The following is a 70,415-nucleotide window of genomic DNA, read 5'->3' as shown; positions in this document are numbered from 1 at the left end:
CCTCACATCTGTGCCATCGGCGGTGCCGGGACAGTGCCTGGGCTCAGAGGATGTGTGCCATGATAGGTTTGCCATAGCCGGTCCCAAACCCCAGCTGCTAGAGCAGCTCGACAAAGCCACGCTGTGAATTGGACAGATTAAGAATCGCCCTGTTGATCGCCCTGGCCACAAATTCGCTTTTCTGACCTTATATCCCTGCACAGCCGATCCTTTGGTTTGGTCTGGTTTGGGCTTTTTTAAGCCGACTCTTATTTTACGTGTTAAATAGTCGGCTCTTTAACCAGCAACTAGCAATCATCAGACATTAATTTATACGGCTTTTACAAATACCTAAGCTATTTAAAATGCTGAACTGGGTTGTGTGTGGCAGGGAACATCTATCTATTGAATAGGCAGTGTCACACGGTAGCATGCTCTCTTGTCAAGGGTGATTGTGTTTTAGGCAAACATTTGAGCAAACATAAAGGCAAAGGTCAAGTACTGTTCAGTTGCAGTGTGTGCTAATTCACCTAGCTAACCAATGGGGCAAAAGTTGCATTTTCTGCGAGCACCGCAGACCAAACCTCTGCGAAGGGCATTATTAGCTGTGAGCCGGCTGTGATCGTTTCCAGACAGCTCCCGGGTGGAAGGGCTGGGAGCTCGGAGGGTGCCCGGGGTGCAGCTACTGCACCATCACCTCCCGTTGCTAACAAGTGCCTTCCAATAAGCTGGTGGTTTTTGTACTCTTCTGACCTCATCTTTTTTTTCCTTCCTTTTTTTTTTCTTTTTCCCTTGCTATTTATTTCTTTCCTGGTATTTGCTTCCTCTCCCTCCCCATCCCCCGGACAAACGAAGACGGGCTGTCCGTCGCCAGCCGGCTCGGTGCACTGAGCAACTCCGGAGAAACTGGGCGAGCAGAGACCGGTGGCAGGGAAGTGCAGTTTGGCTCCTCATTGAAAGTGCCTGGGGAGGAGGGGGAGGAGGCACCGAGTTACTTTATTATCCTCGTTCCTCCCCACGTCGTCGCAATTTTAAAAAAGCCATGTTTTGAATAGGAAAGGCTGGAATTTATTTCTGAGGGTGATCTACCTGCCGATTTTTCCAATCAAACCTTATTATTTCTCATAGGATTTTTTTTCCTGGTATCTATCAAAAAAAAAAAAAAAAAAAATCAAAGGACTGGGTGGTGGTTGTCACGCTCACAGCTTAGAAGTGTCTCTCTCTCGCTCTGTCTCTCTCTCTCTCTTTTAAGGGAAAAAAAAAAAGAAAGAAAAAAGAAAAAAAAATGATGACCCATTCCTTCCTTCTCGGTTCAGCCTGGAGGGCTCGCACTTTGAATCAATAGTCATTTTATTTGAACCAATGGCTGTGCTTCCACCCAGGCTGTACGTACAGTACTTTTCATAATAAACAGGGAGTTCACAGTTGTGGTCTTAAGGCACTCAGGTCTGGGGAATGCACGTGCAAAATAAATAAATAAATACATAAATAAATGAATAACATGACAGTGGGATGAAAAAGAAATTAAAAAAAAAAAAGAAAAAGCTAAAAAACAGCCACATAAAAACTATTATTTTGAACCCAGGCGAACGCTCATGAAATTGTTACTTGTTGCCTTGTGGCACAGAGGCACTCGCCTCCCAGTCCCGCTCCGTGGGGTCTGGCACTGCCTGGCTCTGCTGCTGGGAGAACCACGAGGATTTTTTTCTTTTTTGACAAAACTCCAGGAAGAAGATCAACAACATTAGAGACGTGATTCTGAGCGCAAAACTGGTTAACGGCTAAAATGACATTAAAATCATGAGGGCATATTTTCTTTGCGACGCAAACTTTAAACACAAGCATACACTCATGAGAAAACACGTCAAAAATAATAATAAACTTACCCCCGCCTGCCAAACCATCACAATTTGTGGGACTCTTCTTTAGTGCTGCAGACAACTTGACCCTTCAAGCCCTGCATTAAACACGGTGGATACAGTGAAACAGGAATCAAATTGAGAAAAAAAATTGTTTTGTCATGTAATTCTAAATAGTTTAATCTTCAACTGTCTCGGATTTCTTTACAACTCACTGGCTACGGTCCTATAAACACCACCTGGGCAGTTTCACAAGCTTTAAAGTTTTGTGCGAGTGTGTGTGTGTGTGTGTGTGTGTGTGTGTGTGTGTGTGCGCGCGTGTGTGCAGTAAGTTGTTTAAAAGGCATCGTTACCATTCAGAGGTATAAAAGTATTGCCCTGATCTTTGGCGTGATGGGATTTGGGTTTTGGATTTGGAAGGGGTTTTTTTACATGCACCTCTCATTTTACTTAACTTTTTAAAGATGGGAAAAGCTGGAAGCTTTAGTTTTCGAGAGACTTTTCTCGTTATTCATCTGTTTGGTCGCCTTAGCTGCACAAAAGCGTATCAGCTGCGTTATGAAAAATGGCCTAAGCCCAGAGAATGTCACAGTGGTCGACTTATTATTTTAGCCCTTCTTAAAAAAAAAAAAAAAAAAAAAAACCTCAGGGAAAGTTTGCTTTTGATGAATTCAATAAAAGCGGCACTGCAACGGAAGAGATTTTAAGCTAAAATCATACAGCATGGGGGCAAAAGCTTAAATCAGCCAGATGGCCAAAGGTAGTCAGAGTCTGCCCGCTTTAAACCAATCCACCGAAGTTACAGTTCTCCAGACTTTTAGCTTCTTATTATGTTTATCGTGTTTTGTCCCACTTCCCCCGCCCCCCTTAAAACTGTTTCAACAAATAAACAAACAAAACTGAACTTTTGCAATTCATATGTTACAAACAGTTTCTTTCCTCCTCAACTCAGGATTTTTCTCTCTCTCTTTTTAAAAATTTTTTAGCTTTTAAAAAATTTTTATTAGTTTAAAAAAAGACACGGCATTAATAGTCACTGGGCAAGGTGTTACTTTTTAATTTACCAGCACCTCATATCTCGTCTCCAGGAAGGGCTTCCCGGCTATAGCCAGAAAGGACAAGTCTGAGGGACTGCAGGGATTGCAGCTGAAGGCTGTGCTGTGAACCAGCTCCTGTTCTTCTTCTGAGTAATAAATAGATCTAAATAATAACTGCTATTAATAATTATAACAAAAATAAATACCACAAGCTAGCGACTGTTTGGGGCAGGGGATTGAATTCGGTGTGGACTTTGTTTATTGTTAGGAAACACTCATAAACAGCCCTAAAACCACTGATAAACTCCAATGTCCTCTGTCGTAAGAAGCTTTGCAGTTCTTGTGATCCCAGTGGCACTCGGAGACTGCCATTGGCTTCCAGAAGTTGTCCTGGCTGCAAGCGAGGGCAGAGATGTGGCGCCTCATCCTGAGTCCGAGGCTGTGCCCACCCGCTTTAGTAACAGGACAGAGTTTCTGGTGCCGCTGGACAGAAGGAGATAGCTCTGGCTGTGCAGGGGTGACAATAATCTGCAGGGGCAGTGAGGACTGAAAGCTCCCTGCCAGCTCTGCCCGTCCCGTCTGGGCTCCTCTCGCCTCTTGCCCCTTCTTCCATAATTCTCCCATCCTGCAGAAAAAGTGGGAAAAGCCTGCCCGTGGGAGGGGCTGCACCCACCGCAAGTGCCCAGCGCCGAGCTGTCACCCCTCACCTCTGTCCCCGCCCGCGGGACCGGGACCCGGGCCGGGCCGGGCCGCGCAGCGGGGCCGGGGCCGGGGCATCCCGGTGCCCGCATCCCGGTGCCCGCATCCCGGTGCCCGAGCCGGGGGCACGCCGCCACTCGCACGGGCAGCGCCGCTGCCTCTGCCTCGGGGAGCCGCCGAGCCCACGCGTGGAGGGGCTGCGAGCCACCAAGCGGGGCCCAAAGTCCTGCCTGCGATCCAGTCTGCGGGCAGGGAATGCTGCGGGCAGTGCCCGGGACACCAGGTTTATCCCCGAAAGCCAGGACAGTGGGGATTTGTTTCGCCAGGATGGTGGGGATTTGGCTTAATATTTGGAAACGGTTGATATTTGGCAATATTTGGAAACGACTAAACGAAATAGGAGGGAAATAACCCTCTACTCTGCTAAAAGCCAGTTACGGAGTGGAGGAAGGAGCGTGTTTCGCGTATCTGAGGGGCGAGCAGCGCACTGGACGCTGTCCCCTTTCAAAGAGCAAATTTACTGCGGAGTTTCCCAACCACCTGCGGGAATGGCTCCCCGACAGGCGCTGCCGGGGTGAGGACGGCACCAGTCTGACAGTGGTCAGGAGCAGAAACCAGTTTGCAGTCGTTTCCCCGCTGGCGCAGCGGCTTGCGAGAAGCGCTGAGATGCTGGCAGGAAAAACTTTGGGAAAAGCAGCTCCCGCACTCGTGAGTGTGCGCAGCTGAGGAGCCCTGGGCAGCGCGGTGCGGGCGGACACCTGTGTCCCACCGAGCAAGCCCTGGCCTTCGGCAGCCCCCGCGCTGCCCGGCGCACGGGTCTGACTCGTGCTCCTGCCTCCACCTGCGCTGCCCTTAAAGGGTCGCCTCGACGTGGGCAAGAGAGACGTCTGGGAGAATCCTCGTGATTTTCTAGACGTCTTTTTCCCGAAACGCTTAAGAAATCCGTTAAATCAAAGACCTCGAGAGGCTGGAAATCGCTCTTTGCATCCCCAAAGGACGCAAGCTGGGGAAATTTGAAGAGCTTCGTCCCACTGGGAATGACAGCGCACCATCTAAGGGTGCTTAGAAAATTTGGAGGAAGCAGTTAAATCGGTCGACCAAAGAAGTTTTGGTTTTGATTTAGGAATATTTTGTTGCCCATAAAATAATATCGATTCTGAGCGGTTTTACAGAAAAGGGGGTAAATCAGAGGATAAAGGACTACCACCCAGTAGCATGCTGCCAGAACCTGCCCCTGCTTACACAAATGATCTGGACAAAGAAACCCTCTGCCCCTCGGAGCTGCCCCCTTGGCCCTTCCTCCCCAGCTCTTCCCTCTGTGTGGAACAGGTCCCACCGCCTCCCCCAGCCCCGCTCAGCCCCGGCTGTGAAGCCTGTGCGGAGCGCCTGGAGATCCCCCGGGGATACGTGATGCTCTGAGCGCTCCTGGCGCTACCTGCACCTCTCGGGTCCCTCGAGGGACAGCGACGCGGGGAGCCCCGCAGTGTGGAGCGGGGCAGGGACCTGAGCACTGCCGGCTGGGCTGGCCGTCCCCACCTTGGTCACCAGCTGGGCTTCCCCATTCTGGCACTGACTGGCTGGACACTGCCGACACGTTTGACCCGGCTCCATCGGGGTCCGGGCCCGCCGGGTCGGCTCTGCCGCGCTCCGGGCACGGTGGGCCGGGAGCCAGCCCAGAGTCACGTCCCGAGACTCAGCCTCGCCACTTCCCTCTAGGAAATACGAACGTGCGGTCATGTTTACTGTGTGCAAGATATGAGACGGGCTGGTGTGTCTTCCCAGCTGTAGGCTGCCCGTGAAACGCGGGTGTTCAATCGCCGCCCGCTGCCTTACAGCTCCTCTGCCCTGCGAGGAAACTCGCTCTGGCTCTGAGGCCTCTTGCTCTGGACTTCACACCTTCTGAGGAGCGATCCTGGAGCTCCCAACCAACGCAAACTGCCTTGAAGCAAAGAAGAATAAGAGATTTTTCGGTTTTGGTCCTCCGAGCGTTTTCGCAAGTCAGGACTCAGCCAAGGAACGGGAAAATGTGGAGGTGGTTCCCTCCGGCTGCCCACCGCCTGCTAAGGACGGGCTTGGGGGCAGACGCGTCCCCGGCAGCCCTCGCAGCTCTCGAAGGCTGTGCCTTGTTTCAATGTTTACTTGCCGTACTGCAAATGTCACCAGAATGCAACTTTAGTGCTTTGTGGTTAATATTTTTCGCCCGAGGTCTATCACTGGCATTAATTGTCCCAATAAATTGAGATATAGTGTGCATAATGCAATGTAACAATATGGTTATATTCCACGTGTATGACTTAATTAAGCTATTTGCAGCCTGATGCTGCAAGTCAACGGGTGTGCAAGTGGATTAACAATGTACTGTTCTCGTATCCTCAGGATGGTGCATAATTACTTTACTGGTGGTACATATCAATTTTTGATGATTGCAGAACACATGCTCACTTTACCAACAAGCGCTTTAATAACTCTCCGTTGTGTTTTTAAAAAGCGTTGTTTGGAAATATTTGGAAGCCTCTGCAAATAATGTTGGAGGTTCGTGGCGAGGTTTAGCCCCGGCCTCTGGCGGGGTGCAGAGGCTGTGAGGCGGTGCCCAGCCCGCTGCCCGCTCCCGAGGCCGGGAGAAGCGCGGAGCCGTCGAGGCACCCGGCAGGTCCCCGGGGACGGGGGCTTGCGGGGAGGAGGGGTAGCGTGCCCCAACACATGCTCCTGACATTTGCCAGCGGAGTAATGAAATTAGGAAACTCGATTACAGGGCGGCGGCGAGGCTGGGGAGCCCCGGGTCTTTGTTCCCGTGAAGATGGCGCCGGGGTCTGGCCGGTGGGATTTAGCGTGTGCCTCTCCGGGCAAAGGTGGAGGAGGACGAGTGCCCGCCTTTCTGGGGACAGCTTAACTTCTGCAGCCTAATGGTGCTGGGGGCAGGTACTGCCATGAGAGCGAGTTCCCCACGGGAACCAGGCTGCCCGCCCGGCCGGGCACCGCCGGGAGCAGCCCTCGGGAGCACAAGGCACGAACAAACAACGTGCTGAGGGCTGCCCCTCACACCGGCAGCTGCGGCGTCCCTCGGGAGCCCGACAGGGGCGGCCTCGAGGGGCCGGGCTGGGTGCGCCTGTCTGCGGGCTGCGCTCGGGCTGCGGAGTAACCAAAGGCAGAAGGGTTCCTTGGCCTGGGAGGGCGCTGAGCAGCCCCCGGGCCGGGGCTGGCCGGACAGTGGGCTGCCAGCCCGGCCGGGGTGGCCAGCAGCCCGTGGTGCCGGGCCAGGACAGCAGCGCGGCCTGCGCGGGCCCCGCGCTCCGCGCCCGGGCGCGGTGTCGCTGCTGCTCCAGAGGAAGAAGGCGATTTGTTCTTGTACCTGAAGCAGGTGATGTTTATGCAGAGACATCTGAATGACAGCAGGAGTGAAGGACAAATCTAATAAAGCCTAATAAACCGTGAGAGTCTAAATGTCATTAAACTTACAAAGATGAGAATCCAAATCACCAAAAAGGTAAATGTCTTCATTAGCCTGATCTCTGAAGACTGTCGAACATTTCATTAATTTATAATTTATGATTGTTTGACAAATATTGAAAAGTATGTAAATATGAGGGGGATAATGTCTTTTCTGCGGGAGATAAGGAAATGACCCAAACTGTACGTGCCTGCTAGATTACACACGAGGTTCCATCTATCTGTTATCAAACTGTGCTTTCCCTTTATACAACATATTGTGCAACTGACAAGTGAAATAGTGCAGATAAACCAATGGTTTAAAACGTAATAAAGACAACAGCCATTTGCATTTTTTACATTTTATTACAAAGGTAATTTACTATGACACATTTCTGAATGTAATTTATGAAAACATTTTAAGGCAATTATATAATGTATACAGCACTCGGAGACACAGAAAGTCAGATAAATAATAATCTTATGGATCTTCAGAGACTTTCTATAACGCTGAAAATATAGACTTCTGCAGGAACAGCAGTAAAACATAAAATCATAGAAATAAAATGCAGAATGATGTAATAAAGAGGAAATGGGTGTACTTCGAACTGGAATTGCAGCATTAGATATTCAAGGAAACAATTTCATCTATTCCAAAGAACTAGATCATCTCAGACTATTATATTTTTTCCTTCCTCTACGTTGTGAGATAGGCTTCTAAAAGAAATTAAGATTTCTGAGCAAAACGTGTTGCCCCCCCAGTCCTCTTTGGTGGACCAAGAAGTGGACGTTCCAGTGGGGACCCCGGGGAGGCAGGGAACGGCCTCCCTTGGCTCTCCTGTGACAAAGGCGAATTGTGGGTTTATTATCACTCGTCTTCCTGGAGAGAGAGGGGGCAGCAGGCGCTGCTCGGCGTGGGCAGAGGAGGCTGCGCGGGCCGGGGGTGCGGGCAGGCCCGGGCAGTGCCGGCCGCTGCATCCCATCCCACCCCTGCACCCGGGCACTGTTCCACCGTCCTCCCGCTTCTCGGCACAGCGCACACTCGCTCATGCCCCAGCGAAGCCCAAGGCGAGGTGGCCACTGTTTTGGTGGGCGAGGGGCAGTGGGTGGCTGCCGGGGTCAGGATTTTCACCCGCTGGGGTGAAATGGGGTCCTGAGCCACCTCCGCCCGCGCCCCCGGCTCTCCGCGGCTGGCACAGGAGCCCCTCGGTGCTTACCGTGAGAGCAGGGAGATGCCCAGAAGATGAGAGAGGACAGCGTCCCCCGATAAATGTCGCCCTGTACCTCCAAGGTATTTGCACTCGGAGGGTCAGCAGCCCATCGCGTGCAAGTGCCTTGAGTTTGGGGTTTGTGTTTGAGCGGGGTTTTTTTCCCAAAACCACCCAGTAGACAATAAGCCACGGAGCAGAGTTTCTAAAAGCCCCGCATTTCCCAGAATGGGCTCTATGTCTTTGTCTTTACATAAAACTGTGCCCGTTGGCCAAATGTGCCTGTAACGAGCTTGTAAAACAAACCAGAAATCTCAGCTCGTCCTCGAGACTAAAACCAAGTCGCTTTATTCCCAAACCTTGCAAATATGTTAGTAGTCTTAGAAGTGGGACTAAAAAGCCTCCTGGCAGAGCTGCTTACCTGCTGTGAGCCTCACTGCCACAGACCCTTTCACCAGACATATTAAATCTCTTACCCTAAGAAAACAGGCACTTGTCACAATTGAAACCCGACGTATCGGGGCAGCGGGATGTAAGAGTTTAGGGAGCTCTGTATTTTCCCCGGAGGCCCTCCCGAGCGGATGTCCTAACACACCTCTGCTAGAGGCCTGCAGGGTCTGCCCCACGTTTCCGAGGGCCACGTCCAGAGTGTTCCAGAGAAGTGGCCCTCGACGTCCTCCCTGTGCAGCCAGCACCTCGCACCTGGACTGGTGCTTAGTTGTTTGTGGAGTGAAAGAGGTCTGGAGGAGATGGCAGGTGACTTCCCCCCACAGAACCCCGTCTGTTACGCTGCCCCTCTCCATGGGGTGTCCCGGCTGTCTCCCCCGACGGCAGATCCCGCTGCCTGCCCCAGGCTGGCCGCGCTGCCCGGCCTTGGGAGCCGCTCCCACGGCCACCAGCGGCCAGCTCTCCTCTCCCCGCCCTTCGGCAGCACGCTGTCATTCTTTCCCATCTCTGAAGTATGTGTTTTATTACAAATTGTTTCATTTGATGAACAACATTCCCACTGCCCTGAGCAGAGTCTAAGTGGAAAAAGGTTTACTTGGCGTTGCGAAAGAGTTTCAATGATAATCGTTTAAAAAAATAAAAAGTCAACTATTCACACACAATATCTAGATATGGCCAGACATGCTGAGCTGGCTTCCACGGACCTGGGCTGCAAGGTTTTCCACCCAAACTAGCCCTGGTTTCTTTTTTTTTCTGATGGAGACAAGGAACGAGAGGTCTCCTCTCCCACCACCTCACGTCTAGGGCAGGTCCTCCCCGTCCAGTCCTCACACGGCTCTTTCTGACCGTCTTGGATAAACACTGGCAATTGCTCAAAACTGACAAAATATCTCTTGTAGATTAAGTTCAATACGTGCCAGGCGACAGTAGGACACTGGCAACCGGCTTTTCTTTGGTTTTGGCTTTTTTTTTTTTTTTTTTAGGGCGTAAATGATTTCTTGCAACACTCGCGGGCTTGTAACTTACAAGGAAAGGAGGAAAAAAGGCAGAGACGGCCGGAGGCTGGGCTGGGAGAAGCCCACCGATCCCTGAGTCATAAAAGCGTACAATGAAAGGGCTTTATTGTCTCTCGTTAAGCAGTTCATAAGTGACCCCGTTTATTTCTGAATAGCCATGTTTTGATGACTTATAGTATATGCAAAAACAAACTTTCCCGCGGTGTTTTTTTTCTCCGTCATGCTTTTCTTTTCAAACAGCCAGATGATTTTAAAAAGAAAAACACCCAGAAATGATAAATCGCGTCGCATAGCTAATGGCTGGAGGGCGCGTTTACCAATTCATAATCATTTATTCTTGGTGATGTATGACCCTTACTCTTAAATCTCAAAAGCTTCTATTTGAAGGTGTAAATAGCTTTTTCCCCCCTTGCAGTAAACCTTACTGCATTAGCAGTGATTGATCTCCTGTACAATTCGTCCCAGAGTGCTATTTTAGAGGGGGAACACTGGCTTTTGGAGATTAACTGGGGAGTCTGTTACATATTAATGAACCTAGGAGATATACTAACGTTTTGGTAATTTAGTTATTTGTGTCTATAGCTTTCGCCGTTATTTTCTCTTAGACCCCCGCGGTTGTTATACATCGAATTAAAAAGTGGTCCTTCAGCATCATTTTTTCAGTGGCAACTAAATGCCATTTAATGTGAAAAACAAATGTTGACTTGTCTCTTGAAGGAAGTGTGTTTCTTGGCAAGACATCAAAGTGTTTTAAACTGTGTTTAGAAGGGTTTGTTAGTTTTCTTACCCGGAGCCTACGGTAATGTAAGGAAACAGCCTCTCGGTGGAAGCACCCGTCGGAGGGGGGAGCGGGCGCTGCGCAGTGCTGCGCATAGGTGCACGCTCGAGAGGCGGCTTTAGCTGCAGCAGGAATGCACAGGCACCTCTTCGCTGGGATTACAGCCTTGATTAACGTGCTAATGAATAGGGATGTTAAAGAGTCGTCCGGAAACCCGTCTGTGAGAAGGAGGAGTGAGAAACTCCTAGGTTGGGCTTAGCCTGCAGAGAGAGCAACTTCACTAAAATGCCATTAACCTACTGCTCCTTAGCAGACACTCGGGCAAAGCACCTCGGAGATGTCTGAGAAAGGGCTGAGGTGGAAGCAGGGGGTGGGATCCCTGCTGGGCTCTCGCCTCTGCCCCCGCAGCTGATGCGGGTCTGCGGAGCGGGCAGGGCAGCCTGGAGCCACCGGGCCGGGCACGGCGCCCTCGGCGCCCGGGCAGCCGCTGCCCCACTCCTCGGTGGAAAAAGTGTCGGGGAGATGGCGGGGTGGGGGAGAAAGGAGCCCAGCGAGGTTTTTTTTCAGCGGTTCCGCTCCCTATTAACTTTGACATCTTTCTCGGATTGATACATTAGAGTTCATCATCCTCGAAGGTCGTCAAAGTAGGCAGCTCAGCTAAGAATTAATGCGTGCAAACCCGCTCGCTACAGCTGGCTTCGCCCTGAGCTGTCTGGTGGGCTCAGGAAGTTGGCGGAGGCTTCAGTCACTCCAGTGGTCAAAGAGAGATACCGGTCCCTTCTGCCCTCCTCCTTGCCATTTATCGCCGGTAGAAGGTTGAAACGCAGCTGCCCACCATCCTGGAGAGAGCAGCGAGCAGATCGCCAAGGCAAATGGACCTGCCCTTGTTTTTGAAGGAAACAAACATGTTTCTCCCCCCGCGTCCTGTCCCAAAGTTAAACGTTTGTTTAGGACAAACTCGAGAAGCAACAGTCTTTGCGAGAACTTTGTTTTCCCCTTCTCGTTGTGAATAACAAAGTGGTCATAGGCTACTCGGCCAGTTGGCGAGGAGAGAACTTTTGTTTTCTGGGGCGATTTATGTTCTTTATAAATATGTGGTTTGGAAAATAAAAAGAGACTTGAAAACGTTGTTACAATGAAAAAGGACAAATTAGAAGACATTTTCTGTGATCAAAGGAGGAAGAGAAAGCGAGTAGGGGTATTCAAAAAGCTTGACTTATTCACACAACTCCTTTGGAGCCCAGGGGCAACAAGCGTGTCTTACATTGAAAAGGCGGCTCTATTCAGAGTGCAGGTGCGAAGTGGTGTGGCACATTCTGCCACATTATGTAAAGGTTGTTGGAGATTAGTGTTCAGACTTAATAACTAAAGCGCTTGATTTACATTGGAAAAAAGCCCCCTCATCCGTGAAAGCAAAATAATTTAACGCGTGATCATTTCGAGTGCTGCTGATATCCTAATACTTGCATTGTTCTCGGCCAAGTACTAGAGGAGCGCGGATTGATGCTTTTGGGAACCTATCATTTACAGCCACTGAACTCTGCTCAGAACTGGAGGTCTGGAGGGGAGATAAAAGAGGGGCACAAGAGAAAAGTTTCACATTAGGGGAAAAAAAAGTGGGGGGGGGGGGGGAAAAAAAAAAGGAGAGAACAATATAAACGTGACAGTTCTCCTCCTCCCCGCCGAGGACTCCATGCCTCCTGTCCAGTGCCAGGGGAAGCAGCGTCCAGGTCTACGGAGACGAAAATTGGGCTCAGGTCTCAGGCTCTTCCCTACTCCGCCTTCCCCCGTCGGAGCAGAATTACTTACCTTACTAATTATTCATATTTATGTAAATGTCATTAGTTAATGTAACTTTCTATAAAAAGATAATCAGGCGAGATCGGAGCATAGGTATTACCTTAAGTGCATTGGCTCTGGTTGTTTCATTCATATGTTAATACACGTGATGCAGTCGTGCCAGGCGTAGGGAGGGTGGAGAGGAGGGGAGAGGAGGAAGGCAAGGGAAAGAAATTAAATAATAATAACAAAGCCCCACAAAGGCTTTAAGTTTGCATCGCGGGACCAGGGAGCACGATGCCTTCTGATGCGCTGAACAAAGGGGGACCCCGCGCCGTCCCAGCCGTGGCGGCTGTCCGGGCATTCCGGCAACTTTGGGTGGCTTTTTTGTTTGTTTGTGTCCCCTCCTCTCCCGAAGGAGAATTTTATGCTTCAAACCGTTTCGATCTACCCAAATCCGAGTGCCAAGCCGAGTGCCTCAATTCCCGGACGACCCGAATTAAAGTATCTTTGTACGGGACACGCACCAATTAAAATTGCAATACCTTTTTGCATCTCCCTCTTTAGTGTAAGCATTTTAGGGCCATTTCCATAAATTCTCTGCGAGAATAAAGGCTATAATGGGAACAAGGTGAGAAAGCTGTTAACCATTGTTTCAGCAAGAAAAGGTCGTAAGTCAGGCAATTGGTGTCTGACCTGTCAGGATAAGGTATAAAGGCTTTATTCATGCAGTCGCTCACGATTTTCTCAGCTCTCACAAAAGTGTTTTTATGATTCTGTTTTCTTACCTCGTTCCTTAATTAAAAAGCTGAATGATTAGAATAGCACCTGCATAATGTCTGAACGACGCCTGCATACTAATTCGCGAGTCTTTACATCTAGTAATTATAACATAAAATCAGAGATTGAATAAAACAGAAGGATTTTGCCCCTAAAGCCCTGCTAATCCTCTTTTAAAAGAGTCTGCTGAAATAATTCAGAACAGTTTCCGGAAGTTGGATTACCGACTCTTTTTTGACTATTTACAATGAAATGATATTTCACACTTAAAGGACTCTCTGTATTTCTACAACAGGTTTTTTAAGGTGGCCTGTTTTCCAGACAATAACAATCCAGTGATTCCTTTCTTTTCCTACCCGTTTTTTCTCTCTTCCTCCCAGCAAGATCTTCATCTTTATCAAGTATATGCGGGGATTAATCTGTCCTCAGGTAGGGATAACAAAACCTCCCCCCTTGAAACCTCCCTTTGACTCCCCACTCCGGGACTCCCCGTGACGAGGGAAGAGGGAGGGCTGCGGGCGCTTGTGCCCAAGTTCAGGCGCACCCTGCTTCCCGGCCGCTCGCGGCAGCAGGCGGTGGAGCAGGGAGCTCGCATTGCTTCACCGTTGCCCCCACCCGGGGCAGAGGATAATTTAAGCCAGCAAACACTAGTCAAAAGTTGAAGAGTAATTTTTTTTTTTTTTTTTTGGTGTGTCTTCCCGAAACAGCTGGGGGGATGAGGGGAGTGGTGGTGTCCGTGCTTTTGTCTGATTTTCAGGGCGTGCTGCAGCAGGTACCCCCAGGGCCAGCAGCGAGGCAGGGGAGGCAGGATGGAGCTGCTGGCCGCGGGCAGCGCCGTGCCGGGGGCCTCCCCAGCCCGGGCGGGCGGCGCAGCCCCGCAGGGCTCAGCCCGGCTCCCGCTGCCGGGGGCTCAGCCCGGACCCCCGGGGTGGCTTTCCCGGCCCAGGCAACCCGCAATGACCCGGAGAAGGGTTTTGCGGCAGTGTAGAGCCGATCTTCTGGGTAACATTCACTGCGGGGTAAGAAAAAAAATCTGCCGATCTGTTAGAGCGTCCTATTTATTTTAGGAAAAAGGTTTCCTTGTAGACCGGCGAGCTCCAGCCCGGCCATGAGGTTGGCTGCCTCGTGATGAAGAAAACGAAGTTGGTGCAGGGATTTTGAAACGCGGGAGCTGCTGCCCGCACCCTCTGCAGCTCCGCGGGGTCTCGGCGCCTGATCCAAAGGAGCCAGAGTGGTCCTGGCGTTGGAGCAGGGTGGATCCAAATGGAGAAGGAGTTGAGACTGAAGTCAGCCTCACGGGAAGTTGCAGAGGTTTCTCTGAGATGTTACCATCATTAAGAACACCTTAGTCTGTTGTGCCATTTCTTTGTAACTGTTAAAGAGTTGCTTTTGCGGTGACTTTTGTCCTTCCCCCTCCTTCTCCTCCCATAGTGTAATCCTGCAAAAAACTAAATCCTCTATGAGAAAATGGAGTCAACGTGTCATTAAACATTAAAAATCTAGGCACTTTAACTAAAAACTTTAATTGCTATCCTGGCCCCACTATAACCAAGTGAACGACATACTCTGCTGGAAACTCAGAAATGTCACATATCGCTTTAGCAGGCGCTGCCCTTGTTTGTTTACTGTAGCTTACTTTCATTTATATCCCAGGAATATTATTTCACCAGGCGACACACGAAAAGACAAAGGGTGTAAATAAACTAACATATGGCCCAGAGGTTTTAGAGGAGCTGGAGCCGCTTAGTAAGTCATGTGGGTGATACTGGGAATCCGTCTTCTGTCCTTCCCCCGCTCTCTCATAACCTCCTTCTCCCTGCGTATTCCTTCTACCTTCTCACGATAAGTCACGTTTGTGTCACGACCGGCTTTGGGGCATGGGTTTTTCCTTTGGACTGCAAAAATCTGGGCAGTGCAGGGATGGGGAGGGACGGACGCGGGTCCTGTGCCTCTACATGCAGCCGGAGAAAACCCGTTGACATAACAAATGTGTGTGGGGATGTGTGAGCACACCCACAGCAGCCCCGGACTCGGTCGGTGCCGCAGGGGGGGCCCGGCCCCGGGAAGGGGCTCCGGACTGAGCCGGGCCGTGCCGGGCTGCGCGGCCCCTTGGAGCGGGCGGCTGGCGAGGCTGGTCGAGAAACCTGGCGCCCACGGAGACACTTGACAACCTTTTTGTTGTTGTTGTTTCCAATTGTAATCGGTTTCGGGATTTGTCTCCCCAAAAGCCTAAGCGGAGCTGAGCCCCGCTCCGGCCGGGAGGTGCAGAGCGTTTAACCGCACGCTGCACCTCCTTCCCCTCCGCTTCTCCCGGTAAGGCGGCGGAAACGGGTCTCGGGTACTGATTCATATTTCTAATCTTCCTTTCCTGAACATACAATGTGCTATTGTTAAATGAATAGTCTTTAATTAATGCACTTGCACAATGCAGGGCCTTGCATGGGGATCGATGATAGGAAGCAACAGGGGATGGTTCCCTCCAAAATGGTTTGTCAGCATTGAGAAAGAAAAGGCAATGTCTATAAAAGGGCCACTAATAATGCCCACACGTCTCTCACCATGTTGTCTGAGGGGACATTCCTTCCCTTGTTGACAGTCAAGTGTAATAAGTACATGTCTTCGCTCAATCATTATAGACCATAGAATTGTATTCTTTAATTAGCATGTACTGTTAGCCCTCCTTTCCTTTATGGGCCAGTTTTTGTCTTTTACAGACCAGCAAAAATGTTTTCCTTCATTTCTTTTCCTTGAATTCTATTATTTCTTAAATTATTTTCTTTCTTTCTCTCTCTCCCTTCATGTAGTCAAATGTATTCTCTATTGACAATATTCCTGGCAGCCAAAGCCAACTTTTTGTCATCTCTGTGTGTTAGGCAACTTCTTTCAAGTTTTCCTTTCCCAAAAGCGAAGAGGGCAGCGCATGCGCAAGGCGCCGGCCGCGCTCGGGCCGCGGCGTGCCCGAGGCTGCAGCGTCCCTGCGAGCAGCAGGGCTGGCGTTTGTCACAGCGAGAAGGGAGCCCCGAGCAGGTTCGGGAGCTGCGGAACCCCGGAACCGATTAACATCCATCAGGACAATGCGCAAGGCAAAGGAGGCTTACTTTCAGATTACTGTAGCTGGAGAAAGAATTCCCTCTCTTAAAAAAAAAAAAGATATAAAATGCCCTAAATCCGCCTAGGAACCTTATAAAAAGGTTTTATTTCGCTGTGACTGGGACCTATTCTGGAGCGGGTGTGTGGAAATTCTTCAAAAGAACACTTGCATCCTGCGAAACAACAACCCTTCGGGCGGGGGGTGGGCAGCAGCCTCTCGGGGTGGCCCCTGCTGAAAACTCACCCCGAGTGTTGGTGCCCAGCATCCCAGTGTTGGTGTCCCCAGAGTCGCACAGTGCCCGCGAGGAGCCAGAGAGCCCCTGCGGAGGTAACCGGGACACGCACCTACCCCCAGAGGGACAGGCTGACACCGGGCTCTGGTTCCGCACCCTGCACCTTGGCCGCTGCCTAAAGTACAATTGGTTTGAAGTCTGCGATCTGAAAAATGTTGTCGCAGAAATGAAGCCAAAGAAGGAGTTTGTTTTGTTCTGTTCTTTTAATGGAAATGCCAACCTAAAACGATTAACATTAAAAAAGGCTGAAGACCAACAAAAACCACTCATTAATACTTGATTGTACACCACATTAATAGTACACAGGTTTGGGCATTTTTTTTTTCAACTAAAATAAAAAACAACAGAAACAGAAGGTTGATTACACAGTGTTTTAGGAATGGCTCGGTATCATCAGTACAAACACATAATTTAAAAGTGCACATTAAAAATAACCATAGAAATGAAATGCTTATAAATATTTATTGTAAAAAAATCCAAGTATTAAAAATAAATAGTATGTTCAAGAACACAACAGAACATTCTTTCATTGCCAAACGTGATAAAGAAAAATAAGGAATATAAGAAGTCTGGAAAGAGAGACAGTATACGAACATTGTAAATGTTTTTCTGCAAGCTACATTTGTCAGAGGGTTCTTCTCTGTACAGTTCACAAAGAATGTGCTAGATTTTCCCATAAATATGACAAGACCAAAAAATAATAACAATAATAATAATAATACCCACTCCACTCTAATTTGACTCTGTCTTTACTCAGAAAAGGTCCCATTAAATTAATGGTGTGGCTTAGAATGGCAGGATTGGGCTCAGATAATTCTTTAACAACTAAAACAGAAGTACACTGATGAGTTACAGCTTCAAGGAATTCATATTCCGAACAGGGCACTGCATGATATCCAATGAGAAACTACTAAATAAAACTTGATCAGGGAATCATTTCAATACAACACCGTTATGTTTATAAAATGAAGATACAAAAGGGATGCAGTTTGACTATCCTTACACGTACAGACAATAAAACATGAGAGCATATGGAAGCCATCACTTTGAATGCGTTAACAACTTCGATACATTGCAGTATATACATGCTTGATAGGTATTCGGACTGTTAAATGATCAAAGAATTTACTCTATATCTACACTCTTGCTTTCACTCTACTGGAGAGAAAACATTTGTTGGTCACAAAGTGGTGTTAATGAAACCCAACGTTTCTGCCTTCGCCTAAGAATCGCATTCCGTGCAGAGTGTGTGTAGGAATAATTTATTAGACGGAAAAGTTTGGAGGATGAAATGCAAAAACAATGGACATAATTTCAACTTTCGAACTGTAAGGTCATACAGACATCCATGGACATCTGTACACAGTCAGAGTTTCACGCAGACACAGCCACATATATCCAGATGTATGTCTATACACAGGATTCGATAGTTTGGTATTTTCTGAACCCTCCGGGCCCCTAAAGTTATCTTTAAAAGTTTGATTTTATCTCTTTAGAAACGGTTTAAAGCTAACGGGCAGGGTGAGTTTGACAGAGAGGAGAACAAATCGCTGACAAAGAACCTTTTACGTTTCATCAGCGTTGTTAGGACGACGAGCAGGAATTTCTCAGATAATAACTCCCACTTCAAAGATTTCTCAGCTCAATAGAAATTGGACCATCCTTTTTATTCAACCACAAGGGCTGGCACTAAAGACGACTCAACTGTTTGAATTTTTTTTCCCCGTGTTTATTTTTCCCCTATTCACTAGGGTACTTGGATAAAATAAACAACAAGACAATTACTGGAACATGGACTTCTAACTTTCCCGGGCCCACGGCCCAGCGCCCATGGCCCCGGCCATGCGGGTGTCAAGTTCCCCCGCACCACGGAGCCTCCGCTCGCTGCCACGCAGCGACAGCGGGACCGGGCGGAGGGACAAGGGGGTACGGCCGTGTCCCCCCGGAGCTCACCCCGCTTTCCAGCTCCTGGGGGATTTCCATCGGGACACCTACTCCCTGAGACAGAGACAGTCCAAAGAGGGGGATCTTCCAATCCCCATCCTATCTTCCGCTCCCACGTTTGGTGGGGAGGAAGGGAAGCACTCCTCAGGCTTTGTGGCCAGTTTTTGCTGCTGGAAGCTGGTCAGAAAGGCTGGGACAGCGGGCCGAGCTTGGGGGGCTGGCAGCCCTTTACTTTGGGGAGAAGGAGAGCGGGGCTACAGCGTCGGAACGGAGCGCGCCTCGGGGGGAGGGCGAAGCCCAGCAAAGCCCAGCTCCGCCGAAGTGCATTAGGTGGAGGAAGTCTATCTCTAGCGGGGAGCAGATTGAGTGTATTAAGCTAGCATGAAACCAAAGGTCAGTGCAAATGTATCTTAATAGACTGTCTCAAATGGAGTGTGCCTCCTTTGAAGGCCGCTTGCTATTGCTCTCCTCATTACCATAGCGATCCTAACGTGGCATGCTGATGCACCATAAAACTCACACTTTCAACCCCAAAATCAGGCCCTTTGAACAACCCGAGCTTGATTAGACCTTTCTCCTTTTCTTTCCCCCCTTAAAAACCATTTCCTTGCCTTTAGAAACTCGCCCTCAAATCCCAAATGCATTCTCTGATCCTGGCAGAAAGCAGAAACAAAAGTGAGCTGAGGCGACGGTTCAAGCGGGCCTTTTCTTCCTGACAGTCTTATCCATTTTTATTATGGTCTGGAACAAGTGCCCTGTTCGCGTGGGTTTTGTTTACCGGAAATTAAATGAAAATGATTTAGTTCGCGTCAAACAAAAATATATACTTGTATACACAAGAAAAAGGGCCTGTTAGACGTAAATATTATGTCCTTAATGAAAAGACTGGACGGGCTCCAGACTTCGCCTTTCACTATTTAAGTATGACTTGCCTATTGCCATAGAAATCCTAACTTACCATGAAGATTCACCGTTGTGAAGAAATACTTCTTTGTGCGAGCTTGCTTTGATGTCTAAGGCATAAGATTCAGGCTTTCAGCTGCTTCTGTCTAGATTACCTTGAGAGCAACGGGGTAGACATCTGTAACAAGCAAATGAAAAATTAAAGGTGATTAGCCTGCACATCCAAATACTTCTGTAAATAGAGAAATAAAGAAATAAACAGATCTCGGGACATGATGGAAACATCCTCCCTGCCCGCATCTGGGTTCTGCACTTCTCGATTTCTATGACACAAGTTTCGGGGGCTGGAGAAAGGCACTACTCTCCCCTGTTTAGATTCCTCTTTCACACATTGCTGTCACCTAGCTGATTCCCTAAGTGTATTCCCGTTAGCGACATGCTGTTGTCACTATCCGTGGTGTTTAAACACAAAAGTTGTTGAGTTTGGGCGAATGAGGAAAGGAACGCCGATTTGGTGCCTTGGGGAAAAATACGGGTGTATAAGTGAGGAAAGCACTGGGCACTGGGGTGTTTTTAGTCACTGACCAGCTATTTATTTTCCTGCCGCTTTTATATTTCTCGGTATCAACACACACGTGTGTATGTGCGTGCGTGTACCGTGGTACACACACAGTAACCCCGGTCACCTGCGTGCGGAGGTGATCTGTCAAACACCAGAGGATGCGCTTACAGCAGCCTTCTGTCTGCTCTCCTCAAGCCATAGAAACCCTTTCCAGCAGCCTACGCTATTTATTTGCCTATACTATCTGGTATTCTTAAACATAATTAAAGTAATTAAAACGGCACCATTCGGTAGTTTCAAGCTACCCCAGTGGAGAGGTTTGTTTATTTATTTTGGGGGTTGTTTATTTTTTTACCCCCCTCCCTTCTTTCTGTGAACCGGTGCAGTGAACCCTGTAGGTCTGAGGCTCTGGGACAGCGCGGAGATGCTAAAGCCGCGTTGTGGGAGCGGTTCGTTTCTCCTCGGGGCTGTCGGCAGGGCAGAGCCGTGGAGCAGCGGCCCCAGGTCCCCGCTGCCGGGGGCTGCCCGGCCCCCGCCCTGGCAGTGACGTCAGGGAATGGTGTCCCCCCACCCCGCCAGAACCGCCCCCCCGGGAGCTTCAGCGCCCACGGTTCAACAGGAGCCGCGCTCTGGGTGGGGACGGGCATGTTTAGGTATTAGGAGTCATTACCAGTGGGAGCTAAAATGGACAGTCAATCATCGCACCCCCCTGGGCCTTTCTTTATTAGCGGCTACTGGGTGGGGGGAGGAAATATATATATATGTATTTATATACAGAAAAAGGGAAAAGTAAGGAGATTCTTTACAGAAACGTCCATCGAACGGGTTAATTAATAAAAAAATTTAATGGATCCATTTTGTACAAATTGGTAACAAATAATAGTTTATATATATATATATTTCTTTAAAAAAACACACTCTCACAGAAAATCCTGGGCGAACAGAACAGTGCAGCACACAATACTGTTGACAAGAGAAAATCTGTACAGAGAAAATCTGTATGAAACCACTGAAGGGAAAGGGAAAGGAAAATGGGAAGAGGAAGGGGAGGAAAGGGAAAAGGATAGGGATAAGGAAGGGGAATGCAAATCAGCTGGCATGTAAACAAACTGGAGCAAGGCGGTCAGAGTGGGGGTGTGTGGCACGGCGGGAGGAGGCGGCAGCGCCCCGGCCGAGGCGAGCGCAGCCCTCCCGTGTGCCGGTGCCGGGGGCGCAGGCAGGGCCCACCCGCGCTCCGCAGCCTCTCCCTCCGCCAAGCGCCTCTCGCTGCCGCTCCCGCTCGGCTTCCCCGCGCCCGGCGCGGCGCTCCCCGTGCCGGCCGGGCCGTGCCGGGCCGGGCCGTGCCGGGCCGCCCGCCGCCGCCCCCGGCGCGCCCTAGCAGCGGGGCCGGGGCTCGGTGGGGAGGCGCGGCGGCGGGGAGGCGCCGGGGGGCCCGGGGGGGCCGCGGGGCCCCGCGCCTTGACACACGTACCATTCGCTCAGGTTGGCGGTGGGCTGCGCGGGCGCGGAGGGCTCAGCGTGGGAGCAGGAGGCGGGGGGCTCCCGGCCGGAGTCCGAGGAGGGGGACACCAAGGAGGGCGTGGAGGACTCGTAGCCGGAGCTGGGAGGAGGGGATTTGCAGTGCACTTTCATGTGTTTTCTCAGGGAGCTGGGGTGGGTGTAGGACTTGTCGCAGCCTCTCACTTTGCAGTTGTAGGGCTTGTCGCTGGTGTGGACATGCGAGTGCTTCTTCCTGTCGCTGCTGTTGGCGAAGCGCCTGTCACAGCCCTCGAATTCACATTTGAACGGCTTCTCCCCTGCAGGAGGCAATGGGCGAGCACAGCCATTAGCGGCGGCGGCGGGGCCGGGAGCAGCGCATCCCTCACCCCCACAGCCTCCCCGGACCCCTCTCTCCGGCCCTGCCACGGCTCCTCTCCCCGCGGAATCTCCTCTCACTAGCTCTGCCCTTCCCCGCCGAGCATCCCCCGGAGCCGCCGCTCCGTGCCCACCCGGACGCGTGGCCGGCTCCGCACACGGGGCGCCCTGCCCAGCCAGCCTCTCCTTCTCTTTCCCCTGGCCTGTGTGTGTGTCATCCTAAGGGTTTGTGCAAAAGACAAAGCTCCGAAACAAGGAAAAACTTAGAGAACTGCTCGTTCCGAGCAAACCTGTGCTGTCCCCGCAGACTCCGAAGTCCTGCAGAAAGAGCGGTCAGTGATTTATCCCTTCGAAGGCTTTTACGTTAAATACATTTCTCACAGTTCCCCAGGCACGTGGAAATATTTTCCATAACCTGGCTAACTCATATTTCATCCACTTCATACTTGTACTGATTACAATGCCATGGAAGATCCACATCCCCTTCCTTTCCCTGCTCCCCAGCTTGCTGATACCATGTGCTCAAGTCCGAAATATTTCAGAAAGACACTGATTGTGCGGGAAAAACCATAAAGATTCAGCAGAAGGATGACTAGGCCAGCGCACGGCACTGTCGCGAGGGTAGGATTCCCTTTTCATTTCAACCTACATAGCCACTGGAGGAATTGAATCGGGATTAAATTGTCTGATCATATATTAAGTGATGTTACGCATAATATAAATACAATCGTGTTGCTGGAGTCGTGTGAAAGTGTAACCTCGAATCGTGTGGACCTGGCATGGTAGACGATATACAGGAGGTTTTCAAGGAAACACGCCACAGCCAGATGCAGGATGAAATGCTGACGGCATTATTGTCGCTGACAATAGCAAACTGCAAAACCCTGTTTGCCAAGGGGTACCCAGGTCCTGTATCAACCGATTATGAAAATATTCTCCTCATCCGTCAAAAGTCAAAAAGTATCAGGGCGGAGAGGATTCCACAAAAATACATGGCCTAACCTTAACGTGAAGTGCAAACAAAGCAACTGTGTTCACCATCATGGCGTATGTAGCCGAAAGGACTTCCAATATTTGGTTTTGTGTGTTTATTTTGGCTTGTTTTTTTTAATTTCTTGGGTTGTGCATTTGTGGTTGTCGTTTTTATTTTTTTCCCTCTCAATTCGTCATGATTAAATTTAGGAGAGACTCAGTCTACATCGGGCTCGGCTGCGAGCAGAGACAAATAAAAGAAGGCATTCCAAATATTTCACATGAATGCACTTTATGCAAGGTGGGTGGGAAAGGCTCAAGCCTCCCCGTTTAAAGTATGCCCTTTCCGCACTGTAATGGTCAATGAGGAGCACTGACATCCTGCACCGCTAACATTTGCAGAGGATGGGTAAATATCTGGCGTTGGAGGGAAGGGAGGGAAGAGGTTAAAAATAAGGTCTCTCACAAAACGATGCGGATTCTGTAACCAAATACCGTCGACATACAGCGGTGCATATGCATAGACACACGCCCGCCTATAATCTAATTAGAGTTCCACGTAAGGAAATAATTTGACCTTCAGCATCTAAGTTGAGACAACAAATCAAGGATATTAGTGTAGTACAAGCAAGCAGTAAGTTAGGAGACCCCAGGGAAAGCCATCCTCATAAGCACTCTGCTTGTGCAAAGTGAGTTCCATTCAGGTAAAAGCGGGCTGCGCCGCACTGCGCTTTGCCGAGTTGAAAAATGTTCAACTTCGCTTAACCCCCTGAAAGAGCCACTGAAAGGTCCGTCCGTGCAGCCGGGTTTCAAGTGGGAAGAGGGCAGCATTTTCTCAGCTGCCTGGGTTGCATTCCCTGAACGCCTCAATAAAGAGGAGCCATCCGAGCCATTTGCAAGTATTCCTTTCGCGAGAGCAGGTTTTCTTTCGCGGAAATCCCGGCCCGGCAGGGAGAGGACACTGCACAGGTCCCGGCTGCCGCAGCCCGGGCACGGAGCCGCAGCCACGCACAAAGTTCCGCGGGCGATGGAGACTCGACCGCCATTTTAGCCCCACACTTGTAGCTGGGCAAAAGTGTTCAGTGAAACTCAGCCTGGAATTTGTGGCATAATCCCCCGTCTCCGGGAGTGGATTAAGGTATTTACCAACTTCTCCGGGTGAGCGGTGGTGGGGGGAAGCCGGAGCTGGCGGCTGCCGGGCTGCGGGCGAGGCGCGGGGGCGGCGGGGGCCGCAGGGAGGGAGCGGGGCTCCGTCCCACGCCTCGCACCATTGTTCCTGGCCCTCAGGGAAGGCGCTGAAGTGATCCCAGCCCGTCCTGCTCGTCCCGTTGCCGCCGCCTTAACGGCCTTATCCTCCAACCTGGAAAACTCGTACACCGCCAGATATCCCTCTGCCTGCTCCCCAGCCTCGGAGAAATCAGAAGTCATTAATATTTAAGGAGGCAATAATTTTCCTGTTGAATCTAGAACTGTCTTCATGAATAATTCGTAGTGAGTTCTATCAGGGTTTCAGAAACATTGCGTTTTTGACAACTTCTGGGTGTTTAATAGAAACGCTGGAACCATAAAGGCCCTGCAGGAGTTTGCACAATACAGCAATTAATCACGGAGAAAGTTAAAGCCAAAAGTACAGACGCGCCGAATGGTGTTTAATAAACGCAAATCTTCGCTCTCGGGTTTGCCCTGAACCTGCATCTCCGATGTAGGTCACTTTTCCCAAGAATTTAACCATTTTCTGCTTCAGAGACTTCAAACAGTGAGGCCGTTAAAGAGCAGTAAAAGTTTGTTTACTTAAGAAAAACACTATCATTAAGAGATGAGCTCTCCCGGTTAATGGCTGTACCTGTGCTGATCCAACAAGGAACTGGCTGGGATACAAGTTACGTGACCCGGGGATACCCCTTTTTCGAGGAAAAAGGGGGCCAAGAAGGCAGCCGAGGAACACAGCTATGCTGTCGTCCACCTCCTCCCCCCACCCCCCCCGCCCCGCACACAGACTTACTCCTCATAGAGCGATGGAAAAATAATGAGGTGACGAGTGACGGTCGCTGTAAAATCTCAGTGCTATGTTTAGATGATAGCGGTACGAAATTAGTGTATGTTCTGCATATTATATCACGTCGCGCTCTATCATAAAAAATGCAACTCCTGGAAGGTCAAGCCCTGCACCGAGCATGGGGGAAGGGGAGTTTTATGAACTGGAAGGCGAAAAAAATCGTTTGGCTGTAAGCAGATCTTACAATAGGATTATGTAGTTTCCCTCGCAGTGCATAAGGCTGTACAGAAGGGGGTGGGAGGTGGAAAACCCTACACTGGAACAGATTAAATTTTCCAAAAAGGGTTTATTTTTTATCTTCTTTAGAGAAGGGAAAAAAAAAAAAAAGAAAAAGAAAAAAAAAAAAGACAAGCCAGCGCTATGGACTACAAACACCGGCTGCTAAACTAATTAATACAACTTCACAAGCTGCTCCTGGAAGTGTGAAAACTTTCTACGTGCAATTTCATTAATTATAAATGCTTTCCTGGCCGGAAGAGTTCAAACGTAGTTCTGCAAGATCGTCCATCGTGTTACTTTATTTTCTGTTAACTAGAACTAACAGATGTTTCTGACACATGTCCCAATTTCACTTAACAGATCTGCAAATGACATTTCAGAATGTACAGGCCGAAAGAACACAAGGGTTTATTTTCTTTCTTTTCTTTTTCTTTTTTTTTTTTTTTTCCCTCACGAGAATCAGAAATCGCAGCTCCCCATATTTGCGAATGCAGAAAGTCGTTGGAAGGCAATGCTCATTAAAAATGTCAGTGTTATTCAGATCAAACATTTGAAACTCCCTCTGCCCAAAACAGAACTGTTGAACGAAAAGGTCGCAGCTGTGTTATTCTCACAATGTTCGAGCAGCAGCATCTCAGCGACATCAGTCAAAACTGACTAGACAAGTTGTAACTTCCATTGTTCACTTTTAATTTGTGAGCTTGCACAATGATTTCATTTTTTTCCCCCGACTACTTTAAATTGGAAAAAAAAAATCCTCGCCTGTGTGAATTAGCAGAAGTAGTAGCTGTATCGTTCGATATTTACACATATCTACCCATATAAACATTACAGCAACCCCTCCGCACAACCAGAAAAAAATATGAACGAGAATTCTGAGATTTGCTCTCGCTCTCCCCTTCCCCCCCTTTCCTCCCCCTTCTCCAAACGGTAAAGAAGCAAACAAATCTGAGAATTTATTTTCCAGTAGTACTTGGCGTGCATTCAATAACAACTCAAAGGATACATTAAAAAAAAAAAAGGCAGCAAATCAGTACGCGGAATAACGGAGAGAAAGAGTAAAGAGAGCTTTACATACTGACCTGTATGAGTTCTTTTGTGTATTTTGAGATTCTCTGATCTGGCAAACACTTTGCCACAGCCTGGGAAAGGGCAGGGGAAAGGTTTTTCACCTGTGTGGACTCTGATGTGATTTACAAGTTTATATTTGGCCTTGAAAGGTTTCCCTTCTCTTGGACACTCTTCCCAGAAACATATGTGATTGGACTGCTCGGGTCCTCCAACGTGCTCCACCGTGACATGAGTCACCAGCTCGTGCATCGTGCTGAAAGTTTTCGAGCATAATTTTTTGGGAGTCTGGTCCAACTCAATCCACTTACAGATGAGTTCCTGTTTGATGGGCTGCCTCATGTAACGAAAGAAGGCACCCGGGCCGTGGTGTGGAGCCAGGTTCACGTTCAGATTCATACCACCGTAGTTATGAAGCGAAGAAGCAGCAAAATGATCTGTCCTGGAGGCTGGTACTTGAGTGAAATGTTCAGACCTGGCGTACATTTCTCCAGGTAACCCCAGTCTGAGCTGTCCGTTTAGATGGCCACCTGGAGCTGCATGGGGAGGCTGCTCATGGAGTCCAGTGAACAGAGAGGGATTCCCAGCTTCTGAGTGGTGGTGCTGGTGACCATGGTGTCCGGGGTAGCTACCTGTTGTTGAGACAAACAGTCCGTGGTGAGAACTTGCAGCGGGGTGCTGCTCGGTCAGCCCTGGCATGAGTGGGGCCGGCAGGTCTCTGCGTATGAAGAAGTCCCTACCTGCTGCCAGAGCCTGGGCTGGGTGAGACACGGGGTAAGGGGCTGCTGGTGACTGCGCCGGGCCAAACGCTGCCGTTTGACTAGAGAGCACCTCGGCTTGGCCTGCCATATGATGATGATGATGATGATGATGATGATGGTGGTGGTGGTGGTGGTGGAGGAGCTGGTGGTGGGGATGAGGGGCAGGGCTGATCTTAAGGGCCGCGGGGTGATGCTGAGGAGGAGGATGAGGAGGAGGATGGTGGCGGTGCCCCATGTGTTCTGGCCGGAGCTGCTGCGGCCCGAGGCGGCACTCGGCGGCGTGCTGCCCCGGCTGCGTGGTGTGGGGGTGCCCGGCGACGCCCGGGAAGCCTGTCACGCTCTGAGGGGGGTGGAGATGGCGGCCAGGAGCCCCCGCCAAGCCTGCTAATCTCAGCGCCGTGTTCCGCCTGGAGAGAGCAGCGGGGTCCATCACCGGGATCCCCAGAGCATCCACGCTCATTAGCTTCTAACGCTAAAAAGTCACCTGACAGCGGGAGGAGAGATACACAGGGCAGCGGGGGGGAAGGGGGGGAGCGGGGGAAACAACTTTCTATTTTTTTTTCTTTTTTTCTTTTTTTTTTTCCTCCTTTCTCCCAAAATAAAAAAAAAAAAAGTTTCGCGGTCCCGCTGCCCTGGCGCGGGACGCACGGGCGGCTGTGCCAGCGGGTGGGCTCGGGGGCCGGCGGGAGGCTTTGGCGGCGGCCGGGGCGGTGCCGCGGCGCGGCCCGCGCTGCCCGGGGCCGGCGAGGCCCTCACGGCGCGGCGGGACCGGCCGGGCCGCGCTCCGGCCGCGCCGCTGCCCCGCCGGCCGCGCATCGCCGCGCCCGCCCATTGGCTGCCGCCGCGGTGACGTCACCGTGACAGGTCCCGCCGCCGCCTGAAAGGGAGATCGCCGGTGCCGCGGGGGGCGCGCGCGGGGACGGGCTGCGCATGCGCCGCCGGGCCAGCCCTTCCCCCGGCGCCCCCGTCTGCGGCCCGGCCCGCCCTGAGGGCTCCGCCCGGGGCGCTCCGCCCGGAGCCGGGCACTGCCGCTCTTCCGCCTGCGGCCGGGGAAAAAAGCCTCTGTGGGAGCGGAGGGCATCGCCCCGGCCTCCCCCTCGCCTCTGTCCGTTCCCGCTGCCCTGCCCTGAGACCAGGGGCGGTCGCGGGGCTCGCCCCCGGAGGGCACGGGCGGCCCCGCCGGTCCCCGCCGCCCGGCCAGAGCAGCGGCAGCGGTGCCGGAGCCGGTCCCGCCGGCGGGCCCTCGGCACTTGTTGCGGCGCGGGAAGGGAGAGGGTCCTTGCCCGGCAGGAGCCGCTGGCCGCTCCTGGCCAGGCGTGACCAGCCCGGGCCCGGGGATCGGCCCGCGACTGGGCGGCCGCCCCACGAAGGATCCCGAGACTCGCATTCCCTTCCCCCTCCTCGGACAAGTTTTATCTGTTCATAAAGTTGTCTGATGACCGGCCGCCGGAGCAATGCGAGAAATTGTGATGTTCAGGCTGAATCTGAGTGTTTAACCCAGAAGAGGGAGTCTCTCCCTTTCCCTCTCTCACTTTCTCTCACGCACACTTACAGGGTAGTTGCACGTAAAATCCCCGTCCTGGGCTTGAAGGAAAAGCATTGCCAAACATTCATAGCGGACTCGGTTCTGATGATTCTCACCTGAAGGAAATAACATGGTCTGCAGGGTTTGCGTGCTAGTGGTGGAAGTGTGGGTTTGGGTTTTAGCTGGACACACTGAGGCCTTACAGGTTTAGAAAAGCTTAGGGCTTCAGCACAGGAGGAAGCATCTGCTTAAGTTTTTAAGAAGGGGATTGTGAACTTAAAAAAAGTTAATGAAACATGGGAAAAGATTCTTCTGCTCCAAGAAAGAAAAACACATCTTTAAATATCTACCCACTCTATTACCATAATACTTGGATCCTGACACAAAAACGGCTCCACCAATAACCTCACGGTCTTACGAAGTATAGCAATGATTAATTCTCTACCTATCCTATCAAACTCCCATCATTTTAATACATTGACTCGCTGTTAACTTGCCAGTGGGTTCTTTACCAGATGCATGCCAGGTAAAGCTCCCAGCACAGAATTTTGCATTTCCATAAGAATTTAAGTGTTGGCGATCAATAGGCTTTATGTGTAGTAGTAAAACAAGAAACTATTTGGCAATGTCAACCCAGCTACTTTCATAACTGAAACTGCAAGGCAATGGCTGGAAACCATAAGATTAAAGTTTAGGACACACATAACCACATAGGAGACATTTTTGTCACAGCTTTGCACATTCTGGGTTGGCTGCAATCACGTACTTTGTCTCTGCTTGCATTTACCATACTTGCACTGTAAAACTAGGCTGATATTTAGGTAACTAGCTATAGATACATCCTTGCACGCATCTTTCTGAGTGGAGATGATGAAAAGTGACAAATGATGCAATTAGCTCCCCAACCTTACATAACATGTTTACGCAGGCATTTTAAACCACACACCATCCTCACAATATCTCAACTTTCAAGTCTACTTGCTCTACAAAATGGATTTGACAGTCCTATTCATGACCATCTCAATAGGAGTGCACAGAAGAGACAAACGTTAGGAAGTATGAATCTGTTACTTACAAATGTACTGAGACTGTGAATCCCAAATAAAGCTGCTTTCCTCATACCTCCTTAAAACACTGCATCTCTACATACTTGTTATCCATCAATTCTGACACTTCTCAGTCAAGGGAGAAAACATCTGGAAGAGTTTGCCAATTTAAAAAAAAGTCATAACCATTTTGCCCTAAGTTCACTTCAAATGTTGTGATGATTTCTTGCCAGACACTCATGGCTCTCAGTTGCCCCCCACTCAGGGCTGTCTCTCACACCCTTTTCCAGGCAGCGAAGGAGAACCTGTCCCTCGGTGTCCCTCACTGCAAGGTGAGGTTGATGTGAGCCCCGGTTGTCGTGGGGGGAGCGGGCGGGGGCGGGCGGGGGCCGCCACATGACTGCGGGAGGCGGAGAAACGGGGAAGAGGAGGGGAGCGGGCCCCGACCCGGACGGGCCCCGCTCATCTCCCACAATGTTTTGAAAACTTGCACGCCTGTCGGTGCAGCCCTTTGGCAGCGGGAGCTCCTACTGCTGCCACTCGAGAGGTGACCGAGGCCTCCTGCTTCCTGGCAGCGGCCTGAGCCCGATTGACCAGACACGCCGGGCTCTCGGCAAACTCTCAAATGTGTCAACAACAGCTTCTGCAGGGCCAGCAAACTGGCTGCTTGATCCCGAGCCCGAATTTTCCTATGGCTGCTGTGTGTCTGCGACCCCGTCCTCAGCCCCTGGCCCCAAAGCTGGCCAGAGCTGGAGGGTTGCTCTAAAGAGGCGACACGTTGTCAAGACGAGTCACAAGCGCTTCTCTGACCCCCGACCCGGCTCTCGTGGAAGAACGCCGGGGCTGTGCCCTGGCTGAGGGCTGAGCTGTCCCCGCTGCTTTCCGCTGCGCCATGCGGGGCCCGGAGCTCCGCCTGCCGCAGCTCGGGGTGGGCAGCCCCGACCCTCCGGCCTCTGCCCGCACCCCCGCCCCGCCGGGGCCTGCGGCTGAAACCGGCTGCACATCCCTCTGCGGGGTGGGAACGGCCCCAGCTGCTCACCGGCTTCACCTTAGCCTTGTTCTTTCGGTAGTGATCTACCTAAACATCAAGATGCTTGTCGCTATCTCGAATATTGCTTCAAAGATAGCCCCCTTTCTAACCGTGCTCAGCTCAAGGCACAGCTCCTGCCCTCGGGAAGCACTGAAGAAAGCCAAATTTGACTTTAATCCACCCTGTGTTCTCCCACTTCCACCTCTGTGGAAACTTCCCGACCAGCCAACTATAAAATATCCAGCCGGTGCCCCAGGGCTGGGCCGGGCCGGGATGCTCTGAGCACTTCAGACAGGCTTCGGGGGTTACTTTTTTAGGCTTGAAACCCCGAACGAGAGGCGGTGAAGAGATCTCTCTGAAAACCCCTCATCTTTACTGTGGGGAAGAGAAAAAACGCGAGGAGTGAAAACAGAGAGGACCAAGGAAGTCACCCTGCGCAATTCCTTATCCCTTAAAGTCGCCTTGGCAGAGAGGGATGCGGGAAGCAGACTCGGGACCTGAGCCGAGTCCCTGCCTGCCCCGGCAGAAGGCACTGCTGGTTAGGAAGAGGTGGTTCAAGAACGCCTTTCAGCAATGCCAGTTTCACCTCAGGGAGGAGAGGGTACCGAGCAGCTCGAGAGCACACTCTGCCTTTGTTTTTATTCCCTCGCCCCATATCCACTTATGGGGACTTCTTTATTTCAGGGCTCCCAAACAATGGGAAGTCGGCTACCAGACAAGCAGCGGTTTGTGCCTAGGTTTGCCTCTCACATTTTGTGACCTAGAGCTACCCTAGGACAAGCAAATCATATGCTTATTTTAAATAGAATATTTCATTCAGGACCTCAAGATTAAGGTATTCCTGTCAGATAAGCTGTCAGTCACTGACTACTTAGACACCACATTGTGGAAGCCTGGTATCCCTGGTAAAGATGATACATATCATGTAAACCCCATCAACAAGATCAAAGTCTTCTTCTTTAATAGGATCCAATACATGTCAAACCTCATTCCAATCAAATCGTCCGTAAATGAATTCAAGATGAATATGTCATAGAATAATGTGACAGTGCAATCACATGGGGTCAGGGGTTGTTGTTTCAATGAGAGAGTCGTCAAATATTAATTCTAGAACCTCCAAATGAATAGGCATTGAGCAGGATTAGGCAGCTGCTGGTGGGGTGTTCTGTCGCTGATTTGTGTTTATGCAAGTACGTTAAACACTAAGCTGAAAAAAATACAGTCTCCTTTGAACTGTAAAAAGGACATATTTTAACTTACTTGACTTTTCCAGGATGTTTCTGTAAAGTCGTTTTCTTTTCCTCATTACAAGGGGAGTCTTGTGCCTCATTTCCTGACTTTGTTCCTGTTTGGAGAGAGAGGTAGAAAGTTAAGAGCAAAACTATTTGTGTGTGATATGGAATGAGTAAAGCACCCTATATGATGGGCATCATGGATTCAAAAAGAAAAGGAAAAAAAACCCAAACCCCCAAAAAACAACCCATAAAACCAAACCAAAACACAAGTTAGGCAATGAGAGGGGAAGGGAAGCTTTCTCCGAGGGGAAACTGGAGGCTGTCTCCCCAGCAAAGCAGCACATGTTTTATGGAGTCATGAAGTTTCCATGGCTGATTTAGGAGAAAAAAAAAAATATGAAAGGACATCTTTTCAGTTCTCCTTTGATCTGACATTCACCTTCTGGCAGGCTATTGTAAGGCAAGTTTTTACCCACTCGGCTATATTGTTTACAGATCCTTCCGTCCCGAAATTAAATTCCGGACTCTCTGCGAGCCTCCAACACAAGTTGTTGTCTCAGCAAGGATTAGTATAGTACCACCCTGGCACTTCTCCCTGCCTATAATTTTCAGCTTGCTCTTTGCTCTCTGTAAGGCAGAGCACTGCCACTGCTACAGGCAGAACTTTGCACAGCTTGCTTTGAGCGGCAGCAACAGCTTTGAGAGCAGACCTGGGGCTGGAAGCAGCGTCTGAGTCTGAATTTGTGCAGATATCTTTGAAATTCTCAGGATTTTGTTTGTTTTGTTTTTAATACAGAAAAGCACACTAGAGTCTGGAATCTGTTACTTAAAACGACATTATTATTATTATTATTATTATTATTATTATTATTATTATTATTATTACTCTCGCTATATTATTATTATTACTCCTACTACTATTATTATAGGCACTCCAGAGCTAGTAAACAAAAATCTGTACTAAGACAAACACTTGATGTATTAATTACGAAACTTCATCATGGTATCATAGTCATAATTTTTCATAAATAATTTGATGTTCTCAGTATTTTTTCACTGCTGTGATGAAAATTACTGCGAAAACTTTAACAATCCATTAGGAATTAAAATTCCTAGTCAACTTCCATTCATTCTCGCACTTTTCCCAAGTCAGAGCGGCCAACATTGCCCCGCTAGTGAGAGGTTTGCAGGAGTTGTGCTTTATTGGTTAGAGTGGGAGGCTGGAGAGTGCTCAGTTCCCAAGTGTTCGCCAAAACTTGTTGAAACTGGACAAAAAAAAAATCGCTGCATTTAATATTTCAAATGGTTACCAGATGACAAAAAGGAAGGCAAAACAGTTCTGCATTTCAGAGTAAATATTGGCTAAAACTCTAGCTCGACCTCGCACGCTTTTCTCATCCGCACTGTGCCTTCGGCGGAGCAGGAGGGTGAGGATGTCCCCTTGCCCAGAGCGCTGGGATGTCGGGCGCTAGTGTGGGGCACAGCTGCCCGCGGTGTCGCGCTGGGCTGCGATGGGACCCGCCCGCCCCTCCCCGAGCGCTGCTCCCGCACCGGGGGAAGGAGCCGGCTGAGCGGGGCCGGAGCAGCCGCCCCGGGGCATCCCGAGCCAGACCGAGTGGGCGGCAGCAGCGACGGCGTGTGCCCCGCCGCCACCGGCTTGTCACCCAACCTGGACTTTCCGCGGCCGCGCAGGGCGGAGGGAGCGTTCCCCGGGAAGGGCTCGGTGCAGGAATAAAGTTTCTCGTCTCCGGGTGGAGAGAGCCCCGAGAGAAGCCCGGCCAAAGGGGTGGACTCCCCGGGCTGAGGGATCGTGAGTGACAAAGCAGTGACAGGAAAGGGGTCGGCGAGAAGCCCAAGCGAGCCCCCATCGGTCGGCGCTGTGCCGGTGCCCGGGGCTGGCACACTGACTTGGGCTCGGGTCAGAGGTCACCTTCGGGTGTATCGCCCTGGGCAGGGATTTGGGATCTTTCCCCCTTCCCCAGCCGGTTTCAGACACGGGACGGCCCCTCGGGCCGGGAGCAGGCGGCAGCACCCATTTCCCGGAGCAGCGCCCCCGGCTCTGCCGGCGGGGGGCGGGGAGAGGCCGGAGGGGGCCGGCCGAGCTGCCGGGCTCCATCCCTCCCGCACCCGCCTATAAAGCTGGGCTTGAGGTGCCGGGGCGCCGGGTCCCCCGGAGGGCCCCCGCGGCACCGGGCGCGGCGGTGGGCGAGGTTCTGGGCGGGGAGCGCGTCCCCAGGGACGCCTCCCCACGGGGCTCGCCATTGTCAGCGCTCGTCCCCGCTCTGCACGCCGTCCCGGGCTCCCGGCCCTGCCTGGGCGGCCGCAGGACCCTTCCGGTCCCGGTGCTCGCCCGTCCGAAGCCAGCCCGGTCGCAGTCGGGGCGGGGAGCGCCTGAGCCCCGCTCTGCGCACCCCGCCGCCCTGTTCCCGGGGCTCCGCCGCTATACGCTGCGCGCACCTCCAGGCCGAGCCTCCCTTTGCATTTAGGGGGGCGGGCGCGGCTCCCGGCGTCCGACAGAAGGTGTCGGGTCCCCCCTTCGGTGCTCCCCGGGCTCTCGGCCCTCCGTCCGCCCCCGCCCGCCGAGGTGCCGCCGGGACCCTGCCCCACGTGGGCGAGGGGCAGCCGAGGCGCTGCCCCCCCCGCACCGCAAGGTTCCAGCCCTTCTTCCCGGGGTGGCCAAGCCTCCTCCCGACGACCCCCCCCCGACGACAGGGAGCTCTCTTCCAGCCCTTGGGGCAGGCGGTGGGGGCTAGCCAACTGCCCGGACTGCACAGGCACCCCCTACACCCAGGCACTTACCCCTGCGACCTGTTGAAGGTTTCCCCTCATTTCTGAACTGGCGAAAATAAAAGTGGGGGTGGAGGGGAAGGGAAAAGAAAGAAAGAATGAAAGAAGAAAACAATAACCCCCCCCTAGGAACCCACCACCTCTTTGGCGCTTGCATCGAGGCGGTCATCCTTCATTTCTTCTTTTCTTGCTTTCTGGAAGCAGTTAGGGAATGTATGATGAAGCAGAAATGAGCCGTCAGGATGATATTTTAATGGCTTATATGTCACGTTGGTGCATGTGGCTTTGAACTGGAGCAGCTTTCGTTTCCTGCAGAGAGCGCACCGCAAATCCCACTTGATAACTTCTACAACCCACAACATTTTTTTTTTTTACATTCACTCTTACACTGTATATTTAGATACGCTTCCTAAAAATACCTTCTCGTCTGCCTTCTCGTACATTTTGCACCGACCTGGGATGATCACTGGATTCCCCTTGCACTGGGAGGCAGGCTAGCACTGAACTACCCAACTTTCCAGCTCTCCGAATGCCATCGCCCAGCACACTTCACAATAAGGCTGACAACTCTGTCCTTCGCCTAATTTTAGCACCAAATACAGAAAGTAGTGCAACACCCGCCTTAAGACTGTGTCCACACCCAGGCGCTCCCTAGAGCGGGTATACCTGTTGCTCTGAGCTATTGCAATTCCATCAAATAGATTCCGTAGAATAAATGCAAACGTGTAGATTCAGCTCACCATTATTCTAAAAAAAAAAACCAAACCCAAAACCCACCAAACCCTGTAAAGCCTCCCGAGATCCAAGGAAAATTACATAATAGATCTGCTTTGAAAGCTGTCTCCTGCACCGAGCACAGGCACACTGCGTCTGCAGATAAACTGCAGGGAAACATTCCGTCAAGGCGTATCAAAGTTTATTTATTGTCGTTGATGTTTGTTTGTTTGTTTTCTAGCCGCAATGGCCATTTTATACCTCTCAAAATGAGGCAATTCTCGCCCGAGAAGGGTTCTCGCAGCAGCGCTGCCGGTCCGACTCCCCAGTACCTGCGCTGCGGATTGCTTACCAGCGGCTATAATTAGAGAGGATGAGTTTAAAGTTTCTTTGTTTGGAACTAGGAATTGGAGGGGCTCGGATGGAGCTGCGAAGGAGGCAAGTGAGGGGCTGAACAAAGGCGAAATGTATGGAGTCTGACTCTTAGCGAGCTTTTGGTGTTTTCGTTACTAGAAAATAATTAGAGCTAATGAATATGCAGGCGACCGAGTAAATAAATAATTTGCCAGTTTTATATATGTACGCACATGGACACATACGTAAGTGTATCTATACACACACACACAAAGGCGTCTATATTTTAAAGTTTCCTGAGATATTTTTTTAAGAGCCGAAGCATCGTTTAAAATATTGTACAAATGTTGCTTAGCTTAATTGATTAAGCCACTAAGGTTTTCTGCTTTTAAACACCATACTTATACATTTCAGCAATCATTTTAATATATAGTCAATGGCTCTTTGTAGCGGGAACAAAAAAGAACTATCCACAGTTTTTCAATAGACTTTGAGCTGGGGAAAGACAGGTTAATCGAGGGTTGCATCTAGAAAACAACCAAGTGTTGTATGTTTGCACTGAATCCAAATGTCTGCATTTTTCTAACTAAATCAAAGGGAGTGTTATTTCTTTTTCTGCTCACTCATCTGAAGGTAAGTAAATTTTCTCTGGCGATCAAAAGCCTGGTCAGCAACAAAGACACCGCCTGCTTTTTCCACCGTCCTGGTGTGGCAAGTTGAGGAATTTCAATAACTGTGACAAGGGTGACTGATTTGTGAACTAGAAAAGGTTTGAATGTCAGAAAATTTACATTGCTCCTATCGAGGACTTAAAATAAATTTCCTTCCCCCCCCCCCAAAAAAAAAAGAAGAAAGAGAGAGAGAGAAAAGTAACCGTGAGTTACATGCAGTAGGAGGAGAAATAATGTAGGTTTGGAAAATTTACAGTTTTACCTGAATGAGAGAGACTCCGTAAAAGAGAGAGCAAGCGACAGCGAGAGAAAATGAGAGCGAGAGAGAAAAGAGAAAGAAAATAAGAAAAAAAGGAGGCGAAACAACAACAACAAAATTAGAAAGTTAAGAGTGCTCACCCACCTGCGTTTTGATGGGTGCAGAAAACAAGATTTATTTCAGAAACCTGATGGAGGGATAGAGTCAGCTACACAGAGAAATCACGCCTGGTGTTTAAAAATTAGATCAAGTGCACCCAGCACCTACTCTCGGAGAGCTTCAGTTTTAAATAAGAACAAAACACCTTCAAAAGACGCGAATCCCTATAGGGCTTCTCTTTCCAAAGCCTAAAAAGTTGCCCAGTGATCTTAAAAATTCAGGATCACCACGAAATCATCATAACCATCATTACCAGAATGCTGGAGACAGAGGGACAGAGAGAGGGAGAGCGGGGGACAAAATAACCCTAATAATAACAGATTTTTTTTTTCCCTTAGCGTACACATACACACAAAAAAGATGCGCTGGAAATATTTTCGTGGGGGCAAAAAAAAAAAAAAAAAGCAAAAGCAAAAAAAAAAAAAAAGCCTTATATATATATTAAAAAAAAAAAAAAAAAAAAAAGTTGGGGCTGCCGCAGCCCCGTTTGTCAGAGCGGTGTCAGGGCGCCACAATACCTGCGATGGATGAGGCGGCGCGGCCAATCAGCGCCCGCAGCCGGCGGGGCCGGGGGCAGCGACGCGGGGAAGGGGGAGCCCGCGCCGGCCAATGCGCGCCCACGTCCGCCCGCACGGCGCTCCGCCCCCGGCTCCCATTCATCAAGGGGGGGGACGGTGTCGTCTTTTCAATTCATTTATCTGCAGGAATGATTGCCGCTATCAGTCTCGCGTTCACCGCCCGGCTGAGGAGGTGAAAGTTTCTCCCCAGGAAGATAAACCGCAAAAGACAATATTGTGCATGATTTGCGCCTTTTTTTTGCGGAGCGAAAAAAAAAAAAAAAAAAGGCCCCCCGAAAAAAAAAAATCGGGTGAGTGTGGGGAAGCTCGAAGAGGAGAGAGAAACAATCTCTCGGCCACTTTGCAACATTCCTATAGCCAAAAAAATCACTGAAGGAAGTTTCTTTTTTGTTTTGGTTTTTTTTTAAATTTTTTTCTTTTTTCTTTTTTTTTTTTTTTGCTGCCTGTGTTGAACTCTCGCCGTTATTGTTATTTGCAGCCAGTTTATTTTTGAGCTCACCCAACCCCCCCCTCCCCACTTAAACCTCCCTGAAAACTCAAAGCAGAGAGACAGTGAATATTTTTGGGGCACGTTTTTATTATTATTATTATTTGCAACTGCGAAGATCTCTTCCCCCCTTCCGCACCAGCCTTTTTTTTTTTTCCTTTTTTTTTTTCCCCTTCCCCCTGCGCTGATGCCGAAGGGGGTGTTTTTGATGTGGTTGCTTTGGTGGTGATCGTCGCTGACTTTCCAAAGAGGGTGTTTTCGCCGCCGCTGCTGCTGCTGCTGCTGCTTCTCTCCGCGTTGTGTGTGTGCGCGCGTGCTTTTTTTTTGGTTGCTGCATCGACGCTGGGAAGATGCTTCTGGATGCTGGACCGCAGTATCCCGCCATAGGAGTCACTACCTTCGGATCCTCTCGCCACCACTCCACGGCCGATGTCACGGACAGAGAAGTGGGGCTGGGGATCAACCCCTTCGCCGACGGCATGGGCGCCTTCAAAATCAACCCCAGCACCCACGAGCTGGCCTCGGCCGGCCAGACCGCCTTCACCTCGCAGGCGCCCGGCTACGCGGCGGCGGCCCTGGGGCACCACCACCACCCGACCCATGTCAGCTCCTATTCCAGCGCCGCCTTCAACTCCACCCGGGACTTTCTGTTCCGCAACCGCGGCTTCGGGGAGGCGGCGGCCGCCAGCGCCCAGCACAGCCTGTTCGCCTCCGCTGCCGGCAGCTTCGCCGGACCCCACGGACACACAGATGCCGCGGGACATATACTTTTCCCGGGGCTGCACGAACAAGCCACCAGCCACGCTTCGCCTAACGTGGTGAACGGGCAGATGCGCCTGGGCTTCTCCGGAGACATGTACGGCAGACCCGACCAGTACGGCCAGGTCACCAGCCCCCGCTCCGAGCACTACGCCTCGACCCAGCTGCACGGCTACGGCCACATGAACATGAACATGGCAGCCCACCACGGGGCAGGGGCCTTCTTTCGTTACATGAGGCAGCCCATCAAACAGGAACTCATCTGTAAGTGGATTGAGCCCGAGCAATTGTCAAACCCCAAAAAGTCCTGCAACAAAACTTTCAGCACGATGCACGAGCTGGTGACTCATGTCACGGTGGAGCACGTTGGAGGACCCGAGCAGTCCAATCACATATGTTTCTGGGAAGAGTGTCCAAGAGAAGGGAAACCTTTCAAGGCCAAATATAAACTTGTAAATCACATCAGAGTCCACACAGGTGAAAAACCTTTCCCCTGCCCTTTCCCAGGCTGTGGCAAAGTGTTTGCCAGATCAGAGAATCTCAAAATACACAAAAGAACTCATACAGGTACGGTAACCTTCTCTGTCGCTTTTCTCTGTGCGAGTGGAAGCGCCGAGCGGCGGGGCCGGAGCGGGACGCGGGGCCGTGCCGGAGGGGCTGGGGCCCGGCTCGGCTGAGCTCGCACGGGGAGGAGGGGGTTCGCTCCAGGGACCACTGCTTTTTTTCCGGGAGAGGCCGGCTCGGAGCTCCGCTGCAAAACGAGCTCGGTCACAGCCACGCCAGCAGCAGCAGCAACAAAAAGAAAATGATCCCTGCCGAGGCAGAGGGGGAGGACGGCAGGGTTTGCTGCTGGGATTGTTAGGGCGGAGGGGGTGGGGTAGGGGATCGCAGCAACCTGTCCTGTTTAAATTTATAGGTTTTAATTAATTATTGTTCGGCAGTTTTGGCTGTGGCACGATGAGAAATTGTGCTAAATGTTGCAGGCAGCTCATTCGTCTCCTCTCTGCAATTCAGGGCTTGGTAAATATTTAATTCCGTTGAGCGATATTAAACAAACCGAGCCCGGCGCGTTACTGTGTTATTGTTGTGCGGAGGGGAGGCGCCGGTATTCCTGAGAACTTTTTCCTTCGTGGGAGGTGGGAATGCAGCAGCCTCTGGCCGGGAGAGCGATCTCCCCTTGCTCCCATCCCCGAACGCTGAAAGCCAGAGCCGCTTTCCCTAGCGCTTTTGCCGAGGGTTTGTGGAGCTGCCCTCTCGTTGATTTCCCGGACCGGATAATTTTCATTATTGCAAGAAAATATGGGGGAGGGGGATGGGGGGGGGGGTGAGAGAGTAAAATATTACGAGAACGAGCTATAAAATCGGAAACTAGACGCTGAGGATCGTGTGTAATATCCCACCACGCCTGCTCTCTCGCTCGGAGCGTTGTGAAGAGGGAGAGGTGCCCGGGACTGGGGTTGAAAGGAAACTCGCCCCTCCAAAGGAAAGGGGGGGAAAAAAAAGTTATTTAGCTCCCCTGGTCTCCGAACCGGGCGCTTTGCGGGAGTCGGAGGTCCGGAAAGGATAGAGACTAGCAGCAAGGCTTTGGGATTTGAGCCGCGCTGAAGTTAGAAAGTTGCAAGTGTTTGAAATGGAGCCCTGAGCTCCGTCCGGCGGTGCGGTGACAATGAGCGATCCAGCCGGCCCTGCTTAATCAGATCCCTTTCCCCCCCCCTCCCCCTTCCCTCTGCAATAGGTGAAAAACCATTTAAGTGTGAGTTCGAGGGCTGTGACAGGCGCTTTGCAAACAGCAGCGACCGCAAAAAGCACATGCATGTGCACACTTCCGACAAGCCCTATCTCTGCAAAATGTGCGACAAGTCCTACACGCACCCCAGCTCCCTCCGAAAGCACATGAAGGTAAACGGAGGGCGCCCGGCCTGCGGGCCTGCCCGGGCGGAGGGCGGCGGGGCCGGCGCGGCCGTGCCCGCGGGCGGAGCGCGGCCCGGGCCCGGCCGGCAGCGGGGCCCCGCTCCGGGCCCGCCGGGCCGCGCTCCGCCCGGGCCCGGCCCCGCCGCGCGGTTCGGCCGGGAGGGGCCGGGAGGCGGCGGCAGGACGCGGCCGGGGGGCGCAGGCCGGCCTTGCCCGGCGGGCAGGGGCCGGGGCCGGGGCCGGGGAGCCCCGCGGGAGAGCCCGAGCCCGGGGCCCGCGGCTGGGCCCGCGCCCGGCGCATCCCCGGGCGGAGGCCTCCGTCCGCCGCCGCTCTCTATCTCTGCCCGGGTTTTCTCTTGCAGGTCCATGAATCATCCTCGCAGGGGTCCCAGCCTTCTCCCGCCGCCAGCTCAGGCTACGAGTCCTCCACCCCTCCAACCATCGTGTCTCCATCCACAGAAAACCAGACTGCCAGCTCCTTATCCCCTTCCTCCTCCGCAGTCCATCACACGTCCAGCCACAGCACGCTTACATCAAATTTTAACGAATGGTACGTCTAAAACGCTAAAACAAAACAACAACAACAACAAAACACAAACCGAAACAAAAAAAAAAGCCCCAAGCGAGCAAACAAATACCCTATTTAAAGACTCAAAAATAATGGACACTCTGAAATCAAAATTTAAATGAGCAAACAAAAATAAAATGCTGCCAGTAGACCCAGGACTGAGTAAAATGAAGACTTAATTTTTAAAAAGATTTTTTCTTTTCTTTTTTTTTTGTCCTCCATTATTTCTCTCTCTCTCTTTTTAAAAATTTTTCCTTTTTGTTTTTTTTTTCTTTTAATTTTTTTTCCTGACTGTTCTGCTCTGTTCCAAGGCTTGGTAGGCGAAGGGGTTAGTAGAATGCATAAGAAGACAAGGTTACCAGGGCAAATGCCAACTGTGTAGGGCTTCACTGGAAACCACTGATTAGAGATCGCCAACTGCATGTCTGCTCGGGCAGCGGCCTTCCCCCCATCCCCTCTTGTAAATACAGAATTATTAGCATCAAAAACAAAACGACAAAAAAAGTGTACTGTTTGATTTTGTAAATAGTTATATCGCAAGTTGAATAAGGGGATATGTGGATTTGTGGTCTTTGCATATATGTGGGGGGAGGGGCGGGCGGGCGGGAGCGGCGGCGGGGGGGCGGAGGTGGTGGGGGGGCAGAGGGAAGAGGTAGAAATTCAACTATTTGTACTGAATGGCAAGAATGTTCTAGTAAATGTGTATCAAAATGTGAATTACTTTGTATTATTACAGTCTAAACGTCGATCTAACAGAATATTATTGGTATTAATGTGCTTTTTTGTATAAAGTGCAACATTTCGTCCCAAAGTCCAGTCTAAGTAGTGCAGTAAAATGTTGTTACACGTCCTGTCAAGAAATTCGTATAGTGAAAGCCTGGATCTGCGTGTCAAACTGTTACATTTGTTTATGTAAAGTGATATTAAAAAAAAAAAGATATAAACTATATCTGTCCGTTGCTTTTGGCAAATACAAGAACATAATGTATATAAATCCTAATTTCCATATTTATCCGCATGTAAAGGTCCGGTTATACCTGTTACAAGATATTCAATATTTATGGCTAGAAGAATTGGTATGTAAAATTTAGTTTACAGAACTGTTTGGTAACATTTCGTACCTTATTAAAGATTCTTAAATCCCAAGAATTGTGGTAGGAATTCTTATTCACTAAGTCAACCTGCTGCAACTCCTACTAGCTTTAGGATATTAGAATAAAACTGTCCCAGTTTTTCACTGCTTTCCATTATGTCATCACTAAAGCAGCGAAGGTGATATAAATGTGATAAATGAAAGGATCCCTGCTGGCATTACTATAGTGTGTAATTAGTATTTATATCAAAATTTATGAAACAAATTTTCGGCCGCAGTATAATTTAAATGACCTTTGCAGACATAGAATAACAACCATAAAAATAACAGAAATAGATTGCATATGCTACATAAATATTAATGTGGGGAATTGTTACACGAGAAGTGCTGCATTCCAGTCCAACACTGTCCATGAATCTGCATAGACTGGGTCCCTAAATTAAATTAATTCGGATAACATATATTAGGAGATTTAAAACAGAGGAGATTTCGGTTGCTATTTTAATTTAAGGCATTTATGACCATAACTAATTCTTAGGCAGTGGATTCATGACTTTCCTTGGGCCTTTTACTCCAAGAAGTACAGCACTGTTTCACGAAGGCCGTTGTTGTTGTTGTGTGTATTTTTATTTGATTTTTTTCTTCTTTTTTTTTCCTTTGCTGATATTCCTTAAAACGTGATGTTAATTTAAATCAATTACTTCTTATGCTATGTTATTATTATTACTATAATTTTGCTAGTGTTAATAGCTTTCTAAAAAAATAAATGTAGGGCATAAGAATTATTTTATGTAATTTGATTATCTTTCTATCTCTTTTATTTATTTCTCATTTACTTAAGAAATTCGTTCCATTGGCTGGCGTTGATACAGTAAATTTGTAAATGAGAAGACAATATAAAAAATCTAAATTACTTGTGCTTAATGACTGTAGCAGAACGCCTTTTCTCTAAATCAGATTGTCTTCCTTGCAGTTTAGTTTGATAGATTTGCAAGCTGTACTGCTTCCACTAACTTAGCTACGGTTGTTGGAACTGTTGGGCTTTGTTCCTGGTTGTAGCTTGCATGATCGCCCCATTAAGCAGACAACATATCAACAGACAACACAAATCATGAGGTTGGCTAAAGCTGCGAGGGCTTGTGATATGTCATAGAGTGAATTGCACAAACTGACCTTCCAGTAGACCAAGATGACACTTTAACAGCTTCTTTAAAGAAATATTATGTGTACAGCGAGTCAATAGCCATATTAACCGCTCGGGGGGCGGGGGTGCGGGGGAAGCCGCTCTCCCCTCGCACCAGTGCGGGCACTCCGCAGCCCCGGCGGTAACCCGCCCAGAGCACAGCCCTGCCTCTCAGCAGCCCTCCGCAAGGATGTTTCTTTGTCCGTAACATTTGGGGATCTCCCTGAGAGAGACTTTCCACTGCCCGAGAGCATACGCCTCACCCCCCACCCCTCCAAAAAAAAAAAAAAAAGGAGGAAAAAAAAAAAGATAGTTTGTCTTGCTCATCCGAATCCCTACTCCTGCCAGTTCGGCATCGCCGCCTGCTCCCTGCAGCACCCGTGGGAAGGCTTCGCTTTAACTTTACTTTCTACAAAATGTTATTATTGTAAGGCTAATACCAGTTTTCAATGAAAAGAGCGCCACCTTGCAGGGTTTGGCGAGATAGGAAAAGTTGGAGCCCGGTGGGACCGGGGCAGAAAGTGTTGGGACTTGAGGAAATGTAGCCCACAGGGCAAAAGAGCCGGGGGGAAAAGTGTTTCATGCGTCGAAAATGTTGCTTTGTTGCGAATCTTTCAGAGTAACTGTCTCGGCGATTTTACAGGGCATCGTTTATAAAAAATGTAACCTGGGCGTATCTAAGAAAAAAAAGAATCGTTGAGCTCGTCTGAGCCACCCATCTGTAAAGCAAACCCGGAGAAACGTGGTGAGGGTGAGATATTTTAAAGATGCGTATTGCAACTTTCTTTGAACTTGTGTAAAGTCCCTAGTGGTCGCTTAACACAGATCTGTTACTTGTGTGTATTGGAACACTTGGCTAATGAGTATTCTTTTAAACTTTCAGTCTGGGGTTTGTTTGAGCGTCCTACAGCAGAAAGGATGATTCTGATGTTGTTGCTGCTGCTGCTGTAGGTTTTTTATCTGGGGTGAGGGGGAACTGTGCGATACTGGTTGATCTCCATCCCGTGTATGTTCTGAATTAGCGACGATCACTGGGGCTGGAATTGTTAATGCTGAATTCAAGTCCACGCCATGCTGGTGCTTGTGCTGTTCGCTTGGCTCTGGAGAGGGGAGCAGTGCTTTGAAATCCCCGGCAGAGAGAGAGATGTTTTTCGGGCAGAGAGGTTGTGAGGTTTCTCTCGGGGGTTTCTGCGCTGTTTTAGTCCCTAAAGTCAACTTTCCTCTAGCAAGGCTCCCTTTGCGGATTTATTCACGAAGGTTTGTGAGGAGAAGCACCGACCCCGGCTCTCCAGCCTCAACGGGGGCCGTCACTTTCTTTCCGATGTCTGGCTCTGGAGATGGTGTCGCGGTACTTTTCATGCGTGGGAAAAGTAGATTTCTCAGCCCACGGCAGGCCGTGCCGACAGCCCCGCGCCGCTCCGCGCTGCCTGCTCCGGGGTACACAAAACGCTTAGGTCCGATGTCTGCCGTCCGCGGTCTCCCGCGCCCGCGGAGGCTCCCGCCGCGGCTGGGGAGTGCTTGAAGATACCCAAAGCAGGACGGCAGTGCCGGCGGGGAGGGTGCAGGAGGCTGTTCGGCTGGGCGTGTGCAGGGCCGTGTGTGCTGGCCCCTCTCGGGTGGCAACCCCCGGCCGAGCTTGTGCCGTTTGCACGCAGAAAGTTAAATGCAAAACAATAATCAGGCGCTTCCACTTCCCCCGCGAAAGACTCGCCTTTCAGGTCGCTTTAATGGTTTGTGAGTGATCGCCTGAATTTATTAAAAGGCAAGTCCGGCATTCATAAGGCAAAGTTAGCTTCTTTAGTCCAGACACTGTTTGAAATGGGGACACCCGCTCCGCGCTGGCCTCGTCCGGTTATCGCCCTTCTTTTAGCCGTGAGGAAGCAGCAGTCCCCGGACTGATGCACGGAGCACCGGCGCTTTTATTTACTGCTTTTCTGGCCACGCTAGTAAACGGCTCTGGCTTTGTAAGTTTTCCTGTGTCCAGAAGCCTCGCTCTTCTCGCAGCAACTTCCAAAGGGGGCGAGCAGCGAGCCGGGCCGCGGGCCGGGCCGGGCCGGCGGGCATCCAGGAGCCCCCGCCGCACACCCGGGGCCGCAGGAGCCCCGAGCGGCCGGCGCCGAGCCAGAGCCCCGCTGCAAATCCCGCTTCCAGCAGGCAGGACGGGGAAGATCCCCTCTGGAAAGGGCAGGGTATGTCAAGTGACCCGACGCTAAAAGAACCCGTGTGCGTTTTGCCGCTGGAGCTCAGAGGGAGAGGAGTTCGTGAGCGGTACGCCCACGGAGGAGGCTGTGCAGGTACCGGGCACACCGTGCATCACCATCACAAAGTTTCCATCCGCATTTGCACACTCACGCACCCCGTTCTCACCCGCAGCCCGCCTGCGAGGCCCCCACGGCCGTGCCCGCCCGTGGCTGGGACGCGCCCGCAGCCCCACGCACACGAGAGGAGCGCTCCATCCCCGCGGTCAGCGCGGCGCTCCCGCGGGAATCGGCGCTTTTCCCTCAAAAGGTGCCTGGCCATTCCCTGCCGAGCGGGGCTTCGCTGCCGGGGAGAGGCCGGGGAAGGCTGAGAGGCCCGGCCGGGGCCCGGCGCGGCCGCGCAGGCCGGCCTGCGGAGCGGCTCCGCGGGCGCGGGGGGTCCCGCGGCGGGCACGGACATTGCCTGTGCTGGGGCTACAACTCTCAGGACACACGGTCACTGCCGCAGAGGCACACAAGCTCGCCGAAATCACGGCTCGCGTTGCTGATTGTATTACAAATATGTCCGCATCTGTACATTACCTCTGTCTCTATCTACATTTGGACGTAAAGAAAGAACGGTGTTTCTAGAAAGACACACATCCATGTGTCTGCGCGGAAGTATATTTTCGAAGGCTCACAGAACCTCAATGCAAATGTTCTGTTCAGTGGGTGGCATTTGTAACAGAATGGGCGTAATTTCCAAATTCACCCAGAAAGATTAATAATTGAGATTTCTGTTTTGAATGAGGGGCAGGTCTGGTTTCCTGAACCTGCTGAACGTATGAAGGTGGGTTCCATTTCACCGCAAAGGTACTGCGTTTTAGGGAGCATTGTTTATTAAAAATGGCCGAGGTTTTTATTTTGTATCAATTTTTTTTTCCCCCTGCTGCGAACGTCTATGGGTCAGATTTGGTTCATCTTCGATAACATGAAACACGATCCTGTGAAGAGAAGGGGCTATTTTTATCATGCAGCTGGAAGCTGTCATCAATTCGTAACATTTATTTCGGCTTTAGAACGATAGTATAAAATAGCATGAAGTTTCCAGATGACGCCCGTACTGCAGACAGGATTTTTCAAGTATAATAAATCAAATTAATTACCTTTTAGATATATACGATCATACTACCTCTCTATGAAACTGTTATTAAAAAAATGCTCGATGTGTGCATCTGTGATTGTGCATGTGTTTACATCTGGGGACCCAAACACAGAATTAGCTGTCTGGGGTAGCTGCAGCGAGGGTGCAGGATCAGTGGGGTACACTCAAGTCCGAGTCTTCACATGCTGCAGACCTGGGTACGGCTTTGCTTAGCCAAAAAAAAAAAAAAAAAAAAAAGAGTTGTGTTTTGGCACGGGGCAGAACTGGAAGATCCTTTAGTACCCTTTTCACTTCCAAAAATCCCGTGAGGAAATATGACCAAAGAGTGAAGGAAAAATAAGCCCGGGGAAAATACCCCCACATCAGCAAGCTTCCCCCCGACAGGCCATGTGTTTTGTGCTCGATGTCGCCTCTTTCGGGGGTCGGGGGGCAGCCGGGGGTTCAGGACTGACCACCTGGGGATGGTTCCTGGAAACCGCGGCTGGGCGTGGGGGCGGTGCGAGCCAGTGGGGTGTGCGTGTTTGTGTGAGTGCTCTGTCAGTGTGAGTGTGAGTGTCAGTGGGGTGTGTGTGTTTGTGTGAGTGCTCTGTGAGTGTGACTGTGAGTGTGAGTGGGGTGTGTGTGTTTGTGTGAGTGCTCTGTGAGTGAGTGTGAGTGCTCTGTGAGTGTCAGTGGGGTGTGTGTGTCAGTGGAGTGTGTGTGTGTTTGCGTCAGTGCTCTGTGAGTGCTCTGTGGGTGTCAGTGGGGTGTGCGTGTGTTTGTGCCAGTACTCTGAGTGACGCGGATGCGTGTGTGCATCTGCACCCGTGTGATGTGTGTGTGAGTGCTGCGTGAGCGCCCTGTACGAGTCCTGTGTGTGGTGTGTGTGTCTGTCCGTCTGTCTGTCTGTCTGTCTGTGTGTGTGTGTGCGCGCGAGCGCCCGCCGAGCGCCCCGGCGGCAGCCCCGGCGGCGCATGCGCGCCCGCGGCGCGGCTGCACGTGCTGTTGAATATTTATGACGCGGCCCCGCCGCCCGCGGAAGGCGCCGCGCCCGCCCCGCGCCCGCGCACGGCAGCGCCGCCGCCGCCGCACGTGCTGCCCGCCCGCCCCGCACCGCCCGGCACGGCTCCGCACGGCACGGCCCGGCCCGGCCGGGGCTGCCCCGCCGCAGCGCTGCGCCCGGGCTGGCGCTTCCAGCCTCCCCGTGCGCGCTGGGCAAACGCGACCTCCCTCCTCCAAGGGGCTCTCCAGCCGCCCCCGGCCCCCTCCTCACAGCCGTTCTCAGCGCCGGGGGTCGCCGGCCGAGGGGCTTTTCGTGGGCTTCTATGTCAGAACGCGACGGGTACAGTCACCAGAGGAGAACCGTCTCTGGGGAAGGGAGAAAGGTTCTTGTAATGGATTCCTTTCTGTCTCTCTCCTCTTAAGAAAACCTCACCACACTGTATGGCCCATCATATTTTATTGCTGATATATCGACATTGCGTGATAGATCCGAGGAAGAAACGTAGGCTCTTGGAATTTGTTCCTTTGTAGGCTGTAGGTTTTTAAATTTTAAATTTTTTTTAGACAAATAGTAGTAATTCCCAGTACTCATTGTTCAGCGGCACAAAGTGATTTTAAAACCTTTTGTACGGCGGCAAAACGACATCCCATGGTATCAGAAATGTGCTTATGTATCTTGGTAATGGCGTGGATTTGTCTTTCCCCTGAGGCCGGTGGCGAGGGGCAGGACGGAGGCAGGAGCCCCGGGAAGCCGCGCGGGCTCCCGGGCACACCTGGGCGCTTGCCCGGCCCGGGCACGGCCGCACCCGCGCGGCCCGGCCCAGCACCCACGAAGTTCCCAGAAAGGCCCTTCCGGGTGGAGCCAGGCGGATTGGAAATGGCCCAGCGGCAATTCCCTCTCCGTAGCCTCTCTCTGCCTCTTCCCCCTCCGCCATAGCCCACCTCTCTCCATCGCCCCCTCTCCCCTCCTTGCCCGGCGCTGCAGACGAACGCGCGCCCATGGGTGTGTGCTCCTGGGCTGCCTTGTGGAATCCTCTCCGGCCAACACCTGGAGTCCCTGTGTCCCCCTCCCAGCAAGGCTGAGGTTCCCTGCATGCCCCAGCCCACTACAAGGGGCGACAATAAAGCCGATGTCCATCATGTCGCCTTTTCATTTCAGAAAGGGCAGATCCTGACCTCGGTTCCCCAAGTGGAAGCTTGTCTTGGGCACTCACTGTTGTCACCATTTGCTCCAACATCTAAACAGATGCGTATTCATACACATTTCCCCCCTGCTTTCCATCCAGGCTTTTTTCTTTCTTCCATTTCCCCCTTAGCCGAAGGGGAAGCTCCCGGTAATTGCAGGGGCGCGAGAGCGGCGTTCAGGGGGACAGTGACACCCGGGCACACACCTGAGCCTCATGCCCACGCCTTCGCGTGGGAATCCTCTCCCACCACTTAGCTCCCAACAAAACTGTTGATCGCTGAGTGTGAGAGCCTGAACCTTTGCATTTAGCGCTCATGGCTGCTTCGTTTCCTCCCTGCCCCCAGCCCTTTCCCCTCCGGCTCGGCCCCTGTGTTGTGCTTCCAGAGATATCCAGGTCCCCCCGTGGGCTGGGGCAGGCGCGGGGCGCGGGGGCTGCGCCAGGACGGGACCGCGCAGCGCTCGCTGCGGGGGCAGAGGAGGGGGACGTGCCCTCGCTTCTCAGCCAACTGGACACGAATGGGCTCTATTATTATTGTTGTTGTTGCTTTTTTTCTGTTAGTAATATTATTGTTATTGTTGTTGTCACTATTATATTCATTTAAAAACTATCCCTTTGCAACTTGCAAAGCGTCTGTAAATTTACCTTAAACCCGCTTTTTTTTCCTAGCCAATGGTGTCAGGGGCCGGCTAGCCTGTCCCTCCGGAGCATTAACCCTTGTCGCTAGCTGGAGTGAGTGAGAAGCTGAGGTTTGGCCCTGAGGAGCCGTGTGTGTAGATCTGGCACAGCTTTGCTCCCTTAACTCCTGGATCTTTGTTTTGGTGGCGACCAGGGAGAGCAGGGAGCGCTGTGCTCGCATTTCCCTCTGGCTTTTACACACGCACACACACACACACACACACACACACAAATCCCCCTTTCCAACTTTCTGCTTTTTGCTCTTCCAGTTTTTTCACTTCTCAGACCTACTGGCAGCATTTGCCGAGATCTAGATCCCCGTCGTGGTAAGTGATGCTTTTCTCCGTTGCAAAACTCGCTCAGCCCTCGGCTAGCTGTCCCAGGGATGGGTGTAGAAGTTGTATTTGTTTGGAGCAGAATTGCCCAACCCCAGTGGTTTCACGTCAAGCAGCACAGAGTAAAACTATTGTCGTGTATTAACTCTGAATGGGAGCAAACAGACCAAATAATCACTGCTGGCTCCGACAGTAGCACGGCACTAATGTAATTCTTTTTAAGTTTGCAAAGCAACTTTTCTTTTCTTTTTTCTTTTTTCTTTTTTTTTTTTTGGGTTGTTATGGGGAAAACGAGCCTGTGTTTTCGGTCGGAACTTATATATTTACATTACACACCAGATCATAACAAACTATACAAAGAATGCAGCTGCCATATGTGCTTTGTGAACATACAATTATGATTGGGGGGTTCAAGCATTCAACTTAAGTATTGCAGACACACTGATACCACTCTGCAAGGTTCGTGCAGTACCTGAAAACTCACTCCATCTTTGGGAGAAGGGCTAGACAGACGTTGCATTTTTAAAACCCCTCTCTCTCTCTCTTTTTTTTTTTTTTTTTTAATAAATCAACTTCAGTAAATGCCTCCTGGACGTTTATTTTTAATGTACAGTCTGCAGCTCTGACTGGATCAAATTCACGATTATTCAGATGAGGCTGAATTTGAATAACTTGCTGGTTTGTCTCCCCCGCCCTCCCCCATCACACCCCCCTCCTCTTTTTTTTCTCTCTCTCTCTTTTTTTTTTTTTGTTTGTTTGTTTTAAAAATTAAGAAAATGAAGAGAACCGCTGAGTCCAGCTGACCTTTTGCTGACATAATGTAGCAGGAGACCGGTCGCAAATGAGGCCTGGATAAATTAGACGCTCTGATTCTCGGGGTAAAACGATACTCAGCGCCGGGCTCCCAGCGCAAGGAGCCGGGCTGGGGGCAGCCCGCGGCTCGGCAGCCCCGGGGCGGCGGCAGGAGCCCGGTCCCGGCGGAGAGCCGCGGGCACCGCCAAGTTCAGGGCTCGTCCCCTGCGCGCCGCAGCGACAGGAGCCGGTGGCCGCCCGCTGAAGGCTCCCTCCGCGGGTCCCCGCTCCGCACCGCGCACAGGCCGCGGAGTGGCGGGGCCGGGCCCGGTGGCCCAGCGCTGCCGCCGCCCCGCTCCGCTCCGCGCCCCGCTCCGCGCGGCCCCGCCGCTGCCCTCGGGGCGCTCCGCGGGCGCGGGCAGCGATCCGCGGCCGGCCGGGCTCGCAGGAGCGGCCGCCGGCCCCGGGACGCGGTGCCAGCCCCCGGCCGGCCTGATTAGCTTGTCAGGGTTTATCTCGTTAAGTTGTGCAGGACGGTGCTGACGTGACAGGGCACGGGGAAACTCTGGAGAGGGATTCAGCTCCAGAAGTTGCTGTCACAAAAAGGAAAAAAAAAAAGGCCGAAAAAAGAGAATCAGGGTTTCGTATTTTAGGCGATCATTTGTTGAGCATCTGCGGGTACTGCTGCTCTGCTCGGGCTGGCTGGCCGGGGGATCCCTGTTTTAGAGGCAGCGGAGCGTTCTGGTGGCGCAGGCTGATGTCCTTTCCCCGCGGGAGGAGGTGAGCGCCGCTCCCGCGCTGCCGCGGGCAGGGGCAGGGGCACGGCAAGGGGCCGATCCTGAGCTCCTCGGGCCAAACTTCCAGCCCAAGCGGGACCGAGCTCTTCCCTCCTCTCTAATGAGTCGCCTCTGCTAATAAATGGTGACTCTGCTCAGGTTCCTCAGCGGGTTGCAGCTGAGTCCGGTAGGATTTGATCCTATATTCCAAGATGTGTTTTAATAAAACTATTATAACGTTGGCATTTTATTAGGAGCCTATTGTTTCCAAATTAATCCTTGATCTATGAAAATGTTTATCCTACCAAACTGGATTCACCTCTGCGCACCCCTTTCTTCATCTAAGTGCATTTTACTACTCAGAACCTAGCTCTACATTTCCCTGAATCATCAGACCATTAATTTGCTAGGGAGCTAGCTGTTTCACCCAGATGGATGTAATTCGGAATAAACTCGAAGAAATGCAGAAACATGTACTTTTCTGTCATATTACTCCTCCCCCCTCTCCTTTTTTTTTTTCCTTTCCTTTTTAGTCGGATTGTGTTGAGCAACGCCTTCAGAAACTTCATTATCTAAAAGAGAGACCTAGAGGGCAGGGACTTTGGGAATAGTTCCCTTTTATTCTGAAACTGTCCAAACTCAGAGCAGGGTTAAACATGTCCTCAAATCTGCACCTTCCAGGAAGAAATGAATGATGTGCCAGACACTTCACTTCTAGTAAAAAAAATATAAACCAAATGCTGCGAGGTTCAGAATTCTTTCTCAGGCCTATTTTCTGTGCGTATTTTACAGTCTGAATGTAAAATGGTCCCCTCAGAAGTTGATAAAAAACTCATGCAGATGTTATGGAATATCTTTTGCTCTGTTTTATTTCAAGTAGCCTTTACTAACAATTCATATGAAAAGAAAATGGACAGCCAACCTGCGAGGATACCTTTGCAAGGTGCAGGCCAAGCAAGCTCAAACAGTTCACGTTAGATATTAGGCTGGACTAGGTGTAATACTTCTGAAAAAAAATCCCCCTTCCCCCTTCTTCCCCTCCTTTCTTCCCCCTCTGACCCCCATGCAAATAGATATATTTTTGCACTTAAAATTTCACCCTGCTTTGACTTTCTTGCATGGAGAAAGTTTACACCCAGGTCAGCATGAAGCACTGTAGCAGACGGTGGTTTGCAGTGGAATTTTAGGTTTCAAGGTGTTGCACATTAAAAAAAAAAATCCCAACAGAGCAAGTGTAGTTTCTGCCTGACATCTAAAAGAGCTATAATCTAGGAAACAGCCTGAAAATGTTCATCTGATAGATAACACGAGTGCTAAATAGAAATGTATTTCCACTAGCTCTGTGATACAAATCAAGAAACATTGTTAATATGTATGATTGAAAAATCAAGAATTTGTAAATACAATGCCAGAATACAGCACTCAAGGTGTTTTTTTTCTATTTATAAAAAGTAAGTGTTTAATTATGCAGGTTTGGATTTTCCTTGTTGTATCTTTATGCTTTATTGGCATGTCAGGTTTCGGAAGTGAGGTTATAATACAGGCAGTTACAAATCTAATGTGAGTATCTATGTTTGAATCAAAATCATTATCTTTCACATAGGTGAGTGAAGCAGGTTATATATGCTTACAGCAATTTTTTTGTCAGTCACATTTTTTGATCCATTTAGATTTTGTTGTTTATTTTTATTTACCATTTCTGCTTGCTGCAGGACTTTCACTGAGATGAATATCCCTAATTTGAGCATTTACAATTGTTTTGTTTGTTTGTTTGAAATACTCAGAATATTTTTTAAAGTAAAATGGAAATACTTTTAATGCTCTATTAGTTTTCTGTTGTGATATTTGTAGGAGTTGTCTAGCCTCTAGGTATATTTGGTCAATATACAATGTGGTTGATACTTCCATAGACATTTTTAATCATACAGCAAATTGTTGGATGTTCCTATAAGGAGCAGTGGACAAAGGCTACCAGGAAGGGTGACTACATTAAACTGACAAAACACATGAGGGCTGAAATCAGGGACTGAACCAAACCACACTGAAATCAGTGGGAGACTCCACTGAGTTGGAACAGGCTCAGTGTAAATCACTGCACAGGTACGGCACTTCTCGTCTCTTTCCAGGTTTGGTTTGGTTTATAGTGTGTTGTTTACAGGTCACATTTTAGATTAAAATTATTTTCTGGTAACATTCTGGATTAAAATTTATTGATTTATGTCTGGCATAAAAAGGTCTGTGTTTGGATGCAAGTGCAGTTAAGAAACCTGGACTGGTATTGCAGAGCTGATGGAAATGACATGCAAATCACCTTATCCAAGCAAAGGTTGATTTCAGGATATTCCTTAAAATATTGTTCTTTTAGACAAACGTGTCTTTGTAGGAATGCAGTAACTATAAAAAAATTTGGTCAGGCCCTTTCTAGTAATTTTTTTTTTTCCAGCCACATGACTAAAAGTTGAAAATTGCCCAGATTGCCATAGCTATATTCTTCTTTGCCAAGGAGTAACAGCAACAAGGGACTGCTCCTCTCTCCCACTGCTCTCTCAGACTTAGCATGGTCCTGCAAATATAACATAATAATTAATTCACTGCTAATATTGGAACTTGACTGTGAAAAAGCTGTTTTCTGCTAGGAGAATTCAATGCAGTAAACACTGCTACAGCAAATGGAGTGTTTCTGTTGGGATATGCTATAAATGGTGTTTAGTCGGTTCCCACTGGAGCCATAAGTTTAGGATCAGATCCTGCTTAATATCATATTTCTCCTTCTCATGATACTTATTGACTGTAGCAAAAAGCACAGCTATTTAAAAAACCCTGCCCCTTAAAAATATATGGACCTTCTTATCTAGAAAATCTCGGTAATCTTGGTATCAAGGAATTTTTAATTTTCTTTGCACATTTGCAAAGGACTTAGAGATCCCTTTACAAACTTAGCCTCATACTTAGATACTCTCTCCTTTTTAGTTCTATTGTGTACTGAAGAATAGCTCATTTAATTAAAAAATCCTAACAGCATGAAATTGTGAAGTGTTGTCAGTAGTTGCAGAGAAAGGGCCAAATTCTTGTTTTCTTATTCTGGCAAAATTTCCAATTGGTGCTATGTTCTTTATGAAGCTTGGATATATACTTTAAGACCCCACCAGTAATAAAGAAAATTGCTTTACTCTTGCTTAAGCATTTTCCTGCTGGCTGATGGTAGCAATCAGAAAACTGCATGCTCCTAGTTTTTCTTGTCATAAACGAGGAAGTGTTAAGATGAAATCTTAAATGTTTCAAAAAGCTGTAAACAACTCACTTCTGATACGAATCTGTGCAGGAACAATCTGCCCATCCTCTTCCAAGCAGGACTTTGAGTTAAACTGTAGAATAAGTTCTGCAGCCTTCTAACTTTTGCCCAGACAAAGCTGTCATTAGTTAAAATATTATTTCTACCTGTAAAAGTAAAATGAAAGGGCTTTACAATCCAAATCTGTTTATACTCCGTAGGTCGAGTAAAAAACCCAAAGTTTCCCCTCTGCCATGCCCAAATAAACAATGAACCTATTTTCAAGTTCTGCTCAATAAGTGTGTTAAATGCAGAAAGTATTTTGAGTAAATGTCATGCAGCTGTTTGGTCACTTGCAATTCCTGTGGTGTCGTGTCCGCCTGTGCTCTGTGTACTGCTATAGATACTGCAAGTGGACTCTGCTATTTCTGATACATCTTGTCAGGTTTTCTATACGTCTACAAGTTTTGGTCCAAGTAAATGAAAATAATGAAACACTATAAATATTAGATGGTCTTGCTCCAGTGTGTGATGCTGTAAATCTCTGGAGACTTACAAAGAGACAGTGACAACACGAATGCAATTACACACGATACCACTTTATGAGCTAATTCTATAAAGCAGCATCTCAGCTGTGCACTGACAATAATTTTTCACGGCGACTTTTGGAATGTCCCATGGAACCTTTTAATAGATTAATTATATGCTCATCCCAAAATAAATTTGCACGTGGCTGCAATTAAACAAAAGGCCTGCCACTGCTTCAGGAGTTTTTCCTGAGAAGGAGCTCAGGACAGAACCAGTTGTTTCAGGGCTGAAATGAAAAAGCTGAAATACTGTGATAATCTGCCAGGACGCTCTGCTCTGGCTGTGCACCACCACTGTATGTGCCCCTGCAAAGCCTTTGCACCATCCACTGGTCTCTAAAGATTCTTCTGCTGAAGGAGAAATATTTCTTCTCTGTTGGTTCAACAGGTGACTTTGAAATGACCTATGAATTCTTCCACTTTTGTCAAGCTGAGATCAATAGCTAGCGTCGTTCTAGGAAAATACATGTAGGTATTTTCTCAAGGCATGCTAATTTAAAAAATAAGATCTGGAAAAACACTTGTAGTGTTAGAGGATTCAAAGACTACTCAGAAAAAAAACAACTTTGGAATTGTTATAGCAGCTGCTATAATCTATTATGTAAATCATCTGGGAATAAAACCAAAATATTTTGCGAGATAGTTTTTGTCAAATAATAAATATGCTATCATTTAGACGCAATGTTTTTCTAGAGGTGTTATTGTTATGTGATGAAAGTGAAACCTCAGCGTACTCCTTATTTTGACTGATGAGGATTTAATATTTATTTATAGCCGTGCCAATGATAACACCCATATATCTGTTCAAGAGAACATATGTTTCTCAAAATTGGGTGTTGGAATTAACACTGTTGATCCATACCAAGTTATATTTGTCTTCTAGGTGTCACCTACATATTCTCACCAAATTTAATCAGAGACACTAAAAGATAAAATATGTGAAAAGAAATCCCGAAAGTCATAAGTGCCTTTGGCCACATTATTACTTATTTTAATGTTCATTTATACCACTGCAAGCCTCTCTGTAGAAACTGATGGCTCCTTTTCATTGTCTGAGTGTTGTAAACTGGCTTTTATAAGAACGAGAATCGGGACCTTTAATTCATTTTACCCTTCTGTAAAGGGGTGCTGTTGGGACATGTCAGATCATCAGCCTGTTGACTAAAGTACAGTATGATTTCACTAATGACTTGGATGCACACTGCAGATTACCACATTTTGCAAATTAGTGAGTAATCAAACACCATAAAAATCAAGGATACTGCATAATGAAATATACTTTATTCATTTATTTTTACAACCATATATTAGTTTTAATTATTTGTGTTAGCAATTCACTGGATGCTGGAATATGGAGCTGCAGAATGTGTTTCCTCTAAAAATTGTATTTGAATATCCAAAACCCCTGTTGTAGCACTCTGATAGACAATATTTTGTGAGAAGATGGGCGAGCACCTCTTCCTTGAGTGGGGAACCTTTTTTCAGGCATAATGCCTAAGAAGGCCCTGAGTTCTCAAGGCCAGCCTGATCCATCCTGGTGAAGATGCTGGGGAGGACTGGCTGCCACCTTGGGAAGGTTACTGCAGCTGGGATTGTTGCTCTCCTCTTTTGGCTTTCTAAGAGCTGAGGAAGAGAGAGAAACTCACATTGGGCAGGGTAGAGCAGCAGCCTCACTTGAGTGTCCTTGGCCACTCACTGGAAGAAACCTCTCTCTTCTGCTCCGTTATTCCACTCCTTCCTCTTCCTTTCCTGCTCCACACATCAGGCCCAAGACCATGAAGAACACCAAATTGTATGTTTTACCCCTTGTTTATGGTGCAATATTTAGTGATGGATCAGGGAGTGGAAACTTCTCTATTAGGTGCCTGTAGTCTTCAAGGAGGATTTATTCCTGGGCTCCCCCTCGAGATACTCACCTCCAGCACCAGCAGCTGCCTCCTGCCCACCTGGGCAGAAAACATTCCTTTCATATCTGCAGGCTGAACTTCTGTTTCTCCTGAGCTCATTTGGGCCTCTGGTATGGAGAAGAATATCCCCTCAGGGTCTTAATTTTTTGCCATTCCTCTAAGAAAAATACTGATTTTTAAAATGTCAAGGTAAACATTTTATGCATGTATAAAACCTATCTGCAACGTGTGTGGTTGGTTTTGCTTTTTAACTCTGTACATTTAATTTTCTCTTCCATAGACTAGCTTGTCATCTGGCAGTTCCATAAACTCGCTGTTGTTAAAACAATTTCTCTTTTTTCCTTATATTTTAAGTTTGATCCATGAATGGCCTGTCAAGAGTTTTGTATTATTGTAAGCTGAAATTTGGATGGTAGCAGCGACAGGCCACTAACCATAATTGTGTTGCTGTTACCACTGTAACAAATTTCTGTCATTTAGCTATTTTGAAGCTTGGGAAGTACATAAAGACAAATGTAGTACTGATGAATATTTATTATACTGCTGTGGGATCTTAGGTTTAACCATGTTTCCCTCAATTCTATAAAAATTTAACAGAGTGGATTATATCAAAAAAATGGGAGAGAAGTGTGAAAAACCTTGCTGCAAAAAATATTTATGACTGTGGAAAATAATTATATAATTTTAGTAAGAACAGTGTTAGGGATAGTCTTCTTGCAAAGACTTGGGTAGGAGACACGCACTTGGCCTGACCTGGGGTCAGTACACCAGTGCTGGACAAGATGCTGAGCACTGTGTGAAGTACACAGATTTTTCCCATTTGACAGTATTCAACAGAATGCAGCTTTATGCCCCAAATATCTGGGTTTCTTGGTGACCTTATTAGAGAAAAGAAAGTTTCAGCCCCCTCATAGTCTCAGCAGGAGCAAGCCTTTTCCTGTATCACAGTCAGGGCAAAGGAAGGTTGTGTTCTCCACTGCTTCTGAGGCTGGTGGGGTATTATTAACCTACTTGACGTATGATTTTAATGTGTATAAAACATGCTAAAAATTTCAACTTATTGGCAGGACATTGAATTTTTTCTTTTTTCTTTTTTTTTTCCAGATAAAAAGTGAATATAGGCAATAGAAAATTGATAGGCATGAGTCATAATATTTCCCTTCTTTATGGCAAGGAATAATCTTTTTGAAATAGTCACGATCTAGAAATATTTTTTTTTACTCCTGTTGATAATATAGTGTGCATTGGAGACTTGACATAATGAATTATATTTTAGCTAATTATAGTCTTCTTAGAAGCATAGCAGCCGGTATTTATCACATATGGAGGACCTCTGTGAGAATAGATCTCGATTTTTTTATTTTCAGTTTAGCGAGAACTGCAGTTATCTAACAACCAGTGAGTCACAGCTAATGGTTGAATAGGAACCTTAAAGAAATTGTAAAGCATTGCAACAAAAAGAGCACTCTTTCCATGTGCTGAGTCTGACTGTCCATCAGTGTAGCTGGTCAGCATCAATGCCCTCAAGCCAAGAATAACTAAAGTTGAACAATTTTGGAGGTTTAAGTAGAGGCTAAACAGACCCTAGATGATCTTATGACTGCTGCAAACAGACACCTGAATTTCATCCATTCCAAAGTAGCTCATGGTTATGCTCTTTCCCTTGACCAGTGAGTGTGTGTGAAATATGACCATCTCTGGGTAAGAAAACCTCAGACATTTACATGAGAACATTTCTCAAGGTCATAAACTATGTGTGCTAAAGACAAAAGGATATTAATTTGACCATAATTTGTGTGAGGGCTTTCAACAAGGCAGTGGAATGCATATTTTTAAGACTTTTTTTCTCTAGTAATTTAATTTCTCAGGAAATGCTGCCATTAATATTTTATTTTGAGCACTGGGGCGCTAATGGTATTATCCATGTTTCTCTTTACTCCTGACAGTACACTCAACACCAAACACTTTTCCCAGTAACATATTTATCCCCTGGTACACATAAAGTCTTCTTTTTCTTTCTATCTCTTTTTTTTCCTCCCCAATGCCCCTCACTTATAAACAGCACCAATGTTTAGAAAGGCTGGAAAAATAACGAGATGGGGTTCATATGAAAAACTGTGATTTTTCCAAGTGAAATTAGAAACAGGGTCTCTTTAACATGGAAATTTGATTTCTGTACAATTTGAGGACTCACTTCTGCAACTGTCACATATGTAAAATTTCCAGTGAAGTCAAAGAGGCTTTGAATACAAAGAAACAGCACAATCAAGCTCTGAATATATATATATATATATATATATATTCCATATGCTTTTCTCTCTCCCCCAGTGATGTACATGCTATAATAATTTCATCCAGATAAAACTGTCATCATTTTAATTTTTACAGTCCTTAAGCTGTTTAAAAAATAAAATTAATAAAAACAATTTCTGAGAAGAAGAAGAATTCCTCTTTGTGAGATCATTTAATTAGCATCTCTATTTTTTATTTTAATTTGAAAGGGGAAATATTGCATTGTCAGGACATCCTTGAATGATATCCTAGATATTTTGTTTGTTTGGAATGGCTTGAAATCACACAACTCTACTGAATTATAACCAGATAAATATATCAGTGCCTGAGGGCAGGAAGTCCTGGCAGTTGAGATGTGGGGAACATGCAGTTTGTCCATACCAGATTCTTCTGTTCCCTTTTACCAATAAATCTAGTAGAAAGCTTTGTTTTCACTCTCTGCATGATAAATAAAGTCCCTGGCTATGGTGCCATATTAGTGTTTGGTACTTATGCTTGTAATTCCACTTATTCTCATGGAGAGATGAGACCTCTGTGAACCAAACCTCATCAGGTCAGGTTTTGTTTGGGTTACTGCCTATTCTGAAGCAGGGAAAATATCACATATTGCAAATCTTCTGGGATTGATGAATCACACCTTGGCTTCACAAGGTCATCTGCAACAGTTATTCGAGCTGCCAGACCACCCACCTCAATTTTTGATTTTCCACAGTGTCCAGTTTTATCTTCTATTTACCCATTTTAAAATTCCCCTTCCCCTCTCCCCGATCTCACTTGTAAAAATCAGTTGAGAGAAGACTGTAAAAAGTCCTTTGCATGTTCATACAACTCTGTTTGGCTGAACCCTTTTGTAAACAATTTTTCTTGCATGACAGAGCATGTGCTGTGTGGCAGACATTTTTATGAGGTAGCCCAGGACAGGGCTAATCACATCACCCTGTCTCAGGTTTTGACCTTATCACTGTTGTGCACTGAGCCTAAAAATTGGACACTGGCAACCACATTGGGGGAAAATAAATGGGAAATGACATTTTAGTTAAAAAGAATAAGTAGATTTTATTTTATTGAAACAAAAGGTCATAGGACTTTTATTCATTGTTCTTGCATGAGTGTAATTAAATAGCTGCCATGTTGCCACGTCAAATGATTAAAAAAAAAAAAGGGACAATTTCACTTGCCAGGACCCAATGCATGGTTCTGCAGCTGTTTTACATTCAGGCCTTTAATGAAGCCAGTGGAAACTCTACCTGGAAAGCAATAAGAGAATAATATTCTTATGTGAAACATCATTTATAACATCTGTAATAAAGCAGGCTAAATCATACCTCTGCCATTTGAAATCATAAATAGTATGTTAGCTTTTAAAAGCAGCCTTTGTCCTTTTGAAATCTTTTGATGTCAGGCTGCTTTAAGAAAAGCCTAAGTAGATCTCTTCTGTACAGTGGTTTGATTAAGAAAAAAAATCATTACAGAGTCTTCAGTACATCTCTAATGAAAAGTAGTATATAAATGTGAGCCTGGTAATTCATTATCAGAATCAGAAACAGAAGAATTTGTTGATACAACCATTATTGTTTCCACAAGAAATAATAAAATAAGCTATTCTAAATTGATTACTGGCATATTTTTTTAATATGTATGTGCATGCATGCAGATTGGTGACATAATCTTTAATAACCTGTGTTTAAGAATGCAATTTTTCACTGATGCACTAAACCTCTTATTCATAGATATATTGGCACCTTTTACAGTGATAGCCTGACTGTACAGAATCAGAGGAAAATTCTGGCAGTACTATTGGGAATATTTCTTAAAACAAAGTAGAAATAGGTCCTACAAATTCAGAAAAGACAATGTGCATTTCTGCAAATTAGACAATAACAGTTACTTGCAAAATGCCAGGCTGCAGAGAGGGATGTGGTTTGGAGGGCAAATTTGCTGCAGCTTCCAGAATAAAACCATCTAAACCCAATGTAATGCCAGAAAGCCAGACCTGAGCCATGTGTGTGACCTGCACTGCCCAGGGAGCCTGCTCACCATGGCCAGTGCTCAGGCAGCTCTTCTGAGGCAGGACCTGGGAAAGAAACTCAAGTTGAGAAGAAATGGTGCTTTAGGGTGTTTCCTGAGTAAACTGACTCCAGTGAAAAATTCTCAGCCTTTTGACTCTTGAGTTTTTTTCACAGCTCTGGCGCAGAGCTCTGGCACAGAGCTGCCCACAGCCCAGCTCACACCGAGCCCTTCCCTGTGTCCCTGCCCAGCCTGGGGCAGGCGGGTCCCCAGGGTCACCCCGGTGTCCCCCGTGCTCCAGCAGAAGCCCACAGACCCTGCTGGGAAGGGGAGCTCTGGATAAAGGCAGAGGCTGCTCCTGGTGAGGAGAAAGGAGCAGACAAAGCTTGTCCCAGCACCTGTCAATCAATCAATCAATCAATCAAACTGAACACAGAGCAGCGGCCAGCCCTGGAAACCGTCGACCATCACTGACACTAACAGAGTTATCTCTCCCTGATGTTGCCTCAAAGAAGCAGGTCCCAGATGTTACCTGCTTAATAATTTGCCCATTTCCCAAGGACAAAGCTCCCTGTAGCTCCTGCACCGAGGGCCGGGCGGACACCTGTGGTGGGTCCTCAGAGCTTCGCTGATGGAGCACATTGGAATGGCTCCTCCAAGAAGGACAATTGCATTAAGGCTTGATCTTATTTTTGTTTTTTCAATTCTTTATTAGGTGAAATAAAATAGGAGATGCAGAGTGCTCTAAAGCAAGTACAAATGTAATTTTGCTGTCCTTCCTTTCGTTGTGTGGATGCCACTTTCTGAAAGGCAGAGATAAATCATTTGGTTGGAATTTGTGTCCCATGAGACACGAAGATTTCAGAAGTTTGAGACAGAGTCTGCTCTTGTCTGCTGTGTGCAGGTACCATGCATAGGGCAGGATGGTTAGCTGCAGTGATACCAGGATGTACATGCCCCATAACTTTGGGACAATGCTAATGTTTTCTCTTTGCTTTCAGTTTACTGTGCCCAAGAGATTGATGACCTCTAGAGCCTAATTTTCATATCATACTTTTGCCACGGGTATTAAACACACTGTAATTGAGCTCTTCTGATTTATAACAGAGTAAGTGGACTCAGATTCATTCTGAAGTGGACAAGCTTATCCACAACTTCCAGATGTTGACAATGCAATTAGTCCCTATGTGGAAAGAAAGAGAGGTGTTTCTTTAAGCCCATATTTAATTTCCACTCTCCAATCCCTCCTTGTTTTAACTTGGCCCACATGCTGGTATGTAATGGTGATAGTTGGATATTTTGTTTTTTGAGTCTTATGGAGAATTTGTACCCAACTCACTGATACATAGATGGATAAGGTTCTGGAAAAAGAGGGTAAATACCTCCATTAAAAGCAGTGCAAATAATTGGTCTTAAACAAGAATATATGAAAAAACCAAAAATACTGCTATTAAATACACTTTTGCTGTCTGCAGTAGAACACAAAACAAATTTGCAACATTAATTATTTCCACCAGCTTTGAGCCTGAAATACAAATATGTCAGGTATTTAAATACTAATTTACTTAAAAGAAATCTCTACTTTATTAAAACATCATTATGCATATTGGAAAGTTAAAAGTCAAAGCTATGTAGCTGCTGAGGTAAAATTCACATTTATTGTCCACTGAATGTGATGGAAATTGAATTTGTCAGGAGGCTGATTGATATCTAGAAGTGTTTTGTTTTCAGTGACTGGCACTGCCGAGTTACAACCATCTATCATCTAACAGGTAATTAGTCAGATTTCTCATCATGAGCCTTCAATCCTGCTGTTTTATTATTGAAATACCACAAACCAGTAGGCATCTGAATGCAGATAAAGTTCTCTGTCATGGTCTTAAGGACAAAGACTACATTTTGCAACTCAGCTGCAGTAAGTTTGAATAAAAGTCACTGAAATGTGAGGCACGATATTAATATATATGGGAAAATGAGATCCTGGAAAACATCATCATTGTTGAGGTTTTTTTTTTTTTTCCTGCAAAAGAATATTTAAAGATTAAAGATTAAGATTAAAAGCTTCAGTATTGTAATGTAGAAAAATATGTCCCTGTACAGAAGGAGGTTGGCTGAGACAGAAAACTTTTTGGAGCTTGGGAGGATGAGGTGGGAATCAGGGTCTGTCTGTCTGAAGCACCAGGTCCCTGTCCCTCCCCTCCATGCAGACATCAGCTCCTCCCTCCATCAGCACCCCCAGGTCCTTCCTGGGCTACCCCAGAGAAGCCAGTCCTGCTCCTGCATGTGGCTGTGGTAGCTCTCATTTGTCTCCAGGGAAAGCAAAGCACAGCTCACTGAGCTTGGCCCCATTCAATAGTGGGCAAAAATGGAGTTTGGGACACAGGTCCCAGCTGATCCCAAAAGTTTGTGTTCATACAAAACCAGCTTTGTTGGGAAGTGGTTATAAACACTTCACTTATGGTTGAGTGCATGTCTGAACCATTTGCAAGCTCCAATAAAAAAGGATAAAATAAAGTATTTGATAACAGTTGTTACCTACACGACTGTGACATAACTGCTTTTTTCTATGCACCCCTTTTCTTCTCTCCTTCATCTCTTTGAATGTTCACTGCAGATGATATAACAGCAGTTAAACAAACATTATTAGATAAGGATATAAAAAGTAAAAATAAACTGTTACTAGAGCTTTAGGAACATAAGAACAATGAACTGATTACACTACTAAATGCATTGCACTCTGGGTTCTGACTTTGTGTCTACAAGGAAATTAAAAATGTGTTGCTGTTCATCCTTAAAATATTGCTTTTGTAACAGAATGCAATTGTATGAACTAATATTAGTAAAAGCTTAATTAATGTTCAGTTTTGGGACTAATTGATGTAATCCAGCTGCACAATTCACTCACAGCACCGCCTTGCTGGCAGCCTTGGTGGCTTCAGCCAAATCTAAATTTTTTTAAGCTTAATTCTAATATAATTTTTTTTTCTTTTGTTTTTTTGGTGGAAGTCTGTATTCAAAATATCCCAGCCCTTCATAATATCAAGACACAACACCTTTAAGTTCTTAATGAATCATAAATGTTATTATTTTCTAGAGAACTTCTACAGAATTATTGAACATGCAAATTTTATATACTTCTATAATTCTGAGTTAGAAAGAATAATTCGCCATAGCTGATAAAGTGTTCTTAATTTATGCTACACACAAGAAAACAATTGCTAAGAAAGTTAGCTAATCATACTAAAAAATGTTTTGATCCAAAATGTCAAAACATGTCTAGAAGGAATAAAATGTCCAATGGGTATCACTTGTTTAACAATTCACAGAATTTAACAGTAGTAGAATTTAAATCACAGTGTACGTTATCAGATAACATATGTGAATATTGTATATATTTGCTGTTTTATTAAGATTATCTTGTATTGCAGAGCCAAGTGATTTTGAATTATGAGTTAATTGTGCATGTTTGAGCTGACGTTGTCACATGTGAGCAGGAGGCTGAGACATGATCAACAGTGAAAGAGCAGAGTGTGTGTTAAAGAGACAGCTGAAGTGTGAAGGAAGGTAGCTCTCGTTCCACTAAGTTTGGCACAGAGGAGGACCAAAACTTGGATGTTCTGAATAACACCAGACTTTTAGGGAGAGTGAAATGGAATTTACACTTTGTGGCTGAGAAGCAAATGCTCCCTGCAGAGGGATCAAATAACCCCTTGATGGAAAATGCAAATATAAACCTGATCATGAGCCACAGTTTTTCTTTACTCTCCTTCAGTACAAGAGGTCTCTTTTACGTGAAATTTGGATAGCTTGTGTGTTTGGGTAAATTAACCCCATCAAGCTGTTTGTAAACAAATCCCTTATTTCTTGTGCAGTTATTCTACAGTCCAGCCCTTACAATCCATCTGGAAAACAAGAACAAGTTCTTGTCTGGAGAGGATGAAGTGAGAAGAATTTGTAGATAAAGATCAGAGGCATACATGAAATCAGGGTAATTGACAAAAACCCCCAAACTGGCAGAACATAAGGTGACTGTCAAAGCATGGTGGAACATATTAGCAGTAATAAATAACCCAGAAATCTCACTTCATGGAAACAAACCAATGCAAACACTGAAGACAGCCAATGCTAAACACTAATTAGATATAACTGCATTTTCAAAATGATTTAATGGGTCAGAGAGCCATTCCCTGGCACTGCCCTAGTGGACACCTGGGCAGAGGCAGTCAGCTCCCCCTGCAAGGTCCCCAGGCTTTGCAAAACGCCAGTGGGGAAGCAGGGGCCAGATCAGGGGAACAAGAAGAAACAAAACGTCTTATGCATGGCAGACCTTGGAGAATCTGGGCCATGAAGCAATACAGAAGTTGGGATTTCTGCAGGTTATTACAGATTAACAAAGTTTTTGCAGGAGCACTTCTAAGCAACAGGTCACAGGCTATGTTAGGTTTGCTGAATATCTGCCAATATGAGTTATAGTCCTTGTAAATGCACTGAGCTAGGCGTGTGGGATGGGAGTCTTGTGCTTCAAGATGTACTTTGAAGCAGCTTGCACGAAGGGCTGATGTGATTGCTGACTCTGGCATTGTATGGTATAATTTAAAATAATTAATACTGGTTCTGGCTCTGCCTTTGCTTTCATGAGCACCTAGCAGTTTAAATTTTAAGAGCTCCACTGTACCAGCATTTTGTTTCTTGCTTTACTTTTCTACTTCCCATCAAGCAAGTACCTAGCTGAGGGCAGGAGGCCAGGGATGGCCTCTAGTGAAATGTCAAGATGTCTTATTCTTAGGCAATCCCCTTTGCACAGTTGTCACACGAACACATGGTCTCTCCTAAATGTCTGTTCACCATCACTTGCATCAATAGCAGCTCCACTGGTCTCTAAAAGGAGGAGCTTTGGGCAGCCCACATCCTCTGCTCTCTCCTCCCATCTCCTCTGTGCCTGTGGTCTGTCTCCAGGCACTCATGGCGTTCATTATTCCACAGGGCCTTCTTCTGCCTGGCACTTGACCACCAAGAGGTCTGTGAGCTCAGAGGACTTTGGCCAGGTCACTGCCCAGTGTCCTACACAGACAGCCTGGTGTCATTGGCACAGCATGAGCCATAGGGAAATATAAAAAGGGGCTACCATGACTTTCTGCCCTCTCTTCATAGTTTGCTGCCATCTCCTGCCACCACAGTGACCTCACAACCACCCCCTGTACAGCCATAATCTGACAGAACAGCCTGTGACAGCCCATACCCTTCAGACCCCTCAGCTTTGGTGCTTTGTGGCTTGTCTTTCTCTGTTTGGATGAGTAACACACTTAGAGCCTTATTTGGACAAAAGTTCAGAATAAATAGCAGTGATCAAATGGGCACCTTGCAGAGGTCTGGTGGAGCAAAAGTGGCAGTGGTGGAGGGTCACAGGAAAGGGATCTTCTCATCTCTGAGCTTTACATGCATTTTGATAGAGGCGAGATCGATTTTGAAATGATGGTTCAAAGCACCCAGCCTTTAGAAGGACAGCTTGGAACAGATTATTTCCCTTTTGATGTTAGTAGATTAATTAAGCTGCTGAAATCTGAAGTGAAGGGTAAAGTCAAGCCCACCCTCAGCAGTAAGTATGGGCTGGCAAGTATGTAACGGGTGCTTTTCTCTCACATTTTGACCTCGATTTGGGGTTCCCGCTCAGGGTGACGATGTGCAGGCTGTTCTTTCAGGAGACCCAGCAGGCACGTGCTGGTGCCAGAGCAGGGCACATCTCCCAGTGCTTCGCCAGGGAGATGCCAGCCCCTGGGTTCATCCTGCACCTTCAGAGGAGTGTGGGAATGGCATCACCTGCTGGTGCAGCTCATTGCCCTCACATGGAGGAAAGTGGAGGGACACCCCATCGTGGAGGGACACAAGGGGGTGAGAAGTGCTGGTTTTCTCTGCTGTGGGCTCAAAAAGCCCCGATTCCACCCACACATCCTCCCACCTCCAGGCACCTGAAGCAAATCCTGTAAGAATGGCAAGGTTGCAAGGGGCTGAATACGTAGGGTTTAGCTAATACCCTCAGGGATAATGATAACTGACGCATTCACAGAAAGAAATTCTTTAAAGTTCAGTGGTTGTAAAAATGGATAATATATTAATGTTTTGGTATGTTTATTAAATACTTAACAATGTAATTTTTTTGAAGACTACCCTAGCATTGCTATCTTTTTGCATGTGCTTAGTTACCATTTTAAACAACTACAAAACAGTGACATGTGGTAGTGAAGATTTCCTAAGCATCCCAAAGCAATATATGTGTGTGATATATGACATCCTTCCATAAATCCTAAATTTACACAGTATGCTAATGCTTGATTCCATAATTTCTTTTAAAAATGATTATACCCTGCTGCTAAGAGCAAAGGCATACTAAAATCAGTTTTCTATGCTTTTCCAACAATGAAATGCAAGCCAGCACACCACATAACCAATACTTACCATATGTTAGAAGATAATCCAGTAGGCTTCAGACACTGACATGATTTGCTTAAATAAAAATCCCATTTTTTAAAGCAGTAACAACAGCCTACCATTTTTATTATTCCTTTAGTGACCTACTACAGAAACACTAATATTGAATATAAATATTTTTGTTGTAAATCAGCCTAGTCTATTTTCATTGCCTTTAATGTGGGATGGCACTGGCTTAGATGCTGGGCTAGAGGAAAAAGAGCTGCCATTAAATCATTGGGTTGTTCGAAGAAATTCTCAAAACCAGAAAATATTAATCAGATCAAAAGAAGCCTAAAGAGCAGCTTCACAATTTCTCTGGTATATTGGAGATTAGATGAAACAGTTCAATTTGGTATTACAATAATTAAATATAGTCTAGAAAAACAGCTATAAAATATTTTTGTAGAGCACTGGTGTCTCTTAAGTACAGTTCATATTGCTTTTCCATTCTCTACCAAATGAGACTTAATATTAAGCACATGCTTAAGTGTTTGCAAATTTGGGGTCTAAGGAAAGAAAATGTGAAATGCAATTTTTATAGTGAAAGGAATGAATGCATCTGACAGGTTAAGATTAAGGCTCTATGCACTAATGTGGCATCTTTCATTGTTACAGAATGATAAGAAAATAGAAAAATTGCATGTAGAAAGTGGAAGGTAGCAAATACATTCCCTTTCTTTCAGACTCACCAGGGAAAACATACTTGATCTCAAGTACTGCTTAAGGGTAGAAAATACATTTTTTTTAAAGCTGAGATACTTCCAATTTCTCCCAAATAATTTGGACATGAGAGCTGAACTCTTCTCCCCACTGAAGTCAGTGATAGATGAAAATACAGATCTAAAAGAAATTTATAACTTTTATCACTAGAACATTTCTCTCACATCATACTTTTAAATACTGTTATAATTTCAAGTTATGCAATGGCATGATCCTTAGTAAAGAATTTTTTTTTTTACATTACTAAAATATATTTGCACCTGTGAGGCAGTGCTTTATATTTCCTTTTAATGAAAATATTGTGTAACAAATCTCAGCTTGCTGGATCTATAAACAGCCCAGTTTCTCCAGCTAGATGAGTTTGAATTTCTGGTGCCCCTTTTCTCAGACCAGACTATTCCAGCTGGAGCAGTGGCTAGTTTTATTGAGTAATGGACTGAGCAAAACCAGTAGTTATGGGGATACAAGGAGTATTCCCAATGGGAGCATTTGGCAGTATGTAGAAATATTTGTAATAGGAGGATCTGGCATGTTTCCAGCATCTGCGAAAAATGTAGACTCCTCCTTTACTCCCAAAATATGCAAAGGGTTTACAGCCGAGAACAGAGAAATGTGGGAACTCCACAACTTGACACATTGATCCGCTCCCAAATTGCCCACAAGTGCGTACGTGCTTTGGAACGCCCTCTGCAAAGCCCAGCGTTTGGAGTTAGTGTTCGTTAGCTCTTGCTCTAATTAATAGCAGAGTGGATTATTTTGTGCATTATGTAGTTAGCTATTTATTGGGCCAGATCCTCAGCTGGGGTTGATCAGCATAACTATTGATCTTGACAGAACTTCCCCAATTATATTAGTTATAGTTTTGGATATTTGACTTTATGACATTTTTCAATAATACAGTAGAAATTGAAAATTGAAGTATATGTTTGAATATTTATAGGTAAATTGAATTCAGAGTTTTGATAAGTACAATAAATTATGCACACAAATTAATTTTGGACAAGGTTTTGTAGGAACAAAATAGGATTCATTCTTTTAGCTGCCGGGATCATTTTGTGACAGCATATTCAAAATTACTGAGGGGATTCTTTTGCGGCATAATCCCATTGAAATTAATAGCTCCACTATAGAACACTTACTAGCCAACAATTTTTTTTTTGACATTTGGAAAATATCACAGGTTATCTCAACCTTCTGTTCAGTTAAAGCTCACATGTTCATTTTGTTGTAACCTACTTTAGAGACAAATCAAGCATATCCTTTTCCTTAGTATTGAAAATTAGATTGTACTAATTGTTTATAACCTTGGGTTATAAATGTACACCCTAGGAAAAAGGGCCAACAGAGGACACAGAAAATGATATGACTGTCCAATGGTAGGAATATTACTTTTGAGAAAATATAAAGGTACAGTAATCTTAATAAGATGTATGACATAAAAACCTGGATGCCACTTTCAGAACATTCAAACATGGAAATCCCAAATCTTGCCCTGTAGAAATGCAGACTGTGAGCACATTTCAAATAAATGAATGAACCCACACATGGCGATGTACTCGAATATAGGGAGAATTTTAAAGCATACTTAGATTCCTAACTCACTAATTAAATCAAATAATCTAAATACCTTTAAAATAGGGCCATTTGTACTATTTGCTGAAGCACTCATACAATTGCAGGCTAAACCTCACTTAGTTATGCAAAGATGTATGCTCTTGTGAAAGTGTTAGGGAATTTTGGCTTGAATAGTATTTTGCAATAATTGCCATTTTTTTGTGATTGCCAATAATTACAAAAATTCTCTGAGTGTAGGAACAGCCTTGGCATGGTCAGAGTTATCTATGAGGAGAGAGAGTTACTTCCACATGCACTGTGCCAAATAGTATGGCTGCTTGGAGACATCTAAAGTTGCACTAGTTTATGCCAATGTGACAGTGTCAATTTCCAAGAAGGGACAGATTTACACCTTAATGAAAGCATGTTCCC

The 70,415-nt window shown here is 47.7% G+C and overlaps 2 protein-coding genes and 1 long non-coding RNA gene across 8 annotated transcripts; 1 reads left to right on the top strand and 2 right to left on the bottom strand.

The window, feature by feature from the left end:
• Positions 1 to 16,592: 16,592 nt before the first annotated feature.
• ZIC4 (Zic family member 4) lies at positions 16,593 to 34,599 on the bottom strand. 6 transcript variants are annotated; one of them, XM_064385774.1, is made up of 4 exons: positions 34,491 to 34,599; positions 31,592 to 31,676; positions 25,984 to 26,601; positions 20,627 to 21,596 (listed from the first exon to the last, which is right to left on the bottom strand). In XM_064385774.1, the coding sequence occupies exons 1-4, from the start codon at positions 34,527 to 34,529 to the stop codon at positions 21,175 to 21,177; spliced, it is 1,164 nt and encodes a 387-aa protein (XP_064241844.1). In that variant the 5' UTR covers positions 34,530 to 34,599; the 3' UTR covers positions 20,627 to 21,174. The 6 variants fall into 6 exon arrangements, with proteins under 6 accessions (XP_064241841.1, XP_064241843.1, XP_064241844.1 ...); XM_064385771.1 differs by lacking the exons at positions 31,592 to 31,676; positions 34,491 to 34,599 and adding an exon at positions 16,593 to 19,416 and having other exon boundaries at positions 21,272 to 21,596; positions 25,984 to 27,237; XM_064385775.1 differs by lacking the exons at positions 31,592 to 31,676; positions 34,491 to 34,599 and adding an exon at positions 28,283 to 28,547.
• A 2,601-nt stretch (positions 34,600 to 37,200) lies between these two features.
• Positions 37,201 to 40,883, top strand: ZIC1 (Zic family member 1). The gene is made up of 3 exons (XM_064385777.1): positions 37,201 to 38,901; positions 40,070 to 40,233; positions 40,608 to 40,883. The coding sequence occupies exons 1-3, from the start codon at positions 37,926 to 37,928 to the stop codon at positions 40,803 to 40,805; spliced, it is 1,338 nt and encodes a 445-aa protein (XP_064241847.1). The 5' UTR covers positions 37,201 to 37,925; the 3' UTR covers positions 40,806 to 40,883.
• A 19,513-nt stretch (positions 40,884 to 60,396) lies between these two features.
• On the bottom strand, positions 60,397 to 66,402 carry LOC135278654 (uncharacterized). The gene is made up of 3 exons (XR_010346104.1): positions 65,966 to 66,402; positions 63,781 to 63,849; positions 60,397 to 60,481 (listed from the first exon to the last, which is right to left on the bottom strand). It is a non-coding gene; the product is annotated as an uncharacterized LOC135278654 (long non-coding RNA).
• Between the last annotated feature and the right edge of the window lie 4,013 nt (positions 66,403 to 70,415).

The sequence above is a fragment of the Passer domesticus genome, chromosome 11 (genome assembly GCF_036417665.1).
Source record: "Passer domesticus isolate bPasDom1 chromosome 11, bPasDom1.hap1, whole genome shotgun sequence".
Lineage (NCBI taxonomy): Eukaryota > Metazoa > Chordata > Aves > Passeriformes > Passeridae > Passer > Passer domesticus.
Note: the sequence above shows the minus strand (reverse complement) of the source record. Positions and strands in the feature narration are given on the sequence as shown.

What these genes read in the sequence shown, in the direction of transcription:
- ZIC4 (XM_064385770.1), bottom strand. Translation starts at nt 27,190, where the DNA reads ATGAGCGTGGATGCTCTGGGGATCCCGGTGATGGACCCCGCTGCTCTC. An exon ending in ACACAAAAGAACTCATACAG is followed by an intron (nt 21,597 to 25,983) that starts GTCAGTATGTAA and finishes TGCCTCCTGCAG; the next exon opens with GGGAGAAGCCGTTCAAATGT.
- ZIC1 (XM_064385777.1), top strand. Translation starts at nt 37,926, where the DNA reads ATGCTTCTGGATGCTGGACCGCAGTATCCCGCCATAGGAGTCACTACC. An exon ending in ACACAAAAGAACTCATACAG is followed by an intron (nt 38,902 to 40,069) that starts GTACGGTAACCT and finishes CCTCTGCAATAG; the next exon opens with GTGAAAAACCATTTAAGTGT. An exon ending in CCCTCCGAAAGCACATGAAG is followed by an intron (nt 40,234 to 40,607) that starts GTAAACGGAGGG and finishes TTTCTCTTGCAG; the next exon opens with GTCCATGAATCATCCTCGCA.